The following is a 72089-nucleotide window of genomic DNA, read 5'->3' as shown; positions in this document are numbered from 1 at the left end:
GGGAGAGAGAGAGAGAAGGGAGAGGGATAGACAGAGAGAAGGAAGAGGGTGAGAGAGAAGGGAAAGGGAGAGAGAGGAGGGAGAGGGAGAGAGAGTAGAGGGAATGATGAGGGAGTTATAAGGGAGAGGGAGAGAGAAGGGAGGGGGAGAGAGAGAGAGAAGGGAGTAGAGAGAGAGAGAAGGGAGAGGGAGAGCGAAGGAAAGGGGAGGGGAAAGGAAAAGGGAGAGAATGGAGAGACAAGGAAAAGGGAGAGAGATTGGAAAGGGAGAGAGATTGGAAAGGGAGAGAGAAGGAAGAGGGAGAGAGAAGGGATAGGGAGAGAGAAGGGAGAGAGAAGACAGAGGGATAGAGAAGGGAGTGAGAAAAGGGAGAGAGAAGGGAGAGAGAAAGAAAAGGGAGAGAGAAGGGAAAGGGAGAGAGAAGGAAAAGGGAGAGAGAAGGAAAGGGAGAGAGAATGGAGAGACAAGGGAGAGGGAGAGACAAGGAAAGGGAGAGAGAAGGGATAGGGAGAGAGAAGGGAGAGGGAGAGAGAAGGGGGTGACAAGGGAGAGAGGAGGGAGAGAGAAGGGAGAGGGAGAGAGAAGGAAAAGGGAGGGGAAAGGAAAAGGGAGAGAGAAGGAAGAGGGAGAGAGAAGGAAGATGGAGAGAGAAGGAAGAGGGAGAGATAAGGTAGAGGGAGAGATAAGGAAGAGGGAGAGAGAAGGAAGAGGGAGAGAGAAGGAAGAGGGAGAGAGAAGGAAGAGGGAGAGAGAAGGAAGAGGGAGAGAGAAGGAAGAGGGAGAGAGAAGGAAGAGGGAGAGAGAAGGAAGAGGGAGAGAGAAGGAAGAGGGAGAGAGAAGGAAGAGGGAGAGAGAATGGAGAGACAAGGGAGAGGTAGAAACAAGGGAGAGGGAGCGACAAGGGATACGGAGAGAGAGAAGGTAGATGTAGAGAGAAGGGAGATGGATAAGAAGGAGGAGGAGAGAGAGAGAGAGAGAGAGAGAGAGAGAGAGAGAGAGGGAGAGAGGGAGAGAGGGGGAGAGGGGGAGAGGGGGAGAGGGGGAGAGGGGGAGAGGGGGAGAGGGGGAGAGGGGAGAGAGGGAGAGAGGGGAGAGAGGGAGAGAGGGGAGAGAGGGGAGAGAGGGGAGAGAGGGGAGAGAGGGGAGAGAGAAGGGCGAGAGAAGGGCGAGAGAGAGAGAAGGGCGAGAGAGAGAGAAGGGCGAGAGAGAGAGAAGGGCGAGAGAGAGAGAAGGGCGAGAGAGAGAGAAGGGCGAGAGAGAGAGAAGGGCGAGAGAGAGAGAAGGGCGAGAGAGAGAGAAGGGCGAGAGAGAGAGAAGGGCGAGAGAGAGAGAAGGGCGAGAGAGAGAGAAGGGCGAGAGAAGGGCGAGAGAGAGAGAAGGGCGAGAGAAGGGCGAGAGAGAGAGGGGAGAGAGAAGGGCGAGAGAGAGAGGAGAGAGAGAAGGGCGAGAGAGAGAGAGGAGAGAGAGAAGGGCGAGAGAGAGAGAGGAGAGAGAGAAGGGCGAGAGAGAGAGAGGAGAGAGAGAAGGGCGAGAGAGAGAGAGGAGAGAGAGAAGGGCGAGAGAGAGAGAGGAGAGAGAGAAGGGCGAGAGAGAGAGAGGAGAGAGAGAAGGGCGAGAGAGAGAGAGGAGAGAGAGAAGGGCAAGAAAGAGAGGAGAGAGAGAAGGGCGAGAGAGAGAGGGGAGAGAGAAGGGCGAGAGAGAGAGAGGAGAGAGAAGGGCGAGAGAGAGAGAGGAGAGAGAAGGGCGAGAGAGAGAGAGGAGAGAGAAGGGCGAGAGAGAGAGAGGAGAGAGAAGGGCGAGAGAGAGAGAGGAGAGAGAAGGGCGAGAGAGAGAGAGGAGAGAGAAGGGCGAGAGAGAGAGAGGAGAGAGAAGGGCGAGAGAGAGAGAGGAGAGAGAAGGGCGAGAGAGAGAGAGGAGAGAGAAGGGCGAGAGAGAGAGAGAGGAGAGAGAAGGGCGAGAGAGAGAGAGAGGAGAGAGAAGGGCGAGAGAGAGAGAGGAGAGAGAAGGGCGAGAGAGAGAGAGAGAGGAGAGAGAAGGGCGAGAGAGAGAGAGAGAGGAGAGAGAAGGGTGAGAGAGAGAGAGAGAGGAGAGAGAAGGGCGAGAGAGAGAGAGAAGGAAGATGGAGAGAGAAGGAAGATGGAGAGAGAAGGAAGATGGAGAGAGAAGGAAGATGGAGAGAGAAGGAAGAGGGAGAGAGAAGGAAGAGGGAGAGAGAAGGAAGAGGGAGAGAGAAGGAAGAGGGAGAGAGAATGGAGAGACAAGGGAGAGGTAGAAACAAGGGAGAGGGAGTGACAAGGGATAGGGAGAGAGAAGGAAGAGGGAGAGAGAGAAGGGAGAGAGATAGAGAAGTTAGAGAAAGAGAGTGATGAGGGAGTGACAAGGAAAAGGGAGAGAGGAGGGAGAGGGAGAGAGAAGGAAGAGGGAGAGAGGAGAGAGAGAAGGGAGAGAGAGAGAGAAGGGAGAGGGATAGACAGAGAGAAGGAAGAGGGTGAGAGAGAAGGGAAAGGGAGAGAGAGGAGGGAGAGGGAGAGAGAGTAGAGGGAATGATGAGGGAGTTATAAGGGAGAGGGAGAGAGAAGGGAGGGGGAGAGAGAGAGAGAGAAGGGAGTAGAGAGAGAGAGAAGGGAGAGGGAGAGCGAAGGAAAGGGGAGGGGAAAGGAAAAGGGAGAGAATGGAGAGACAAGGAAAAGGGAGAGAGATTGGAAAGGGAGAGAGATTGGAAAGGGAGAGAGAAGGAAGAGGGAGAGAGAAGGGATAGGGAGAGAGAAGGGAGAGAGAAGACAGAGGGATAGAGAAGGGAGTGAGAAAAGGGAGAGAGAAGGGAGAGAGAAAGAAAAGGGAGAGAGAAGGGAAAGGGAGAGAGAAGGAAAAGGGAGAGAGAAGGAAAGGGAGAGAGAATGGAGAGACAAGGGAGAGGGAGAGACAAGGAAAGGGAGAGAGAAGGGATAGGGAGAGAGAAGGGAGAGGGAGAGAGAAGGGGGTGACAAGGGAGAGAGGAGGGAGAGAGAAGGGAGAGGGAGAGAGAAGGAAAAGGGAGGGGAAAGGAAAAGGGAGAGAGAAGGAAGAGGGAGAGAGAAGGAAGATGGAGAGAGAAGGAAGAGGGAGAGATAAGGAAGAGGGAGAGAGAAGGAAGAGGGAGAGAGAAGGAAGAGGGAGAGAGAAGGAAGAGGGAGAGAGAAGGAAGAGGGAGAGAGAAGGAAGAGGGAGAGAGAAGGAAGAGGGAGAGAGGAGGAAGAGGGAGAGAGGAGGAAGAGGGAGAGAGAAGGAAGAGGGAGAGAGAAGGAAGAGGGAGAGAGAAGGAAGAGGGAGAGAGAATGGAGAGACAAGGGAGAGGTAGAAACAAGGGAGAGGGAGCGACAAGGGATACGGAGAGAGAGAAGGTAGATGTAGAGAGAAGGGAGATGGATAAGAAGGAGGAGGAGAGAGAGAGAGAGAGAGAGAGAGAGAGAGGGAGAGAGGGAGAGAGGGGGAGAGGGGGAGAGGGGGAGAGGGGAAGAGGGGGAGAGGGGGAGAGGGGGAGAGGGGGAGAGGGGGAGAGGGGGAGAGGGGAGAGAGGGAGAGAGGGGAGAGAGGGAGAGAGGGGAGAGAGGGGAGAGAGGGGAGAGAGGGGAGAGAGAAGGGAGAGAGAAGGGAGAGAGAAGGGAGAGAGAAGGGCGAGAGAAGGGCGAGAGAAGGGCGAGAGAAGGGCGAGAGAAGGGCGAGAGAGAGAGAAGGGCGAGAGAGAGAGAAGGGCGAGAGAGAGAGAAGGGCGAGAGAGAGAGAAGGGCGAGAGAGAGAGAAGGGCGAGAGAGAGAGAAGGGCGAGAGAAGGGCGAGAGAGAGAGAAGGGCGAGAGAAGGGCGAGAGAGAGAGGGGAGAGAGAAGGGCGAGAGAGAGAGAGGAGAGAGAGAAGGGCGAGAGAGAGAGAGGAGAGAGAGAAGGGCGAGAGAGAGAGAGGAGAGAGAGAAGGGCAAGAAAGAGAGGAGAGAGAGAAGGGCGAGAGAGAGAGAGGAGAGAGAAGGGCGAGAGAGAGAGAGGAGAGAGAAGGGCGAGAGAGAGAGAGGAGAGAGAAGGGCGAGAGAGAGAGAGGAGAGAGAAGGGCGAGAGAGAGAGAGGAGAGAGAAGGGCGAGAGAGAGAGAGGAGAGAGAAGGGCGAGAGAGAGAGAGGAGAGAGAAGGGCGAGAGAGAGAGAGGAGAGAGAAGGGCGAGAGAGAGAGAGGAGAGAGAAGGGCGAGAGAGAGAGAGGAGAGAGAAGGGCGAGAGAGAGAGAGGAGAGAGAAGGGCGAGAGAGAGAGAGGAGAGAGAAGGGCGAGAGAGAGAGAGGAGAGAGAGAAGGGCGAGAGAGAGAGAGGAGAGAGAAGGGCGAGAGAGAGAGAGGAGAGAGAAGGGCGAGAGAGAGAGAGGAGAGAGAGAAGGGCGAGAGAGAGAGAGGAGAGAGAAGGGCGAGAGAGAGAGAGGAGAGAGAAGGGCGAGAGAGAGAGAGGAGAGAGAAGGGCGAGAGAGAGAGAGGAGAGAGAAGGGCGAGAGAGAGAGAGGAGAGAGAAGGGCGAGAGAGAGAGGAGAGAGAAGGGCGAGAGAGAGAGAGGAGAGAGAAGGGCGAGAGAGAGAGGAGAGAGAAGGGCGAGAGAGAGAGAGGAGAGAGAAGGGCGAGAGAGAGAGAGGAGAGAGAAGGGCGAGAGAGAGAGGAGAGAGAGAAGGGCGAGAGAGAGAGGAGAGAGAGAAGGGCGAGAGAGAGAGAGGAGAGAGAAGGGCGAGAGAGAGAGAGGAGAGAGAAGGGCGAGAGAGAGAGAGGAGAGAGAAGGGCGAGAGAGAGAGAGGAGAGAGAAGGGCGAGAGAGAGAGAGGAGAGAGAAGGGCGAGAGAGAGAGAGGAGAGAGAAGGGCGAGAGAGAGAGAGGAGAGAGAAGGGCGAGAGAGAGAGAGAGGAGAGAGAAGGGCGAGAGAGAGAGAGGAGAGAGAAGGGCGAGAGAGAGAGAGAGAGGAGAGAGAAGGGCGAGAGAGAGAGAGAGAGGAGAGAGAAGGGCGAGAGAGAGAGAGAGGAGAGAGAAGGGCGAGAGAGAGAGAGAGGAGAGAGAAGGGCGAGAGAGAGAGAGAGAGGAGAGAGAAGGGCGAGAGAGAGAGAGAGAGGAGAGAGAAGGGCGAGAGAGAGACAGAGAGGAGAGAGAAGGGCGAGAGAGAGAGAGAGAGAGGAGAGAGAAGGGCGAGAGAGAGAGAGAGAGAGAGGAGAGAGAAGGGCGAGAGAGAGAGAGAGAGAGAGGAGAGAGAAGGGCGAGAGAGAGAGAGAGAGGAGAGAGAAGGGCGAGAGAGAGAGAGAGAGGAGAGAGAAGGGCGAGAGAGAGAGAGAGAGGAGAGAGAAGGGCGAGAGAGAGAGAGAGAGGAGAGAGAAGGGCGAGAGAGAGAGAGAGAGAGAGAGGAGAGAGAAGGGCGAGAGAGAGAGAGGAGAGAGAAGGGCGAGAGAGAGAGAGGAGAGAGAAGGGCGAGAGAGAGAGAGGAGAGAGAAGGGCGAGAGAGAGAGAGGAGAGAGAAGGGCGAGAGAGAGAGAGGAGAGAGAAGGGCGAGAGAGAGAGAGGAGAGAGAAGGGCGAGAGAGAGAGAGGAGAGAGAAGGGCGAGAGAGAGAGAGGAGAGAGAAGGGCGAGAGAGAGAGAGGAGAGAGAAGGGCGAGAGAGAGAGAGGAGAGAGAAGGGCGAGAGAGAGAGAGGAGAGAGAAGGGCGAGAGAGAGAGAGAGAGGAGAGAGAAGGGCGAGAGAGAGAGAGAGAGGAGAGAGAAGGGCGAGAGAGAGAGAGAGAGAGGAGAGAGAAGGGCGAGAGAGAGAGAGAGAGAGAGGAGAGAGAAGGGCGAGAGAGAGAGAGAGAGGAGAGAGAAGGGCGAGAGAGAGAGAGGAGAGAGAAGGGCGAGAGAGAGAGAGGAGAGAGAAGGGCGAGAGAGAGAGAGGAGAGAGAAGGGCGAGAGAGAGAGAGGAGAGAGAAGGGCGAGAGAGAGAGAGGAGAGAGAAGGGCGAGAGAGAGAGAGGAGAGAGAAGGGCGAGAGAGAGAGAGGAGAGAGAAGGGCGAGAGAGAGAGAGGAGAGAGAAGGGCGAGAGAGAGAGAGGAGAGAGAAGGGCGAGAGAGAGAGAGGAGAGAGAAGGGCGAGAGAGAGAGAGGAGAGAGAAGCGCGAGAGAGAGAGAGGAGAGAGAAGGGCGAGAGAGAGAGAGGAGAGAGAAGGGCGAGAGAGAGAGAGAGGAGAGAGAAGGGCGAGAGGAGAGAGAAGGGAGAGGGAGAGAGGAGAGAGAAGGGAGAGGGAGAGAGGAGAGAGAAGGGAGAGGTTGAGAAGGGAGAGAGAGAGAAGGGAAAGGGAGAGAGAGAAGGGAGGTCAGGTGTTCAGGATATCCAAGCTTCAACACAGATGCTTTAATCAGTCCCTGCTTCAGCACAGGTGGCTCAATCAGGGTCTCTGTCTTCAAACAAGCCTCTGTTTGAGCCACTTGTGCTGAAGCTGGAAAATCCTGAAATTCAGACATGTTTCGTGGCTTAAGGACTTGAGTTGAGCAGCCATGTGTTCAAATTCTATTATACTTTTTATTTACATTTGCATCTAGAGTACTCTTTAGAAGCGGTTTGTCTCACTTCAGAGTGGCTAGGATAGGCCGCAAAAGCCATTGAGGTTTACAGGGAAAAAAAGAGGCATAACAAACTAAGGCTGCCATCTCTTTATATCACAAGGTTACTCAGCAAACTTAACAGAAAAAACACAGAGAATACACAGAACTATGCAAAGAGCCACCCACAAACAGGGCTGGTTGATGATAAACCAATGAATACCATATTTCAAACCAAAGAAAAATTAACATGTACAGTATTTAAAGTACGTGAATGTGACCGCAATCACCGTTATGAATAGGTATATAGGATCAAACGACAGGTGCTCAAGGGGTATAGATATAATGTTTATCAGTGTTGATCAAAAAAGATTTGATCAGAAGAGTTCCCCTTATATACAGCACTCTATTGTCATTCGTATGGTAAAGGTAGACAACAATTGGTCTTGCAGTATATTACTGCAGATCTGTCAGGTTGGCCAGAATCACTGCGGATATCAGAAAATAATAAAATTTTATTAATTCTACATAGATAATTAAAAACACATATACATGATTAAAAATCCCTTTTTGTGGCTGATATGTAAATAGGATGAGGATTATTTGGATCTATTGCCATATATCATCATATCATGACTCTCAGAGTAATAACAGCAGGTCTGTAATTGATTTGTACAGCACCGACATTGTTTATTGCACTAAATCACGACGGCACGCCGAGATCTACCCCAGCTGCCGCCAGTAACAACCGCGCGCCGCCGCGTTTCCCCCACGCACCCCCCCCTCCACTTCGCGCGCAATTTACCTCCCTTCCCGACACCGTACCCGGCTCCTGCTCTGCCCCTCTGCTTCCCCGCACCCCCGCTTACCTTCATTTGATCTCCAGGGGTGTCGGGGAAGCCTGGGGAAGCCGGGGAAGACGGGGAAGCCGGGCGCGCATGTTACTGTGACGTCACAGTGCGCCGCCACGCGCCGCGGCTACCCGCTTCCCAGCCGCATGGAGCCGGCGGCTTTTGCTTCAATAAGCAATGTCGCTACTGTATGTGGCTAGCTAGCAAACAAATTGGTCTTGCAGTATATTACTGCAGATCTGGCAGGTTGGCCAGAATCACTGCGGATATCAGAAAATAATAAAATTTTATTAATTCTACATAGATAATTAAAAACACATATACATGATTAAAAATCCCTTTTTGTGGCTGATATGTAAATAGGATGAGGATTATTTGGATCTATTGCCATATATCATCATATCATGACTCTCAGAGTAATAACAGCAGGTCTGTAATTGATTTGTATGTGGCTAGCTAGCAAACAAATTGGTCTTGCAGTATATTACTGCAGATCTGTCAGGTTGGCCAGAATCACTGCGGATATCAGAAAATAATAAAATTTTATTAATTCTACATACTGCTGCGGCCGAGTTTATTCGAGCATTTGCCCGTTCTTCGCCGCAGCAGTAACCTGGCGCGCGCCGGAGGGTGCCGGGCGCACGCCGAAGCAGCGGAGGAGCGCCCTCCGATCGGGGCTTTCTCCCTTCCGCTGCCGGGTCCGTCGGGTCCCCCGGAACCCCCTGCCGCTGTCCCCCACATCGCGGGACACCAGTGCTCCCTCGGGGAGCCCTGGACGCGCGTGCAGGGGGCGCAGGCACCCGATGACGCGTGACCGTGCATCGGTGATGCGCGGCACGCTGAGGGAGTGCGGCTAGCACGCCGGGGCATCCCCCGGCTTGCGGTGCTAGCCGTGCTTCAATAAAACGTGTCGGTAGTGTAGATAATTAAAAACACATATACATGATTAAAAATCCCTTTTTGTGGTTGATATGTAAATAGGATGAGGATTATTTGGATCTATTGCCATATATCATCATATCATGACTCTCAGAGTAATAACAGCAGGTCTGTAATTGATTTGTATGTGGCTAGCTAGCAAACAAATTGGTCTTGCAGTATATTACTGCAGATCTGTCAGGTTGGCCAGAATCACTGCGGATATCAGAAAATAATAAAATGTTATTAATTCTACATAGATAATTAAAAACACATATACATGATTAAAAATCCCTTTTTGTGGCTGATATGTAAATAGGATGAGGATTATTTGGATCTATTGCCATATATCATCATATCATGACTCTCAGAGTAATAACAGCAGGTCTGTAATTGATTTGTATGTGGCTAGCTAGCAAACAAATTGGTCTTGCAGTATATTACTGCAGATCTGTCAGGTTGGCCAGAATCACTGCGGATATCAGAAAATAATAAAATTTTATTAATTCTACATAGATAATTAAAAACACATATACATTATTAAAAATCCCTTTTTGTGGCTGATATGTAAATAGGATGAGGATTATTTGAATCTATTGCCATATATCATCATATCATGACTCTCAGAGTAATAACAGCAGGTCTGTAATTGATTTGCATGTGGCTAGCTAGCAAACAAATTGGTCTTGCAGTATATTACTGCAGATCTGTCAGGTTGGCCAGAATCACTGCGGATATCAGAAAATAATAACATTTTATTAATTCTACATAGATAATTAAAAACACATATACATTATTAAAAATCCCTTTTTGTGGCTGATATGTAAATAGGATGAGGATTATTTGGATCTCTTGCCATATATCATCATATCATGACTCTCAGAGTAATAACAGCAGGTCTGTAATTGATTTGTATGTGGCTAGCTAGCAAACAAATGTTGGCAAAAATCACAGTTTGAGATCATATCATAACTCACAGAGTAATAACAGCAGGTCTGTAAATGTTTTGTATGTTATTAACTCGCAGATAGATACTTGCAAAATTCACCATTCAAACCACAATCACTGTCTAACATATATACTGGTATTGCTGCTCTGAATAGATAATTTACAGGGCAACTCTTCTGATCAAATCTTTTTTGATCAACTGATAAACATTTACAGTATTTACAATCTTTATCAGAACTCTTATAGAGACAATAAAAAGTGGATATATATACACACACACACACACACACACACACACACACACACACACACACACACACACACACACACACACACACACATTACAGTATGTGGGTGTGTATGTGTGTATATTATCTCTAGGGGTAGTTGCTCTGGGCTATTTCATACACAAGAGCCCCACAAACAGGGGTGGTTGAGCCTTTCAGGTACAGACACATCTCAAATAAACACTGATACCTTATGAATATTTCTCTATTAAACAGAAAGTAATCAGCAGCTTTGTGCTTTTTCAGTAACAGACCCTCTTTAATCACAGAAGATTCCCAGAGATAAAAAAATAAAGCAACTTACTGTATTTGAGACACACACCACTCGGTTAAACACTTTGAATTAAAGCCCAGGCCCATCTGACATCACATGATCAGTGACCAATTAGAGAATTTGTAGCAGACAAAAAAACTACAGTGCCCATGAAGCTTTGCTGCAAACTCATCCTGGAGTTCAAGAGTTTACAATGATTGATGTCTTACAACTGGGAGTGAGACAAATTGTAACAAAAACTAAATGTATCTATTCTGCTTATTGTAATGTCAGTGTGTGTGTCTGAGGTCCAGGGATATGTCATTTAATTGTGTGTGTGTGTGTGTGTGTGTGTGTGTGTGTATGTGTGTGTGTCATCTTAAATCAATCTATTCTTAACAAATAAAAATATTTTACATGTACTAATTCTCTAATTTCTTTTAATTCACTATGAATTGACTGAATTATTTTAGTATTTTTCTCTCCGCTCTTAATTATTGCTTAATTATATATTTTTTCATGTTTGTGGTTCTGAATCCACACATTAGGAAGTATAGACAGTTGCTTTCTTTCTTTCTTGCTTTCTTGCTCTCTTGCACTCTTGCACTCTTGCACTCTTGCACTCTTGTGGAGAGGGAGTGGCTCAGTGAGTAAAAGACACTGAGTGGCACTGAGAGTTTGAAGCCTGGGGCCTGGTTCAATTCCTGGTGTCAGATCCTTGTGACCTTGGGCAAGTCACTTTATCTCCCTGTGCCTCAGGCACCAAAAACATAGATTGTAAGCTCCATGGGGCAGGGACCTATATTATATTATTATAAATTATATTATTATATTATTGAGCATTTCCCATTTTAAATGCAAAATTACTAACTAATATGTTTTTCTCCTTGTGCTATGAAATGCCTTATTTGAATCCAAAACTCATTGTATGAGGATAGACGCCATTGATTTTTCTTTCATTATTGCACATATGAATGTACAGCTGCAGCAGCAGCGGCCTTTATTCGAACACTTCACGCTGTGTATACTTCAGAATACCCATGTAGTGGCACGTGATCTCTTCCAACCTTCCCGCCTTATCACCCACTATCACTGCTTACTGAATAGCAGTAGGCATTAAGTGCTTGATAAGTGGCTTATGAACGCTTACTGCATAGGCGTGTGTGTGTGTCTGTGTCTATCTGAGGTACTGAGATACAGTAGGTCATTTAATTGTGTGTGTGTGCATGTACAAACTAAAAAAAAGTAACAGTGTTATTATAGCAATTACCAGTGTTACAAATATAGAAGTGCAAATAGCTAAAATGTAAGGAATCTACCGTTTTTTTTTAAAAAGGGGGGGACTATTCCATTGTGCATTTCACTTAATGTGACTTATTACCTTGCAATTAGATTTCTAGATATCTCTTGTATTTTCTAGGGTTACTCTTTGGGAGTATGTGTGAGAGCAAGAGACGGGTTGAGTGAAAGAAATAGAGTGGGAGTCAGGGTGAAAAAATGGAGAGAAGGGAAAGTGAGAGAGAAGGGAATGTGAGATAGAAGGGAAAATGAGAGAGAAGGGAGAGGGAGAGAGAAGGGAGAGGGAGAGAGAGCAGAGGTAAAGAGTGGTGTTTAAAGCGGGGGCAGTTTTAGTCGGGGAAGTAAGGCAAGGGTCATATCGAGAGAGATAAAGGGGGAGTGAGTGATAAAGGGAGAGAGAAAGGGGGAGAGAATGAGCTCTTAAAACAGGACTGCTTTAATGTTTTTAAAGCCTAAGAAATCAGATCAACATACACTGAAAATGAAGGATTTTTTAAAACCGATCGAATTGGCAGAACCAGACTGAAACAGCTTCGTACAAAGCCTTTTTAGATACAGATTGGACATGCGAGAAGGGCTTGCAGCATAGCAAACCATGCCAATTCGCATCTACTGTAGAGTGCTCTTTCGAAGTGATTTGTCTCACTTCAGAGTTTCTAGACTAGGCCGCAAAATCCTTTACGGTGTACAGGAAAAAAGAGACATAAAATACCAAGTCTATTTCAAAACAATGAATGCAACTTAAAGACTCAACATATCTGGCTGATGAATGCAAGGGTTAAACCTGGGAATACTATATTTTCAGTGTGACATGACCCTATTAAGATGCATTTCTCAAGGTTTACAAGTTACTGTATGGTTATTTTGCTGTTTAAAGTTTTTCTACCTTTTTTTGTTTAATTTCTTGAAATTACCTATGTACTGGTAGGAAGATAAATGTTTGAACAGGGGTTCTCAACTCCAGTACTCAAGCCTGTCCAACAGGTCAGGTTTTCAGGATATCCCACCTTAAGCACATGTGGTTCCATCAGGGGCTCAGTTTTCAACCAAGCCTCTGATTGAGCCAAGATATATGACACATATTACTAATGCAGGAATAAGTCATCAGAAATAGGCCCCTTGTTCAAAACAATATAACCATTTTCTCCTGGGATGTTGGAAGCATTAATATGCCTGATGACGCCATATGCTGGGCACAATGACCGAGATAGCAGCTGAGAGAAAGAGCAGAGAATGTAATAGTGTTTAAAATTGTTTCCCAATAGCTCAGATATAGCGATCAGTGAAAGAACAGTGTCCCATCAGCCGTGGCTGGACTGGATGTCTTGCTCACAAGTGCTATGTAATGTGGAAAAATGTTGCACACCAAAAATCAAAATAAATCTGAGATACTAATACCAGTGGGAGTCCGAGTGAAAAAATGGAGAGAAGGGAGAGTGAGAGAGAAGGGAGCGAGAAGGGAGTGGGAGAGGGAGAAGAGGTAGAGAGAGGTGATTAAAGATTGATTAGTTTGAGTCAGGGGAAGTGAGGCAAGGGTCATATAGAAGGAGATAAAGGGGGAGTGAGTGATAAAGGGAGAGAGAAAAGTTGAGAGATAAAGGGGGAGAGAATGAGCACTAAAAACAGGACTGCTATAACGTCTTGAAAGCCTAAGAAATCAGATCAACATACATAGACCTGAAAATGGAGGATTTTTTAAACCGATCGAATTGGCAGAACCAGACTGAAACAGCTTCTTATCAGCCGTCTACCACTGAGATGTATATTCTTTCAGTGGTAGAGAATGTATCATACCCTCCATTAGCAGTGTCTGATTACAATGGCTGCAGTGAAAGAAGTTAGGGTTAGGGTATCCTGAAAACCTGGCCTGTTTGCGGCTCTCGAGGACTGGAACTGTGCAGGCCTGGCTTACAGCATAGCAAAGTAGGCCAATTCACATAAAGAGAGCTATTTAGAAGTGGTTTGCCTCACTTCAGAGTTACTAGAATAGGCCACAAAATCCTTTGCGGTGTACAGGAAAAAAGAGGCATAACATACCAAGGCTGCCATCTTTTAATATTACAAGGTTACTAGATGCTCTGCAGAATTTTATAAATGCAGTAATTAATTGAAGCCAACTAAAGTGTCACTAATTTTAAATATCTTGGCATTTGGTTTCACTCCCATTTAAAATTTGAGTTGCATATTGATAATCTGACATCCAAAATCATTGCCAAACTGGGTGTACTTTATAGGAACAAATCCTCCCTAGGCCAAGGTGCATGATGGGTTAACTTTTGTATCTTACAGACATGCTTAAATGTAGTTAGTACTGCATTGCTGTGAACAGGACACATAGTGGAAAGTTACCTTAATTAAGAGAAACTCTCCAGAGTTGTATGGGAGTCTCCTGGGCCCTCCCCTAGGTCATGCTTATAGTGCCAGCAACGCGACTGGCGAAGTGACGGGTGACGTCACCTGCGAAAGTTATAATTTAACTTTCGGGGATGTCGCTGGCGACATGGGCATTGATTGGTTCAGAGGCTGTCACATGTGGCGACAGCCTCTGAAAAATCTGATTTCCCCAGCTCCAAATTTTGAGTCGCCAGCGTTACTCCCGTCGCGTCGCACTTACTATAAGCGCTGCCTAACTGGGATGTATACTGAATGCCTGGATGTGTTCTCTGACACATTTGTACAGCAGAGAAATGTGCCAGACTCTCAACTGTGGCAAAGCTGATAGTATACTCAGGACTGCGTGCAGTAAAAATTGATCACATAATAGCAACTATTGGGAGTCCCCTGGTTGTTGATGACATCATGAGCGCTATCCTGAGTGTCATAGAATGCTGAAATATATCCAAAGCTATGTATCCAATAAATTGAGCAGAAAGAGATAGGGGAAACTGTCCAAGCATTGCTGGAGTCAGAGGTAATATGGACCGCAGCCAGTTTGTTCAACTATCTGGGCTGTGGAAATACCAGATGGGTAGTGTAGGGTGGCTGTGCACTGTAGAACCCTAAACACAGTAGTGCCACTGTTGGTCGCTGTCATCGCTGACGTAGTTACTTTGGTGGAACATATGCTGTGAAGTATGTATATACAATTATACCAAGGTACAAAAATAGGAGAATGAGAAAAGGAACATAGAGTAGTACGTCTTTGGCTAAGAGAAGAAGAAACCACTTGATTGTCTCTCTCTCTCTCTCTCTCTCTCTTTTTATATATATATAAAAATATAAAAAAGTGTAAAATGGGGGGGTTTGCGAGGTGTGAAATAGGCCTTGCAACACTACCATTTGAGTAAAAGTTGTGCCCTAAAAAAAATGTCATGGTAGGTGTGCTATGGGGTAGGGAGGGGGGCCTGATCCTTGCATTTGTCCTGGGCCCCAAGATTTCTGCTGGCGGCCCTACTGACAAGGGATTCCTCAAATTGGGCCCAGCAGAAGCTACTTCCCAAGCAAGCAATTGCCTTTTTATATTATTTGTTCTGCTTTTTACTATTATCAGTATATATATGTAACATCGCCAAAAGAAGGGTCGTGCGGTCACTGCTGTATTTCATCTCCTGTCTGCACCGCTGATAAGAGGCATAGAGGAATTTGTATGGGCGGACCCTCGCTCTCGCAGAGGGGAGGGGTTTGATGTCTGTCTGTCTGTGTGTGTGTGTGTGTGAGAGGGAGAGAGAGAGTGTGTGTGTAAGAGGGAGAGTGTGTGTGTGTGTGTGTGTGTGTGTGTGTGTGTGTGTGTGTGTGTGTGTGTGTGTGTGTGTGTGTGTGTGTGTGTGTGTGTGTGTGTGTGTGTGTGTGTGTGTCACCCACCCTGTTTCCCTCTGTCTCACTTTCTGTCGCCCTCTGTCTCACTTTCTGTCACCCTCTGTCTCACTTTCTGTCACCCTCTGTTTCCCCCTGTCACCCTCTGTCTCACCCTGTCACCCTCTGTCTCACCCTGTCACCCTGTGTCACACCATGTCACCCATTTTCTCCCTGTCAACCTCTGTATCTCTCGGTATCACCCTGTCATTCTCTGTCTCACCCTGTCACCCTCTGCCTCACCCTGTCACCCTCTGCCTCACCCTATCTCACACACTCTCTGTGTCTCACACACTCTCTGTGTCTCACACACTCTCTGTGTCTCACACACTCTCTGTGTCACACACACACGCACACTCTCTCTGTGTCACACACACACTCTTAACAAGGACTAATTGTAGTATAATGTAATACAATAAATAAACATGTCAAAAACGAATGTTGTTCTTACTAGGAATTTATTCAATTTTTTTTAAAGCGGGCCTGGGGCGGGGCTAGGTGATGAGTAGATTTTTTTGTTCAGCGAGTAGATTTTTGGGTGATTTGTCAACCACAATATATATATATATATATGTAAGGGGGCCACTCCCGGCTTCCCTGATGTTCCTTTGCCCCTTGCCTTACCCCTGTGGCAGTGGGGGAAGGGGATGGCGACTTTTCCCAGTTGGCGCTGCTATCTGTGCCGGCGCCGTCGGGGGCCCTGATGCTCGAGCATGCGCAGATAGCCACAGCGGCCATGTTGTGTTTGGTGCGAGGTTCGCGCAATACGCAGAGGTTGGCAAGGGTAGTGGTGGCCATTACAAGTGTACAGGAGATCTGGTAGGTTGCGCAGGTGCAGTTATGTGTAGCGGTGGCCACTACAGCTTTGCACAGGTGCAGTAGAGACCGCGCACACAGTCCCCATAGGAAAGAGGTTCTGAGTGGACTACATCCCCCAGCAGCCTCTGGTGAATGCCCTATGTTCCCTGTCACCTGCAACCAACCAGCCACTGAGACTTGCAGATTCTCTGCAGCAGGGAATTTGATACATTGTTTTGTGCAGTCAGGAAGCAGACTATGAAGCACGTGAGTGAGTGAGACTTAGGGGACAAAGGGGGAAAGAAGGTGGGCAGAGAGCTGCGAGATTCTGCCCTAGGCCAGAAATCCCCAGGCTAGAGTTGAGGCCCTGACTTCCCACTAGTGAGGGTGGGTGGTCACAGGGACAGGCCCTAGTACAGGAACCTGTCACTTTAGAGAGAGAGAGAAGTGAAGGAAGCAGAGACTGTCGCAGCACCATTACAGAGGTTTAGGATCAGACCTCTTCAAGCACAGCAGCAACCAACCGGGTGGGATCGCCCTGGAAGGTAACCCTGACGTATCTTCACCGTCGGATCCTTTGCGAAGTCTGTTTGCAGGTCCTAGCGCTGGAGCGCTCGGCAGGTAACATCCATAAGTGCACCAACTATAAATCAGTACATAGTGGCTGTGCAGTCACACACACACATACCTTATTTTGGGGGTGGGGTTGTGGTGTGGGGAGTTGGACATGGTGTGGGTACACGGTGAGGGGTTGCATCCTGCGAGACACGTGAGTTACTGTGTCTCCTAGAAGAGAGACACTTAATGTATGACATGCATAGTTATGTTACTGTTAGAAAAGTCACTGTTCTTTTATATGCTGTGTGCGTGATATTATATTATTGTCCTGTGAGGAACAACTCCCGCTCTGCTTGGAGCCATCACAGGTGGAGGCGCTGCACCATATAGTATTGTTCAGGAGGATACACCCCAGGCTCTCATTGGCGGAGGCTCAGGCCTCCTGTGAGCCTCACAGGTAAAGCACCACACTGGTAATACATATAGCTCCCCTCACATGCACCCTATCTGCGATTGGGTGGGGGAATATGGGTTACATATATATATTATATATATATAGTACCGACACACTTTATTCGAGTGTGGCCGGTACCGCAAGCCGGGAGATTTCCCGGCTTGCTAGTGGCCGCCCCTCGGCGTGCCGCGTGTCATAGACGCGCGGTCACGCGTCTTCGGGAGCGTGCGCCCCCTGCACGCGCGTCCAGGGGCTCCCCGAGGGAGCCCTGGTGTCCCGCGATCGCGGGACAGCGGCAGGGGGTTCCGGGGGACCCGGCGGACCCGGCAGCGGTAGGGAGAGCGCCCCGATCGGAGGGCGCTCTTCCGCTGCTTCGGCGCGCGCCCGTCACTCTCGGGCGCGCGCCAGGCTACTGCTGCGGCCAAGAACGGGCAAATGCTCGAATAAACTTGGCAGCAGCAGTATATATATATACTTATTATTAGGCTATAACTGCAGCACTGATTATTGTGCTACCTAGTTCTTGTTGGTTCTTAATAGATTGCTATGAGGGATATTGTTATATGCACTTATGATATAATACACCTCATTTAGCAATCAGGACGCCACACTCCATATATTTTAGCACCCTCCCCATCAGTTACATATGTTGCTGGTACCATGGTTTTTTACCTCACTACTTCTTATTGGGACTCACACTGGTACTGTCATTTAGCGCATGAATATTTATTTTGTTCTAACAAAATTAACACAGTATAGGAAAATATGCATTTGTCAGAGGGAAAGGCCAATAATCTGGAGTCAGGTCACCCTAATGTATATTAAAAATAAACACAGGCCTGTCTGATACTCCCTGATATTATAAAGTAAAGAGGCCACTCTATAATAAATATTTACACAGGCCTTTTTAAGTCTGTCCCTAATAATCTGTAATCAGGAGGTCATTATAAGTGTTAAAACAGTAGTGGTACTGTGATATTAAAGTGACAATCCCATACAAGTTTAATTCAGCCCAAATCCACACAATAATGTTAATAAATGCATTATAAATATCACATGACCATATGTATACTGACTTAGTTCATGGCTGTGTTATTACATCATTACATGTGTAATTAAATCCGTGACATTCTCAGGCTCCCCCCTTCTGTGACAATCATACAGCCGGGCCGTTACATTGCAACACACTAATCCCGCCCCTAGTGACATCACGTAATCAGTAACCAGTCAGAGAAGCTAGCAGGCAAAGAACTACATTTCCCACAATGCACCTCGTGGAGTGTGGCTAGCAGCTACACCTTCTCTCACTAGTTTGTCTCCTGCGAGCTTCCGTACACAGCGTCTTGTTAGAGTGGGGCGTGGACATGTGTAAACTTCAATGGTGGGAAAATGAGACAGTTTTAGCTGCTAGCTGAGCAGTGGTACAGCGCTCTGTAGAAGGCGCTCTCAGTCGGGTGAGTGATTTTTCAATGTGTGTGTTTATTTCATTTCTCATTTTACTTTCACTTTAAGTACTGCATGCTTATTTTTTTCTTTGGGCATTTAGAGATTTAAGTGCTCCGTGAGCCGATTCCTCCATTGAAGGAGGAGCTATGAGGCCAACCTATCACAGCTACTGTACCATCTTCAGTTGCTTTCAGTATACTGATTAATCCACGGCACAGAATATGCAACTTCAAATACATCTATCAACTGTCTATATGTTAAGCCCCCGGACAAGCAAGTGGTGAAACAAGCATGTCAGGACTTGTCTGTCTCATCTAGGATGTGGTGGTGATCTCAGCTGTTTCTCCTTCTCTCCGCTGAATATTGCAGTCTGTGCTCCAAGCAACCCTGGGAGCATGTGCTGAGACTCACTCTCCCTGAACCTACGAGCAGTTAAGCTGTGGATATATGCTATCACTCTGCTGGACACTTTGCTGTACACTCAGGACTGGTCTAAGTACTTTTGCTACCTATTTTGGCTTGTTAGTTATATCTGCCAATTTTTTGCTCATCTGTGTGTTTCATATCTATAGGCTTGGATCATATTACTAACTTATATAATTAACTTATTCATTTCCTTGCTTGTTAGTTATACACTAGTTTCATACAAGCACTTCACACAGGGGGCTTCAACTTAGGTAGTACTTGACCGGCCGGTCTGAGTGTTCTCATTTCCATATATTTCTTGCCTCTACACTTTATTTACATACTTTGTACTTATTACTGCAGTGTAGCATTTTTCCCCACACCTTAAGGTTCAGTTTATAACAGCTTTGTAGGTCACCACTGCTCCTCATTTTAACCATTTATGTGTATGTGATTAATAAACCTTTATTGATACAATTTGTGTATGTTAGAGTGCTATTCAGGGGATTCTTTTTTTCTGTGTTAGTTTTCATATATATGTGTGTGTGTGTGTGTGTGTGTGTGTGTGTGTGTGTGTGTGTGTGTGTATATATGTATATATTTATGTATATATATTTGTGTGTGTGTGACCTTGGGCAAGTCACTTCATATCCTCTGTGCCTCAGGCACCAATGTCATAGATTGTAAGCTCTATGGGGCAGGGACTTGTGTCTGCAAAATGTCTCTGTATAGCGCTACGTAAAACTAGCAGCGCTTTAAAAGAACATGCTGTTATTATTATTATATATAAATGTGTATGTATTTATTTATATAGCACTATTAATGTATATAGCGTTTCACAGTAGTAATACATGTGAAAATCCTATAAATAACAAATACAAATATCAGGTCATGGGAATAAGTGATTTGGACATAAAAGTAACATTTCGGAAGTGTGGACAACTAATACATCTTGTAGATTGCCTTTACAGTGTGATGTCATTGATTCAGTAGATTGTGTGCAGACCAGGACTGCAGTACAGTGTCACTCACATGGATGACTTGCGTGGTAGAAGCTCAAGAACAAGGATGTCAAACTCCAGTCCTCGAGGGCAGCAAACAGGCCAGGTTTTCAGGATATCCCTACTGAAAACCTGGCCTGTTTGGGACCCTCGAGGACTGGAGTTTGACATGCATGCTCTAGACGGAGCACAGCTGTGGGTGGGAGGTGGATTTGCTTTGCATCAAATGGTTTGGAGCAAGGTTTATTGTATGTATTATCATAATAACAATGCAATGCTTAACTTTTATTTCAGGAGGGATGACTGCAGAACAGAAGTGAATATTGAAGCCATGTGTTCCTTTTCTTGCAAAAGAGAAAATTTGAAGGACAGTTGAACAGAATCAAAATTACTACACAGAGACAGATAAGCAATGTGTATATTTCTCATTTACCATTTAGTATTTGTCGTTTTATTGACTCCACACAATCCAGCTGCTACGGGTTTCACATTGAACATTTTCATCTCTACTCTACCCCTTCCTGTGATCTGAACCATGCAAGTTTTCATTGATTCAATACATCATGAGTAGAGTGTGGCTACAGTATGAAGTAAAGACCCAAGGACCACATCTACTACCATTCATAACAAGAACATGTGCAGTAGCGCACAGCTGCAGTTCTATGTGATTGTTATGAAAGGTTGAGGTGGTTCAATTCTATGAATCTGGAGTGGGATGGATCCTGTTTGCATCACATGGTTTCATCTAGGCCAGTAGATTATATAACTCTCAGTACAGGTTACACATGGCATCAGTATTAGTGATGTAAAGAGGAGGAAAGCTTCAATGTGGAGTACAAAGCCAAGTAATGTTGAAGTTACTCCTTTTACCATTTACTTGGTCAGTCTGTACTGTCTACTCCCCACACAGCTGCTAAGGGTCTTCCATTTTAAATACTTTCACCTCCTATTCTGCACTGCTTTGCTGCCCATTATTTAGAAATGCGTTCCAGTCATGTTTACCACTCTGAATCTCTCTGCAGTCATTGATTCAGCACATCATGGGTAGAGCATGGCTACAGATACAGCAAGCTATTATTATTTTACCGGCTGATCACCCATAATATTGCATTAAAACATAGAATATCACTTAATTTCCAAAAGATTCAGTGATGCTGATAATGCAGAATCTCACAACATTTCCCATCATAATGCCATAATGCACCAGAGGAAGAAATAATCCTTGCTATATCTGTACATTGTGTGACGTATTACCTCCATGACCATTGATAGCAAGTACATCTTCTGTATAGAGCGGCTGTGTTATGATGCAGTTATTGATCATCATTGACATAATCACAAGAATCTTATGCAAAGGGAAATTGTCCGCAGCGAAGTGAGATGTGTGCCTGTTTTAAGTCCTCCAGCTTAACGCCCCTACACCTCCCACTACACAGACATACTTACTTATGCATACACTGACATCTGGCATACCTACACACACCCCAGGGCCACTTCCTTCCCCTGATGTCAGGGAGAGGATGGGCATGCAGAGTGCAGTAAGTCTCCACGTTACTCTGGCCAACAGTCTTGGCCTACCCCCAGCATCTGTCACCCACAACATCTGTTCCCTCCTTGTAAAGTGCTGAACTATCTCACCTGGGTCAGTGCTATAGCTGATCACAGTGCCCGATCATGATGTCACTGTGACAGGCAGCAGTGCAGATTGACCGGTCAATCAATGCAGTGCCGCACCATATGCACTAAATGAGATTTCCGTGCCCCCTGTCAGGTTACTCCCTGGGCAGTGACCCTGCTCACCCCCTCCCCTAGTTCCACCTCTGACCACAATTATCTCTCTTGGAGAGTGTAGCAAATTGGTGTTGGTGGAATCTCACCTCTGCCATGCATGGTCACAATCTGGGCACAGGACCCAAATAGTGGGCAATGTGGCACTTCTTACAGTAGAGAATAAGTAACTATATTCTTTACTTGTGTATTAAGGACCTTATTTGCATTAAAATTCAGTCCCCATGGGACCAAGACTTTCTGGCTTACTGAACAAAGTGGAATTATTTCGTAGAGGGTGGAGAATTGTATTTTATCTGAAATTACCCCCTCTGCACAAAATACAAACAATTATACACATACATGTACCTTGTGGAAGTTGTTGCCCTCTATCTTCCTGTGGTCTCTCCCTGTTTCTCACCGTGCCTCCTCCCATTTCCTTGCACCTCTGCGTCTCCGCATATATCCCTATACTCAGAGCCGGCTCCGGTCAGTGACATGGGATGCCCAAATATGAGCATATCCATACATGGGCATCCATGCCACTGACCGGAGCCCACTCTGTTGCGGATATGGAGAGAGACTGGGAGATTTACATCCCCTTATAATTCATATGGTGCATAGTACCGGCACGTATTGTTTTACCGTTACTGTGTACCTTCCTACTTTCACACTGGTACAGTATGTGCTGCAGTGGGACTGAGAGGGATATATTGGTAACACATAGTTATTGTTGGGGGAATTCAATCCATTTTGAAAATAGTAATGCAATGTTTTATACTTTTTTTTTTTGCAGTAATGAAGAATGAAAAAGTTCTGTTAAAATTGAATTGGAGGTGAACTGGAATCATCATCAACTCTGCACCAGTGTGAATTGATGTTCTTTAATGTTCTGATAAGGTACATGCAACATCTCTTCCTCAACCCCTACACCACTCTCTGCCTCTTGCCTCTCTCTCTCCACCTCCCTGCTAAGCGTATTAACCCATCTAATGTAATCCACATTCCATGTCTCACTTTACTCTTCACTTCTCACGTGCCCTCTGGAATGTCTGCTCTCTGACTAACAAGGTCTATTTGTACATGACCTCTTCTGCTCTCATCATCCACCACTTCTCATTCCCCTCACCCCTGTCCTACTAGATACCTCAGCTTAATTGAACTCTCTCCTCTGACATCTACCCTTATCTCTAACCTCTCCTCACTTTCTGCTTAAACTAACTATCTTGTTAACTTTTACAATGCTATCATCTCCTCCTCCTCCCTCCTCCTCCCTCCTCCCTCCTCCATTATATATTTATATGCCCCTTCTAGGCTCTGACACACTCATCCCTCTAAGGCCATGATTATCATGGGCACATGCTTGGTCATCCACAGTGCGTGCGAGCGATGCAGAGCCGCCTCGGACCTCAGTGCAGGGATTGCTGCATACCCCAGCATCTGTCACCCACAAACAATACACACACTAATACTCCCCACAATACACACTATAATACCTCCTCAATACTAATCTCTCCAATAATATTATAGCTCCAAACACAATATACACAACACCCTTACACAAGATACACAATCTAGTACTCTCCTCTGCACCTCTACACACAATATAATACTCCCACACACACAATATACACACTACCCTCCTACCCCCATAAAATACAACCAATAATACACACACACTTTGTGGATGTTGGGACCAGCTCCCGGCATGCACCAGTGAAAGAGAGAGGCCAGCAGAAGCTCGGAAGAACTCCCTCTCTCCATCCGTGCCTCCCTCCGTTTCCCATCTTCTCCCTGTCTCTCTCCCTCCCTTTCCTTGCATCTCCCTGCGTCTTTACGTATACCCAGTCAGTGACGGCTCTGGTCACGTGATGCCTTAATATGGGCTTATCCATATATGTTCATCCACGTCACTAATGTGATGCCCGCACTGTTGCGGAGCTGGTACTTACGACGCGCACTTATTGTTTTATCAGTACTGCGTACCTGACTCTACCGGCCTACTTTCAACACTAGTACAATAAGTGCTTCACTACGAGTGAGTGGGGAATATTGGCATCACACAGTCACTGTTGAATATGCCATTCAATCCATTTTGAAAATAGTAATGCAATGTGGTTTTGTTTTGTTTGCTTTTTGCAGTAATGAAGAATGGATAAGTTATATTAAAATTAAATTGGAGGGGAACTGGATTCAGCATTTCATCATGAACTCTGCACTTGTGAGAATTTACCTTCTTGAATGCCCTGACAGGTACACGCAACTTTAAGACTATAATCTGCTGTGCAAGCTTTCGTGCTATACCTCCCCCTCAGGTTTTGATTTATACATTTGCTCCCTCAAGTCATGTCCTCTAATATTTGAAAGCTCTCTCCTAGCATTTTCTCTCTACCACAGAACGTCATCCCAATGTAACCTCTCTCTTGTTCTCTCTGCTTGCTGTTTCCTCACTCCTCTGTTAAACTTTTCTAATTTCTCTAACTTCCACACTCCTGCTTTTATCCACATGTTCTCTTTCCTTCCCCTACCTTTGCATGTGTCTACACACTGCACCATTTGTACAGACCTCTATTGCAGCTATTTCTGCACTGCTCAATGAAAAGCACTCTTTAATATCCTATTCTCTGTGCCCCCTCTCTCTGCGCCCCCTCTTTTGGCGCCTCCTCTCTCTGCACCCCCTCTCTCTGCGCCTATCTGTCTCATTCTCTCTACGTCCCTCTCTCTCTACATAGAGCTATCTCTGTCTCTCTCTACACCTATCTCTGTGTCTCCTTCTATGTTTGCTGATGTGTGGGATATCTCTTATAATCTTGAACCTGCTCATATACACATCGGGCCTCCCTGCCTCTGCCTCCCTGCTAAGAGTGTTAACCTATCTAATGTAATCCACATTCCTTTCCTTACTTTTCTCTTCCCTTCTCCTATGCCATCTGGAATGTCCGTTCTCTGACTAACAAGGCTCTAGTTGTACATGACCTCTTCTGCTCTCATCATTCACAATCAGTCATTCCCCTCACCCCATCTTACCTGTCCCACTGATTTGCCTCTGCTTAATTAAACTCTCCTCTGACATCTACTCTAACCTCTCTGCTCTCTCTCTCTTTCCGCTTAAACTAACAATCTTATTAACTCTTACAATGCTATCCTCCTATCTATATGCCCCCTCTAGGCTCTGACACACTTGTCCCTCTAGCCCACACCCTTGGCTAAATTCCCAAACATGTTCATCACACTTCCACTCGCTGTTCTTAATGCCTATGAAGGAAATCACACAATTGATATTTGATTTTTCTACAGTAAAAATGTCTCCAGTCCTGTATAAAGCTGCTCTCTGGGGCCAAACCACACTACTTTTTTTTCACATTCATCAACACTCAAATTTAATTTACGCTGTCTTTTTTTCCCTGTATTTGACTCCCTCCACTAACCTTCTCCTCACACTTGCCATCCTTCCTTCACTTCTCCTCAAGCATTTGACTACTTCAGAGGCAAGGTGGATGCCACCCACAAGGAGATTCCTTCTGTCCCTTCCCCCTTCTCTCCTTCTACCTAATTCTCCTTCTGCATTTGACTCCTTTTCTTCTCTTACAGAGCTGGAAGCTAATCATCTTCTCTTCTCCCTCTACCACATGCCCTCTAGATCGTATCCCCTCACACCTTACTGCATCTCTTAGTCCCCACTCTCACCCACATCTTCAATTCCTCCCTATTCTCTGGCTCTTTACCCTCTTACTTTAAGCCTGTAGTGGTCACCCTTTTCTCAGAAACAACCTACACCCTATGTGCCTTACTAACTACCGCCCTGTATCCCTCCTGCTGTTTGTCTCCTAATTGCTAGAATGTCAACATTCTTAAATCACATTCCCTCCTGGATCCTTTACAACCTGCCTTTCGTACAGCTCGTTCTACAGACTGTGCTTAAAGCAAATTCCCAAGGTCACTTTTCCCTACTAATCCTACTTGATCTATCTGCTGCGTTTGATGCTCTCAATCACTCTCCTCCTTCATATTCTAAACTCTCTCTTGGTATCCGTAACACAGTTCTATCCTGGTTTTCATCATAACTTTCCTGTCACACATTCTCCATCTCTGTTGCTAACATGTCTTTGTCTTCTATTGATCTGTCTGTGGGTATACATCAGGGCTCTGTTCTGAGATCTCTCTTTCTCTCTACATACTATCATTTGGTGACCTCATCAACTCTTTGTGACAATCCTATAAATAACAAATACAAATATCAGGTCATGGGAATAAGTGATTTGGACATAAAAGTAACATTTCGGAAGTGTGGACAACTAATACATCTTGTAGATTGCCTTTACAGTGTGATGTCATTGATTCAGTAGATTGTGTGCAGACCAGGACTGCAGTACAGTGTCACTCACATGGATGACTTGCGTGGTAGAAGCTCAAGAACAAGGATGTCAAACTCCAGTCCTCGAGGGCAGCAAACAGGCCAGGTTTTCAGGATATCCCTACTGAAAACCTGGCCTGTTTGGGACCCTCGAGGACTGGAGTTTGACATGCATGCTCTAGAAGGAGCACAGCTGTGGGTGGGAGGTGGATTTGCTTTGCATCAAATGGTTTGGAGCAAGGTTTATTGTATGTATTATCATAATAACAATGCAATGCTTAACTTTTATTTCAGGAGGGATGACTGCAGAACAGAAGTGAATATTGAAGCCATGTGTTCCTTTTCTTGCAAAAGAGAAAATTTGAAGGACAGTTGAAGAGAAGGAAAATTACTACACAGAGACAGATAAGCAATGTGTATATTTCTCATTTACCATTTAGTATTTGTCGTTTTATTGACTCCACACAATCCGGCTGCTACGGGTTTCACATTGAATATTTTCATCTCTACTCTACCCCTTCCTGTGATCTGAACCATGCAAGTTTTCGTTGATTCAATACATCATGAGTAGAGGGTGGCTACAGTATGAAGTAAAGACCCAAGGACCACATCTACTACCATTCATAACAAGAACATGTGCAGTAGCGCACAGCTGCAGTTCTATGTGATTGTTATGAAAGGTTGAGGTGGTTCAATTCTATGAATCTGGAGTGGGATGGATCCTGTTTGCATCATATGGTTTCATCTAGGCCAGTAGATTATATAACTCTCAGTACAGGTTACACATGGCATCAGTATTAGTGATTTAAAGAGGAGGAAAGCTTCAATGTGGAGAACAAAGCCAAGTAATGTTGAAGTTACTCCTTTTACCATTTACTTGGTCAGTCTGTACTGTCTACTCCCCACACAGCTGCTAAGGATCTTCCATTTTAAATACTTTCACCTCCTATTCTGCACTGCTTTGCTGCCCATTATTCAGAGATGCGTTCCAGTCATGTTTACCACTCTGAATCTCTCTGCAGTCATTGGTTCAGCACATCATGGGTAGAGCATGGCTACAGATACAGCAAGCTATTATTATTTTACCGGCTGATCATCCATAATATTGCATTAAAACATAGAATATCACTTAATTTCCAAAAGATTCAGTGATGCTGATAATGCAGAATCTCACAACATTTCCCATCATAATGCCATAATGCACCAGTGGGAGAAATAATCCTTGCTATATCTGTACATTGTGTGACGTATTACCTCCATGACCATTGAGAGCAAGTACATCTTCTGTATAGAGCGGCTGTGTTATGATGCAGTTATTGATCATCATTGACATAATCACAAGAATCTTATGCAAAGGGAAATTGTCCGCAGCGAAGTGAGATTTCAGCCCCCAAACGTCTGTAATATTAATGCAATGTCTTACTTTTGTTGCAGTGAACACTGAAGAGACGGATCTACTACAACACTGTACAGGATGAGCATACGCTACAAGCAGCAAAATGATCTTGCAGTTGACAGTATGTTGTTCTGGTAATGTGCACAATTATTATTTATGGGCTACACACCACAGTGCTGGACATATTCTGTTAACTTCAACTCTACTCCTAACATGGAGATGTCTTCCTGGTGTTACTGATTCAGTACATCATATGCACAGTGTGGTTATGATATGATGGATTGATTTAATGAACCCACCAACCAATGATGACATCTGCATCATCTTCTGTAAAGTGCAGCTACAGCATGATATTATCAGCATTTGGTGCGGTATAATCAGAGGTATCTATGTGCTTTTGTGCCTGTTTTAAGTCCTCCAGCTTAACGCCCCTACACCTCCCACTACACAGGCATACTTACTTATGCATACACTGACATCTGGCATACCTACACACACCCCAGGGCCACTTCCTTCCCCTGATGTCAGGGAGAGGATGGGCATGCAGAGTGCAGTAAGTCTCCACGTTACTCTGGCCAACAGTCTTGGCCTACCTCCAGCATCTGTCACCCACAACATCTGTTCCCTCCTTGTAAAGTGCTGAACTATCTCACCTGGGTCAGTGCTATAGCTGATCACAGTGCCCGATCAGGATGTCACTGTGACAGGCAGCAGTGCAGATTGACCGGTCAATCAATGCAGTGCCGCAACATATGCACTAAATGAGATTTCCGTGCCCCCAGTCAGGTTACTCCCTGGGCAGTGACCCTGCTCACACCCTCCCCTAGTTCCACCTCTGATCACAATTATCTCTCTTGGAGAGTGTAGCAAATTGGAGTTGGGGGAATCTCACCTCTGCCATGCATGGTCACAATCTGGGCACAGGACCCAAATAGTGGGCAATGTGGCACTTCTTACAGTAGAGAATAAGTAACTTTATTCTTTACTTGTGTATTAAGGACCTTATTTGCATTAAATTCAGTCCACATGGGACCAAGACTTTCTGGCTTACTGAACAAAGTGGAATTGTTTCGTAGAGGGTGGAGAATTGTATTTTATCTGAAATTACCCCCTCTGCACAAAATACAAACAATTATACCCATACAAGTACCTTGTGGAAGTTGTTGCCCTCTATCTTCCTGTGGTCTCTCCCTGTTTCTCACCGTGCCTCCTCCCATTTCCTTGCACCTCTGCGTCTCCGCATATATCCCTATACTCAGAGCCGGCTCCGGTCAGTGACATGGGATGCCCAAATATGAGCATACCCATATATGGGCATCCATGCCACTGACCGGAGCCCGCTCTGTTGCGGATATGGAGAGAGACTGGGAGATTTACATCCCCTTATAATTCATATGGTGCATAGTACCGGCACGTATTGTTTTACCGGTACTGTGTACCTTCCTACTTTCACACTGGTACAGTATATGCTGCAGTGGGACTGAGAGGGATATATTGGTAACACATAGTCATTGTTGGGGGAATTCAATCCATTTTGAAAATAGTAATGAAATGTTTTTTACTTTTCTTTTTTTTCAGTAATGAAGAATGAAACATTTCTGTTAAAATTGAATTGGAGGTGAACTGGATTCATCATCAACTCTGCACCAGTGTGAATTGATGTTCTTTAATGTTCTGATAAGGTACATGCAACATCTCTTCCTCAACCCCTGCACCACTCTCTGCCTCTTGCCTCTCTCTCTCCACCTCCCTGCTAAGCGTATTAACCCATCTAATGTAATCCACATTCCATGTCTCACTTTACTCTTCACTTCTCACGTGCCCTCTGGAATGACTGCTCTCTGACTAACAAGGTCTATTTGTACATGACCTCTTCTGCTCTCATCCACCACCTCTCATTCCCCTCACCCCTGTCCTACTCGATACCTCAGCTTAATTGAACTCTCTCCTCTGACATCTACCCTTATCTCTAACCTCTCCTCACTTTCTGCTTAAACTAACTATCTTGTTAACTTTTACAATGCTATCATCTCCTCCTCCCTCCTCCTCCTTCCTCCTCCCTCCTCCATTATATATTTACCCCTTCTAGGCTCTGACACACTCATCCCTCTAAGGCCATGATTATCATGGGCACATGCTTGGTCGTCCACAGTGCGTGCGAGCGATGCAGAGCCGCCTCGGACCTCAGTGCAGGGATTGCTGCATACCCCCAGCATCTGTCACCCACAAACAATACACACACTAATACTCCCCACAATACACACTATAATACCTCCTCAATACTAATCTCCCCAATAATATTATAGCTCCAAACACAATATACACAACACCCTTACACAAGATACACAATCTAGTACTCTCCTCTGCACCTCTACACACAATATAATACTCCCACACACACAATATACACACTACCCTCCTACCCCCATAAAATACAACCAATAATACACACACACTTTGTGGATGTTGGGACCAGCTCCCGGCATGCACCAGTGAAAGAGAGAGGCCCGCAGAAGCTCGGAAGAACTCCCTCCATCCGTGCCTTCCTCCGTTTCACATCTTCTCCCTGTCTCTCTCCCTCCCTTTCCTTGCATCTCCCTGCGTCTTTACGTATACCCAGTCAGTGACGGCTCTGGTCACGTGATGCCTTAATATGGGCTTATCCATATATGTTCATCCACGTCACTAATGTGATGCCCGCACTGTTGCGGAGCTGGTACTTACGACGGGCACTTATTGTTTTATCAGTACTGCGTACCTGACTCTACCGGCCTACTTTCAACACTAGTACAATATGTGCTTCACTACGAGTGAGTGGGGAATATTGGCATCACACAGTCACTGTTGAATATGCCATTCAATCCATTTTGAAAATAGTAATGCAATGTGGTTTTGTTTTGTTTGCTTTTTGCAGTAATGAAGAATGGAAAAGTTATATTAAATTGGAGGGGGACTAGATTCAGCATTTCATCATGAACTCTGCACTTGTGAGAATTTAACTTCTTGAATACCCTGACAGGTACACGCAACATTAAGACTATAATCTGCTGTGCAAGCTTTCGTGCTATACCTCCCCCTCAGGTTTTGATTTATACATTTGCTCCCTCAATTCATGTCCTCTAATATTTGAAAGCTCTCTAGTAGCATTTTCTCTTTACCACAGAACGTCATCCCAATGTAACCTCTCTCTTGTTCTTTCTGCTTGCTGTTTCCTCACTCCTCTGTTAAACTTTTCTAATTTCTCTAACTTCCACACTCCTGCTTTTATCCACATGTTCTCCTCTTTCCTTCCCCTACCTTTGCATGTGTCTACACACTGCACCATTTGTACAGACCTCTATTGCAGCTATTTCTGCACTGCTCAATGAAAAGCACTCTTTAATATCCTATTCTCTGTGCCCCCTCTCTCTGCGCCCCCTCTTTTGGCGCCTCCTCTCTCTGCGCCCCCTCTCTCTGCGCCTATCTGTCTCATTCTCTCTACGTCCCTCTCTCTCTACATAGAGCTATCTCTGTCTCTCTCTACACCTATCTCTGTGTCTCCTTCTATGTTTGCTGATGTGTGGGATATCTCTTATAATCTTGAACCTGCTCATATACACATCGGGCCTCCCTGCCTCTGCCTCCCTGCTAAGAGTGTTAACCTATCTAATGTAATCCACATTCCTTTCCTTACTTTTCTCTTCCCTTCTCCTATGCCATCTGGAATGTCCGTTCTCTGACTAACAAGGCTCTAGTTGTACATGACCTCTTCTGCTCTCATCATTCACAATCAGTCATTCCCCTCACCCCATCTTACCTGTCCCACTGATTTGCCTCTGCTTAATTAAACTCTCCTCTGACATCTACTCTAACCTCTCTGCTCTCTCTCTCTTTCCGCTTAAACTAACAATCTTATTAACTCTTACAATGCTATCCTCCTATCTATATGCCCCCTCTAGGCTCTGACACACTTGTCCCTCTAGCCCACACCCTTGGCTAAATTCCCAAACATGTTCATCACACTTCCACTCGCTGTTCTTAATGCCTATGAAGGAAATCACACAATTGATATTTGATTTTTCTACAGTAAAAATGTCTCCAGTCCTGTATAAAGCTGCTCTCTGGGGCCAAACCACACTACTTTTTTTTCACATTCATCAACACTCAAATTTAATTTACGCTGTCTTTTTTTCCCTGTATTTGACTCCCTCCACTAACCTTCTCCTCACACTTGCCATCCTTCCTTCACTTCTCCTCAAGCATTTGACTACTTCAGAGGCAAGGTGGATGCCACCCACAAGGAGATTCCTTCTGTCCCTTCCCCCTTCTCTCCTTCTACCTAATTCTCCTTCTGCATTTGACTCCTTTTCTTCTCTTACAGAGCTGGAAGCTAATCATCTTCTCTTCTCCCTCTACCACATGCCCTCTAGATCGTATCCCCTCACACCTTACTGCATCTCTTAGTCCCCACTCTCACCCACATCTTCAATTCCTCCCTATTCTCTGGCTCTTTACCCTCTTACTTTAAGCCTGTAGTGGTCACCCTTTTCTCAGAAACAACCTACACCCTATGTGCCTTACTAACTACCGCCCTGTATCCCTCCTGCTGTTTGTCTCCTAATTGCTAGAATGTCAACATTCTTAAATCACATTCCCTCCTGGATCCTTTACAACCTGCCTTTCGTACAGCTCGTTCTACAGACTGTGCTTAAAGCAAATTCCCAAGGTCACTTTTCCCTACTAATCCTACTTGATCTATCTGCTGCGTTTGATGCTCTCAATCACTCTCCTCCTTCATATTCTAAACTCTCTCTTGGTATCCGTAACACAGTTCTATCCTGGTTTTCATCATAACTTTCCTGTCACACATTCTCCATCTCTGTTGCTAACATGTCTTCGTCTTCTATTGATCTGTCTGTGGGTATACATCAGGGCTCTGTTCTGAGATCTCTCTTTCTCTCTACATACTATCATTTGGTGACCTCATCAACTCTTTGTGACAATCCTATAAATAACAAATACAAATATCAGGTCATGGGAATAAGTGATTTGGACATAAAAGTAACATTTCGGAAGTGTGGACAACTAATACATCTTGTAGATTGCCTTTACAGTGTGATGTCATTGATTCAGTAGATTGTGTGCAGACCAGGACTGCAGTACAGTGTCACTCACATGGATGACTTGCGTGGTAGAAGCTCAAGAACAAGGATGTCAAACTCCAGTCCTCGAGGGCAGCAAACAGGCCAGGTTTTCAGGATATCCCTACTGAAAACCTGGCCTGTTTGGGACCCTCGAGGACTGGAGTTTGACATGCATGCTCTAGAAGGAGCACAGCTGTGGGTGGGAGGTGGATTTGCTTTGCATCAAATGGTTTGGAGCAAGGTTTATTGTATGTATTATCATAATAACAATGCAATGCTTAACTTTTATTTCAGGAGGGATGACTGCAGAACAGAAGTGAATATTGAAGCCATGTGTTCCTTTTCTTGCAAAAGAGAAAATTTGAAGGACAGTTGAAGAGAAGGAAAATTACTACACAGAGACAGATAAGCAATGTGTATATTTCTCATTTACCATTTAGTATTTGTCGTTTTATTGACTCCACACAATCCGGCTGCTACGGGTTTCACATTGAATATTTTCATCTCTACTCTACCCCTTCCTGTGATCTGAACCATGCAAGTTTTCGTTGATTCAATACATCATGAGTAGAGGGTGGCTACAGTATGAAGTAAAGACCCAAGGACCACATCTACTACCATTCATAACAAGAACATGTGCAGTAGCGCACAGCTGCAGTTCTATGTGATTGTTATGAAAGGTTGAGGTGGTTCAATTCTATGAATCTGGAGTGGGATGGATCCTGTTTGCATCATATGGTTTCATCTAGGCCAGTAGATTATATAACTCTCAGTACAGGTTACACATGGCATCAGTATTAGTGATTTAAAGAGGAGGAAAGCTTCAATGTGGAGAACAAAGCCAAGTAATGTTGAAGTTACTCCTTTTACCATTTACTTGGTCAGTCTGTACTGTCTACTCCCCACACAGCTGCTAAGGATCTTCCATTTTAAATACTTTCACCTCCTATTCTGCACTGCTTTGCTGCCCATTATTCAGAGATGCGTTCCAGTCATGTTTACCACTCTGAATCTCTCTGCAGTCATTGGTTCAGCACATCATGGGTAGAGCATGGCTACAGATACAGCAAGCTATTATTATTTTACCGGCTGATCATCCATAATATTGCATTAAAACATAGAATATCACTTAATTTCCAAAAGATTCAGTGATGCTGATAATGCAGAATCTCACAACATTTCCCATCATAATGCCATAATGCACCAGTGGGAGAAATAATCCTTGCTATATCTGTACATTGTGTGACGTATTACCTCCATGACCATTGAGAGCAAGTACATCTTCTGTATAGAGCGGCTGTGTTATGATGCAGTTATTGATCATCATTGACATAATCACAAGAATCTTATGCAAAGGGAAATTGTCCGCAGCGAAGTGAGATTTCAGCCCCCAAACGTCTGTAATATTAATGCAATGTCTTACTTTTGTTGCAGTGAACACTGAAGAGACGGATCTACTACAACACTGTACAGGATGAGCATACGCTACAAGCAGCAAAATGATCTTGCAGTTGACAGTATGTTGTTCTGGTAATGTGCACAATTATTATTTATGGGCTACACACCACAGTGCTGGACATATTCTGTTAACTTCAACTCTACTCCTAACATGGAGATGTCTTCCTGGTGTTACTGATTCAGTACATCATATGCACAGTGTGGTTATGATATGATGGATTGATTTAATGAACCCACCAACCAATGATGACATCTGCATCATCTTCTGTAAAGTGCAGCTACAGCATGATATTATCAGCATTTGGTGCGGTATAATCAGAGGTATCTATGTGCTTTTGTGCCTGTTTTAAGTCCTCCAGCTTAACGCCCCTACACCTCCCACTACACAGGCATACTTACTTATGCATACACTGACATCTGGCATACCTACACACACCCCAGGGCCACTTCCTTCCCCTGATGTCAGGGAGAGGATGGGCATGCAGAGTGCAGTAAGTCTCCACGTTACTCTGGCCAACAGTCTTGGCCTACCTCCAGCATCTGTCACCCACAACATCTGTTCCCTCCTTGTAAAGTGCTGAACTATCTCACCTGGGTCAGTGCTATAGCTGATCACAGTGCCCGATCAGGATGTCACTGTGACAGGCAGCAGTGCAGATTGACCGGTCAATCAATGCAGTGCCGCAACATATGCACTAAATGAGATTTCCGTGCCCCCAGTCAGGTTACTCCCTGGGCAGTGACCCTGCTCACACCCTCCCCTAGTTCCACCTCTGATCACAATTATCTCTCTTGGAGAGTGTAGCAAATTGGAGTTGGGGGAATCTCACCTCTGCCATGCATGGTCACAATCTGGGCACAGGACCCAAATAGTGGGCAATGTGGCACTTCTTACAGTAGAGAATAAGTAACTTTATTCTTTACTTGTGTATTAAGGACCTTATTTGCATTAAATTCAGTCCACATGGGACCAAGACTTTCTGGCTTACTGAACAAAGTGGAATTGTTTCGTAGAGGGTGGAGAATTGTATTTTATCTGAAATTACCCCCTCTGCACAAAATACAAACAATTATACCCATACAAGTACCTTGTGGAAGTTGTTGCCCTCTATCTTCCTGTGGTCTCTCCCTGTTTCTCACCGTGCCTCCTCCCATTTCCTTGCACCTCTGCGTCTCCGCATATATCCCTATACTCAGAGCCGGCTCCGGTCAGTGACATGGGATGCCCAAATATGAGCATACCCATATATGGGCATCCATGCCACTGACCGGAGCCCGCTCTGTTGCGGATATGGAGAGAGACTGGGAGATTTACATCCCCTTATAATTCATATGGTGCATGGTACCGGCACGTATTGTTTTACCGGTACTGTGTACCTTCCTACTTTCACACTGGTACAGTATATGCTGCAGTGGGACTGAGAGGGATATATTGGTAACACATAGTCATTGTTGGGGGAATTCAATCCATTTTGAAAATAGTAATGAAATGTTTTTTACTTTTCTTTTTTTTCAGTAATGAAGAATGAAACATTTCTGTTAAAATTGAATTGGAGGTGAACTGGATTCATCATCAACTCTGCACCAGTGTGAATTGATGTTCTTTAATGTTCTGATAAGGTACATGCAACATCTCTTCCTCAACCCCTGCACCACTCTCTGCCTCTTGCCTCTCTCTCTCCACCTCCCTGCTAAGCGTATTAACCCATCTAATGTAATCCACATTCCATGTCTCACTTTACTCTTCACTTCTCACGTGCCCTCTGGAATGACTGCTCTCTGACTAACAAGGTCTATTTGTACATGACCTCTTCTGCTCTCATCCACCACCTCTCATTCCCCTCACCCCTGTCCTACTCGATACCTCAGCTTAATTGAACTCTCTCCTCTGACATCTACCCTTATCTCTAACCTCTCCTCACTTTCTGCTTAAACTAACTATCTTGTTAACTTTTACAATGCTATCATCTCCTCCTCCCTCCTCCTCCTTCCTCCTCCCTCCTCCATTATATATATACCCCTTCTAGGCTCTGACACACTCATCCCTCTAAGGCCATGATTATCATGGGCACATGCTTGGTCGTCCACAGTGCGTGCGAGCGATGCAGAGCCGCCTCGGACCTCAGTGCAGGGATTGCTGCATACCCCCAGCATCTGTCACCCACAAACAATACACACACTAATACTCCCCACAATACACACTATAATACCTCCTCAATACTAATCTCCCCAATAATATTATAGCTCCAAACACAATATACACAACACCCTTACACAAGATACACAATCTAGTACTCTCCTCTGCACCTCTACACACAATATAATACTCCCACACACACACAATATACACACTACCCTCCTACCCCCATAAAATACAACCAATAATACACACACACTTTGTGGATGTTGGGACCAGCTCCCGGCATGCACCAGTGAAAGAGAGAGGCCCGCAGAAGCTCGGAAGAACTCCCTCCATCCGTGCCTTCCTCCGTTTCACATCTTCTCCCTGTCTCTCTCCCTCCCTTTCCTTGCATCTCCCTGCGTCTTTACGTATACCCAGTCAGTGACGGCTCTGGTCACGTGATGCCTTAATATGGGCTTATCCATATATGTTCATCCACGTCACTAATGTGATGCCCGCACTGTTGCGGAGCTGGTACTTACGACGGGCACTTATTGTTTTATCAGTACTGCGTACCTGACTCTACCGGCCTACTTTCAACACTAGTACAATATGTGCTTCACTACGAGTGAGTGGGGAATATTGGCATCACACAGTCACTGTTGAATATGCCATTCAATCCATTTTGAAAATAGTAATGCAATGTGGTTTTGTTTTGTTTGCTTTTTGCAGTAATGAAGAATGGAAAAGTTATATTAAAATTAAATTGGAGGGGGACTAGATTCAGCATTTCATCATGAACTCTGCACTTGTGAGAATTTAACTTCTTGAATACCCTGACAGGTACACGCAACATTAAGACTATAATCTGCTGTGCAAGCTTTCGTGCTATACCTCCCCCTCAGGTTTTGATTTATACATTTGCTGCCTCAATTCATGTCCTCTAATATTTGAAAGCTCTCTCCTAGCATTTTCTCTTTACCACAGAACGTCATCCCAATGTAACCTCTCTCTTGTTCTTTCTGCTTGCTGTTTCCTCACTCCTCTGTTAAACTTTTCTAATTTCTCTAACTTCCACACTCCTGCTTTTATCCACATGTTCTCCTCTTTCCTTCCCCTACCTTTGCATGTGTCTACACACTGCACCATTTGTACAGACCTCTATTGCAGCTATTTCTGCACTGCTCAATGAAAAGCACTCTTTAATATCCTATTCTCTGTGCCCCCTCTCTCTGCGCCCCCTCTTTTGGCGCCTCCTCTCTCTGCGCCCCCTCTCTCTGCGCCTATCTGTCTCATTCTCTCTACGTCCCTCTCTCTCTACATAGAGCTATCTCTGTCTCTCTCTACACCTATCTCTGTGTCTCCTTCTATGTTTGCTGATGTGTGGGATATCTCTTATAATCTTGAACCTGCTCATATACACATCGGGCCTCCCTGCCTCTGCCTCCCTGCTAAGAGTGTTAACCTATCTAATGTAATCCACATTCCTTTCCTTACTTTTCTCTTCCCTTCTCCTATGCCATCTGGAATGTCCGTTCTCTGACTAACAAGGCTCTAGTTGTACATGACCTCTTCTGCTCTCATCATTCACAATCAGTCATTCCCCTCACCCCATCTTACCTGTCCCACTGATTTGCCTCTGCTTAATTAAACTCTCCTCTGACATCTACTCTAACCTCTCTGCTCTCTCTCTCTTTCCGCTTAAACTAACAATCTTATTAACTCTTACAATGCTATCCTCCTATCTATATGCCCCCTCTAGGCTCTGACACACTTGTCCCTCTAGCCCACACCCTTGGCTAAATTCCCAAACATGTTCATCACACTTCCACTCGCTGTTCTTAATGCCTATGAAGGAAATCACACAATTGATACTTGATTTTTCTACAGTAAAAATGTCTCCAGTCCTGTATAAAGCTGCTCTCTGGGGCCAAACCACACTACTTTTTTTTCACATTCATCAACACTCAAATTTAATTTATGCTGTCTTTTTTTCCCTGTATTTGACTCCCTCCACTAACCTTCTCCTCACACTTGCCATCCTTCCTTCACTTCTCCTCAAGCATTTGACTACTTCAGAGGCAAGGTGGATGCCACCCACAAGGAGATTCCTTCTGTCCCTTCCCCCTTCTCTCCTTCTACCTAATTCTCCTTCTGCATTTGACTCCTTTTCTTCTCTTACAGAGCTGGAAGCTAATCATCTTCTCTTCTCCCTCTACCACATGCCCTCTAGATCGTATCCCCTCACACCTTACTGCATCTCTTAGTCCCCACTCTCACCCACATCTTCAATTCCTCCCTATTCTCTGGCTCTTTACCCTCTTACTTTAAGCCTGTAGTGGTCACCCTTTTCTCAGAAACAACCTACACCCTATGTGCCTTACTAACTACCGCCCTGTATCCCTCCTGCTGTTTGTCTCCTAATTGCTAGAATGTCAACATTCTTAAATCACATTCCCTCCTGGATCCTTTACAACCTGCCTTTCGTACAGCTCGTTCTACAGACTGTGCTTAAAGCAAATTCCCAAGGTCACTTTTCCCTACTAATCCTACTTGATCTATCTGCTGCGTTTGATGCTCTCAATCACTCTCCTCCTTCATATTCTAAACTCTCTCTTGGTATCCGTAACACAGTTCTATCCTGGTTTTCATCATAACTTTCCTGTCACACATTCTCCATCTCTGTTGCTAACATGTCTTCGTCTTCTATTGATCTGTCTGTGGGTATACATCAGGGCTCTGTTCTGAGATCTCTCTTTCTCTCTACATACTATCATTTGGTGACCTCATCAACTCTTTGTGACAATCCTATAAATAACAAATACAAATATCAGGTCATGGGAATAAGTGATTTGGACATAAAAGTAACATTTCGGAAGTGTGGACAACTAATACATCTTGTAGATTGCCTTTACAGTGTGATGTCATTGATTCAGTAGATTGTGTGCAGACCAGGACTGCAGTACAGTGTCACTCACATGGATGACTTGCGTGGTAGAAGCTCAAGAACAAGGATGTCAAACTCCAGTCCTCGAGGGCAGCAAACAGGCCAGGTTTTCAGGATATCCCTACTGAAAACCTGGCCTGTTTGGGACCCTCGAGGACTGGAGTTTGACATGCATGCTCTAGAAGGAGCACAGCTGTGGGTGGGAGGTGGATTTGCTTTGCATCAAATGGTTTGGAGCAAGGTTTATTGTATGTATTATCATAATAACAATGCAATGCTTAACTTTTATTTCAGGAGGGATGACTGCAGAACAGAAGTGAATATTGAAGCCATGTGTTCCTTTTCTTGCAAAAGAGAAAATTTGAAGGACAGTTGAAGAGAAGGAAAATTACTACACAGAGACAGATAAGCAATGTGTATATTTCTCATTTACCATTTAGTATTTGTCGTTTTATTGACTCCACACAATCCGGCTGCTACGGGTTTCACATTGAATATTTTCATCTCTACTCTACCCCTTCCTGTGATCTGAACCATGCAAGTTTTCGTTGATTCAATACATCATGAGTAGAGGGTGGCTACAGTATGAAGTAAAGACCCAAGGACCACATCTACTACCATTCATAACAAGAACATGTGCAGTAGCGCACAGCTGCAGTTCTATGTGATTGTTATGAAAGGTTAAGGTGGTTCAATTCTATGAATCTGGAGTGGGATGGATCCTGTTTGCATCATATTGTTTCATCTAGGCCAGTAGATTATATAACTCTCAGTACAGGTTACACATGGCATCAGTATTAGTGATTTAAAGAGGAGGAAAGCTTCAATGTGGAGAACAAAGCCAAGTAATGTTGAAGTTACTCCTTTTACCATTTACTTGGTCAGTCTGTACTGTCTACTCCCCACACAGCTGCTAAGGATCTTCCATTTTAAATACTTTCACCTCCTATTCTGCACTGCTTTGCTGCCCATTATTCAGAGATGCGTTCCAGTCATGTTTACCACTCTGAATCTCTCTGCAGTCATTGGTTCAGCACATCATGGGTAGAGCATGGCTACAGATACAGCAAGCTATTATTATTTTACCGGCTGATCATCCATAATATTGCATTAAAACATAGAATATCACTTAATTTCCAAAAGATTCAGTGATGCTGATAATGCACAATCTCACAACATTTCCCATCATAATGCCATAATGCACCAGTGGGAGAAATAATCCTTGCTATATCTGTACATTGTGTGACGTATTACCTCCATGACCATTGAGAGCAAGTACATCTTCTGTATAGAGCGGCTGTGTTATGATGCAGTTATTGATCATCATTGACATAATCACAAGAATCTTATGCAAAGGGAAATTGTCCGCAGCGAAGTGAGATTTCAGCCCCCAAACGTCTGTAATATTAATGCAATGTCTTACTTTTGTTGCAGTGAACACTGAAGAGACGGATCTACTACAACACTGTACAGGATGAGCATACGCTACAAGCAGCAAAATGATCTTGCAGTTGACAGTATGTTGTTCTGGTAATGTGCACAATTATTATTTATGGGCTACACACCACAGTGCTGGACATATTCTGTTAACTTCAACTCTACTCCTAACATGGAGATGTCTTCCTGGTGTTACTGATTCAGTACATCATATGCACAGTGTGGTTATGATATGATGGATTGATTTAATGAACCCACCAACCAATGATGACATCTGCATCATCTTCTGTAAAGTGCAGCTACAGCATGATATTATCAGCATTTGGTGCGGTATAATCAGAGGTATCTATGTGCTTTTGTGCCTGTTTTAAGTCCTCCAGCTTAACGCCCCTACACCTCCCACTACACAGGCATACTTACTTATGCATACACTGACATCTGGCATACCTACACACACCCCAGGGCCACTTCCTTCCCCTGATGTCAGGGAGAGGATGGGCATGCAGAGTGCAGTAAGTCTCCACGTTACTCTGGCCAACAGTCTTGGCCTACCTCCAGCATCTGTCACCCACAACATCTGTTCCCTCCTTGTAAAGTGCTGAACTATCTCACCTGGGTCAGTGCTATAGCTGATCACAGTGCCCGATCAGGATGTCACTGTGACAGGCAGCAGTGCAGATTGACCGGTCAATCAATGCAGTGCCGCAACATATGCACTAAATGAGATTTCCGTGCCCCCAGTCAGGTTACTCCCTGGGCAGTGACCCTGCTCACACCCTCCCCTAGTTCCACCTCTGATCACAATTATCTCTCTTGGAGAGTGTAGCAAATTGGAGTTGGGGGAATCTCACCTCTGCCATGCATGGTCACAATCTGGGCACAGGACCCAAATAGTGGGCAATGTGGCACTTCTTACAGTAGAGAATAAGTAACTTTATTCTTTACTTGTGTATTAAGGACCTTATTTGCATTAAATTCAGTCCACATGGGACCAAGACTTTCTGGCTTACTGAACAAAGTGGAATTGTTTCGTAGAGGGTGGAGAATTGTATTTTATCTGAAATTACCCCCTCTGCACAAAATACAAACAATTATACCCATACAAGTACCTTGTGGAAGTTGTTGCCCTCTATCTTCCTGTGGTCTCTCCCTGTTTCTCACCGTGCCTCCTCCCATTTCCTTGCACCTCTGCGTCTCCGCATATATCCCTATACTCAGAGCCGGCTCCGGTCAGTGACATGGGATGCCCAAATATGAGCATACCCATATATGGGCATCCATGCCACTGACCGGAGCCCGCTCTGTTGCGGATATGGAGAGAGACTGGGAGATTTACATCCCCTTATAATTCATATGGTGCATGGTACCGGCACGTATTGTTTTACCGGTACTGTGTACCTTCCTACTTTCACACTGGTACAGTATATGCTGCAGTGGGACTGAGAGGGATATATTGGTAACACATAGTCATTGTTGGGGGAATTCAATCCATTTTGAAAATAGTAATGAAATGTTTTTTACTTTTCTTTTTTTTCAGTAATGAAGAATGAAACATTTCTGTTAAAATTGAATTGGAGGTGAACTGGATTCATCATCAACTCTGCACCAGTGTGAATTGATGTTCTTTAATGTTCTGATAAGGTACATGCAACATCTTTTCCTCAACCCCTGCACCACTCTCTGCCTCTTGCCTCTCTCTCTCCACCTCCCTGCTAAGCGTATTAACCCATCTAATGTAATCCACATTCCATGTCTCACTTTACTCTTCACTTCTCACGTGCCCTCTGGAATGACTGCTCTCTGACTAACAAGGTCTATTTGTACATGACCTCTTCTGCTCTCATCCACCACCTCTCATTCCCCTCACCCCTGTCCTACTCGATACCTCAGCTTAATTGAACTCTCTCCTCTGACATCTACCCTTATCTCTAACCTCTCCTCACTTTCTGCTTAAACTAACTATCTTGTTAACTTTTACAATGCTATCATCTCCTCCTCCCTCCTCCTCCTTCCTCCTCCCTCCTCCATTATATATATATACCCCTTCTAGGCTCTGACACACTCATCCCTCTAAGGCCATGATTATCATGGGCACATGCTTGGTCGTCCACAGTGCGTGCGAGCGATGCAGAGCCGCCTCGGACCTCAGTGCAGGGATTGCTGCATACCCCCAGCATCTGTCACCCACAAACAATACACACACTAATACTCCCCACAATACACACTATAATACCTCCTCAATACTAATCTCCCCAATAATATTATAGCTCCAAACACAATATACACAACACCCTTACACAAGATACACAATCTAGTACTCTCCTCTGCACCTCTACACACAATATAATACTCCCACACACACAATATACACACTACCCTCCTACCCCCATAAAATACAACCAATAATACACACACACTTTGTGGATGTTGGGACCAGCTCCCGGCATGCACCAGTGAAAGAGAGAGGCCCGCAGAAGCTCGGAAGAACTCCCTCCATCCGTGCCTTCCTCCGTTTCACATCTTCTCCCTGTCTCTCTCCCTCCCTTTCCTTGCATCTCCCTGCGTCTTTACGTATACCCAGTCAGTGACGGCTCTGGTCACGTGATGCCTTAATATGGGCTTATCCATATATGTTCATCCACGTCACTAATGTGATGCCCGCACTGTTGCGGAGCTGGTACTTACGACGGGCACTTATTGTTTTATCAGTACTGCGTACCTGACTCTACCGGCCTACTTTCAACACTAGTACAATATGTGCTTCACTACGAGTGAGTGGGGAATATTGGCATCACACAGTCACTGTTGAATATGCCATTCAATCCATTTTGAAAATAGTAATGCAATGTGGTTTTGTTTTGTTTGCTTTTTGCAGTAATGAAGAATGGAAAAGTTATATTAAATTGGAGGGGGACTAGATTCAGCATTTCATCATGAACTCTGCACTTGTGAGAATTTAACTTCTTGAATACCCTGACAGGTACACGCAACATTAAGACTATAATCTGCTGTGCAAGCTTTCGTGCTATACCTCCCCCTCAGGTTTTGATTTATACATTTGCTGCCTCAATTCATGTCCTCTAATATTTGAAAGCTCTCTCCTAGCATTTTCTCTTTACCACAGAACGTCATCCCAATGTAACCTCTCTCTTGTTCTTTCTGCTTGCTGTTTCCTCACTCCTCTGTTAAACTTTTCTAATTTCTCTAACTTCCACACTCCTGCTTTTATCCACATGTTCTCCTCTTTCCTTCCCCTACCTTTGCATGTGTCTACACACTGCACCATTTGTACAGACCTCTATTGCAGCTATTTCTGCACTGCTCAATGAAAAGCACTCTTTAATATCCTATTCTCTGTGCCCCCTCTTTTGGCGCCTCCTCTCTCTGCGCCCCCTCTCTCTGCGCCTATCTGTCTCATTCTCTCTACGTCCCTCTCTCTCTACATAGAGCTATCTCTGTCTCTCTCTACACCTATCTCTGTGTCTCCTTCTATGTTTGCTGATGTGTGGGATATCTCTTATAATCTTGAACCTGCTCATATACACATCGGGCCTCCCTGCCTCTGCCTCCCTGCTAAGAGTGTTAACCTATCTAATGTAATCCACATTCCTTTCCTTACTTTTCTCTTCCCTTCTCCTATGCCATCTGGAATGTCCGTTCTCTGACTAACAAGGCTCTAGTTGTACATGACCTCTTCTGCTCTCATCATTCACAATCAGTCATTCCCCTCACCCCATCTTACCTGTCCCACTGATTTGCCTCTGCTTAATTAAACTCTCCTCTGACATCTACTCTAACCTCTCTGCTCTCTCTCTCTTTCCGCTTAAACTAACAATCTTATTAACTCTTACAATGCTATCCTCCTATCTATATGCCCCCTCTAGGCTCTGACACACTTGTCCCTCTAGCCCACACCCTTGGCTAAATTCCCAAACATGTTCATCACACTTCCACTCGCTGTTCTTAATGCCTATGAAGGAAATCACACAATTGATATTTGATTTTTCTACAGTAAAAATGTCTCCAGTCCTGTATAAAGCTGCTCTCTGTGGCCAAACCACACTACTTTTTTTTCACATTCATCAACACTCAAATTTAATTTACGCTGTCTTTTTTTCCCTGTATTTGACTCCCTCCACTAACCTTCTCCTCACACTTGCCATCCTTCCTTCACTTCTCCTCAAGCATTTGACTACTTCAGAGGCAAGGTGGATGCCACCCACAAGGAGATTCCTTCTGTCCCTTCCCCCTTCTCTCCTTCTACCTAATTCTCCTTCTGCATTTGACTCCTTTTCTTCTCTTGCAGAGCTGGAAGCTAATCATCTTCTCTTCTCCCTCTACCACATGCCCTCTAGATCGTATCCCCTCACACCTTACTGCATCTCTTAGTCCCCACTCTCACCCACATCTTCAATTCCTCCCTATTCTCTGGCTCTTTACCCTCTTACTTTAAGCCTGTAGTGGTCACCCTTTTCTCAGAAACAACCTACACCCTATGTGCCTTACTAACTACCGCCCTGTATCCCTCCTGCTGTTTGTCTCCTAATTGCTAGAATGTCAACATTCTTAAATCACATTCCCTCCTGGATCCTTTACAACCTGCCTTTCGTACAGCTCGTTCTACAGACTGTGCTTAAAGCAAATTCCCAAGGTCACTTTTCCCTACTAATCCTACTTGATCTATCTGCTGCGTTTTGATGCTCTCAATCACTCTCCTCCTTCATATTCTAAACTCTCTCTTGGTATCCGTAACACAGTTCTATCCTGGTTTTCATCATAACTTTCCTGTCACACATTCTCCATCTCTGTTGCTAACATGTCTTCGTCTTCTATTGATCTGTCTGTGGGTATACATCAGGGCTCTGTTCTGAGATCTCTCTTTCTCTCTACATACTATCATTTGGTGACCTCATCAACTCTTTGTGACAATCCTATAAATAACAAATACAAATATCAGGTCATGGGAATAAGTGATTTGGACATAAAAGTAACATTTCGGAAGTGTGGACAACTAATACATCTTGTAGATTGCCTTTACAGTGTGATGTCATTGATTCAGTAGATTGTGTGCAGACCAGGACTGCAGTACAGTGTCACTCACATGGATGACTTGCGTGGTAGAAGCTCAAGAACAAGGATGTCAAACTCCAGTCCTCGAGGGCAGCAAACAGGCCAGGTTTTCAGGATATCCCTACTGAAAACCTGGCCTGTTTGGGACCCTCGAGGACTGGAGTTTGACATGCATGCTCTAGAAGGAGCACAGCTGTGGGTGGGAGGTGGATTTGCTTTGCATCAAATGGTTTGGAGCAAGGTTTATTGTATGTATTATCATAATAACAATGCAATGCTTAACTTTTATTTCAGGAGGGATGACTGCAGAACAGAAGTGAATATTGAAGCCATGTGTTCCTTTTCTTGCAAAAGAGAAAATTTGAAGGACAGTTGAAGAGAAGGAAAATTACTACACAGAGACAGATAAGCAATGTGTATATTTCTCATTTACCATTTAGTATTTGTCGTTTTATTGACTCCACACAATCCGGCTGCTACGGGTTTCACATTGAATATTTTCATCTCTACTCTACCCCTTCCTGTGATCTGAACCATGCAAGTTTTCGTTGATTCAATACATCATGAGTAGAGGGTGGCTACAGTATGAAGTAAAGACCCAAGGACCACATCTACTACCATTCATAACAAGAACATGTGCAGTAGCGCACAGCTGCAGTTCTATGTGATTGTTATGAAAGGTTGAGGTGGTTCAATTCTATGAATCTGGAGTGGGATGGATCCTGTTTGCATCATATGGTTTCATCTAGGCCAGTAGATTATATAACTCTCAGTACAGGTTACACATGGCATCAGTATTAGTGATTTAAAGAGGAGGAAAGCTTCAATGTGGAGAACAAAGCCAAGTAATGTTGAAGTTACTCCTTTTACCATTTACTTGGTCAGTCTGTACTGTCTACTCTCCACACAGCTGCTAAGGATCTTCCATTTTAAATACTTTCACCTCCTATTCTGCACTGCTTTGCTGCCCATTATTCAGAGATGCGTTCCAGTCATGTTTAGCACTCTGAATCTCTCTGCAGTCATTGGTTCAGCACATCATGGGTAGAGCATGGCTACAGATACAGCAAGCTATTATTATTTTACCGGCTGATCACCCATAATATTGCATTAAAACATAGAATATCACTTAATTTCCAAAAGATTCAGTGATGCTGATAATGCAGAATCTCACAACATTTCCCATCATAATGCCATAATGCACAAGTGGGAGAAATAATCCTTGCTATATCTGTACATTGTGTGACGTATTACCTCAATGACCAATGAGAGCAAGTACATCTTCTGTATAGAGCGGCTGTGTTATGATGCAGTTATTGATCATCATTGACATAATCACAAGAATCTTATGCAAAGGGAAATTGTCCGCAGCGAAGTGAGATTTCAGCCCCCAAACGTCTGTAATATTAATGCAATGTCTTACTTTTGTTGCAGTGAACACTGAAGAGACGGATCTACTACAACACTGTACAGGATGAGCATACGCTACAAGCAGCAAAATGATCTTGCAGTTGACAGTATGTTGTTCTGGTAATGTGCACAATTATTATTTATGGGCTACACACCACAGTGCTGGACATATTCTGTTAACTTCAACTCTACTCCTAACATGGAGATGTCTTCCTGGTGTTACTGATTCAGTACATCATATGCACAGTGTGGTTATGATATGATGGATTGATTTAATGAACCCACCAACCAATGATGACATCTGCATCATCTTCTGTAAAGTGCAGCTACAGCATGATATTATCAGCATTTGGTGCGGTATAATCAGAGGTATCTATGTGCTTTTGTGCCTGTTTTAAGTCCTCCAGCTTAACGCCCCTACACCTCCCACTACACAGGCATACTTACTTATGCATACACTGACATCTGGCATACCTACACACACCCCAGGGCCACTTCCTTCCCCTGATGTCAGGGAGAGGATGGGCATGCAGAGTGCAGTAAGTCTCCACGTTACTCTGGCCAACAGTCTTGGCCTACCTCCAGCATCTGTCACCCACAACATCTGTTCCCTCCTTGTAAAGTGCTGAACTATCTCACCTGGGTCAGTGCTATAGCTGATCACAGTGCCCGATCAGGATGTCACTGTGACAGGCAGCAGTGCAGATTGACCGGTCAATCAATGCAGTGCCGCAACATATGCACTAAATGAGATTTCCGTGCCCCCAGTCAGGTTACTCCCTGGGCAGTGACCCTGCTCACACCCTCCCCTAGTTCCACCTCTGATCACAATTATCTCTTGGAGAGTGTAGCAAATTGGAGTTGGGGGAATCTCACCTCTGCCATGCATGGTCACAATCTGGGCACAGGACCCAAATAGTGGGCAATGTGGCACTTCTTACAGTAGAGAATAAGTAACTTTATTCTTTACTTGTGTATTAAGGACCTTATTTGCATTAAATTCAGTCCACATGGGACCAAGACTTTCTGGCTTACTGAACAAAGTGGAATTGTTTCGTAGAGGGTGGAGAATTGTATTTTATCTGAAATTACCCCCTCTGCACAAAATACAAACAATTATACCCATACAAGTACCTTGTGGAAGTTGTTGCCCTCTATCTTCCTGTGGTCTCTCCCTGTTTCTCACCGTGCCTCCTCCCATTTCCTTGCACCTCTGCGTCTCCGCATATATCCCTATACTCAGAGCCGGCTCCGGTCAGTGACATGGGATGCCCAAATATGAGCATACCCATATATGGGCATCCATGCCACTGACCGGAGCCCGCTCTGTTGCGGATATGGAGAGAGACTGGGAGATTTACATCCCCTTATAATTCATATGGTGCATAGTACCGGCACGTATTGTTTTACCGGTACTGTGTACCTTCCTACTTTCACACTGGTACAGTATATGCTGCAGTGGGACTGAGAGGGATATATTGGTAACACATAGTCATTGTTGGGGGAATTCAATCCATTTTGAAAATAGTAATGAAATGTTTTTTACTTTTCTTTTTTTTCAGTAATGAAGAATGAAACATTTCTGTTAAAATTGAATTGGAGGTGAACTGGATTCATCATCAACTCTGCACCAGTGTGAATTGATGTTCTTTAATGTTCTGATAAGGTACATGCAACATCTCTTCCTCAACCCCTGCACCACTCTCTGCCTCTTGCCTCTCTCTCTCCACCTCCCTGCTAAGCGTATTAACCCATCTAATGTAATCCACATTCCATGTCTCACTTTACTCTTCACTTCTCACGTGCCCTCTGGAATGACTGCTCTCTGACTAACAAGGTCTATTTGTACATGACCTCTTCTGCTCTCATCCACCACCTCTCATTCCCCTCACCCCTGTCCTACTCGATACCTCAGCTTAATTGAACTCTCTCCTCTGACATCTACCCTTATCTCTAACCTCTCCTCACTTTCTGCTTAAACTAACTATCTTGTTAACTTTTACAATGCTATCATCTCCTCCTCCCTCCTCCTCCTCCCTCCTCCATCATATATATGCCCCTTCTAGGCTCTGACACACTCATCCCTCTAAGGCCATGATTATCATGGGCACATGCTTGGTCATCCACAGTGTGTGCGAGCGATGCAGAGCCGCCTCGGACCTCAGTGCAGGGATTGCTGCATACCCCCAGCATCTGTCACCCACAAACAATACACACACTAATACTCCCCACAATACACACTATAATACCTCCTCAATACTAATCTCCCCAATAATATTATAGCTCCAAACACAATATACACAACACCCTTACACAAGATACACAATCTAGTACTCTCCTCTGCACCTCTACACACAATATAATACTCCCACACACACAATATACACACTACCCTCCTACCCCCATAAAATACAACCAATAATACACACACACTTTGTGGATGTTGGGACCAGCTCCCGGCATGCACCAGTGAAAGAGAGAGGCCCGCAGAAGCTCGGAAGAACTCCCTCCATCCGTGCCTTCCTCCGTTTCACATCTTCTCCCTGTCTCTCTCCCTCCCTTTCCTTGCATCTCCCTGCGTCTTTACGTATACCCAGTCAGTGACGGCTCTGGTCACGTGATGCCTTAATATGGGCTTATCCATATATGTTCATCCACGTCACTAATGTGATGCCCGCACTGTTGCGGAGCTGGTACTTACGACGGGCACTTATTGTTTTATCAGTACTGCGTACCTGACTCTACCGGCCTACTTTCAACACTAGTACAATATGTGCTTCACTACGAGTGAGTGGGGAATATTGGCATCACACAGTCACTGTTGAATATGCCATTCAATCCATTTTGAAAATAGTAATGCAATGTGGTTTTGTTTTGTTTGCTTTTTGCAGTAATGAAGAATGGAAAAGTTATATTAAAATTAAATTGGAGGGGGACTAGATTCAGCATTTCATCATGAACTCTGCACTTGTGAGAATTTAACTTCTTGAATACCCTGACAGGTACACGCAACATTAAGACTATAATCTGCTGTGCAAGCTTTCGTGCTATACCTCCCCCTCAGGTTTTGATTTATACATTTGCTCCCTCAATTCATGTCCTCTAATATTTGAAAGCTCTCTCCTAGCATTTTCTCTTTACCACAGAACGTCATCCCAATGTAACCTCTCTCTTGTTCTTTCTGCTTGCTGTTTCCTCACTCCTCTGTTAAACTTTTCTAATTTCTCTAACTTCCACACTCCTGCTTTTATCCACATGTTCTCCTCTTTCCTTCCCCTACCTTTGCATGTGTCTACACACTGCACCATTTGTACAGACCTCTATTGCAGCTATTTCTGCACTGCTCAATGAAAAGCACTCTTTAATATCCTATTCTCTGTGCCCCCTCTCTCTGCGCCCCCTCTCTCTCTGCGCCCCCTCTTTTGGCGCCTCCTCTCTCTGCGCCCCCTCTCTCTGCGCCTATCTGTCTCATTCTCTCTACGTCCCTCTCTCTCTACATAGAGCTATCTCTGTCTCTCTCTACACCTATCTCTGTGTCTCCTTCTATGTTTGCTGATGTGTGGGATATCTCTTATAATCTTGAACCTGCTCATATACACATCGGGCCTCCCTGCCTCTGCCTCCCTGCTAAGAGTGTTAACCTATCTAATGTAATCCACATTCCTTTCCTTACTTTTCTCTTCCCTTCTCCTATGCCATCTGGAATGTCCGTTCTCTGACTAACATGACCTCTTCTGCTCTCATCATTCACAATCAGTCATTCCCCTCACCCCATCTTACCTGTCCCACTGATTTTCCTCTGCTTAATTAAACTCTCCTCTGACATCTACTCTAACCTCTCTCTCTCTTTCCGCTTAAACTAACAATCTTATTAACTCTTACAATGCTATCCTCCTATCTATATGCCCCCTCTAGGCTCTGACACACTTGTCCCTCTAGCCCACACCCTTGGCTAAATTCCCAAACATGTTCATCACACTTCCACTCGCTGTTCTTAATGCCTATGAAGGAAATCACACAATTGATATTTGATTTTTCTACAGTAAAAATGTCTCCAGTCCTGTATAAAGCTGCTCTCTGGGGCCAAACCACACTACTTTTTTTTCACATTCATCAACACTCAAATTTAATTTACGCTGTCTTTTTTTCCCTGTATTTGACTCCCTCCACTAACCTTCTCCTCACACTTGCCATCCTTCCTTCACTTCTCCTCAAGCATTTGACTACTTCAGAGGCAAGGTGGATGCCACCCACAAGGAGATTCCTTCTGTCCCTTCCCCCTTCTCTCCTTCTACCTAATTCTCCTTCTGCATTTGACTCCTTTTCTTCTCTTACAGAGCTGGAAGCTAATCATCTTCTCTTCTCCCTCTACCACATGCCCTCTAGATCGTATCCCCTCACACCTTACTGCATCTCTTAGTCCCCACTCTCACCCACATCTTCAATTCCTCCCTATTCTCTGGCTCTTTACCCTCTTACTTTAAGCCTGTAGTGGTCACCCTTTTCTCAGAAACAACCTACACCCTATGTGCCTTACTAACTACCGCCCTGTATCCCTCCTGCTGTTTGTCTCCTAATTGCTAGAATGTCAACATTCTTAAATCACATTCCCTCCTGGATCCTTTACAACCTGCCTTTCGTACAGCTCGTTCTACAGACTGTGCTTAAAGCAAATTCCCAAGGTCACTTTTCCCTACTAATCCTACTTGATCTATCTGCTGCGTTTGATGCTCTCAATCACTCTCCTCCTTCATATTCTAAACTCTCTCTTGGTATCCGTAACACAGTTCTATCCTGGTTTTCATCATAACTTTCCTGTCACACATTCTCCATCTCTGTTGCTAACATGTCTTTGTCTTCTATTGATCTGTCTGTGGGTATACATCAGGGCTCTGTTCTGAGATCTCTCTTTCTCTCTACATACTATCATTTGGTGACCTCATCAACTCTTTGTGACAATCCTATAAATAACAAATACAAATATCAGGTCATGGGAATAAGTGATTTGGACATAAAAGTAACATTTCGGAAGTGTGGACAACTAATACATCTTGTAGATTGCCTTTACAGTGTGATGTCATTGATTCAGTAGATTGTGTGCAGACCAGGACTGCAGTACAGTGTCACTCACATGGATGACTTGCGTGGTAGAAGCTCAAGAACAAGGATGTCAAACTCCAGTCCTCGAGGGCAGCAAACAGGCCAGGTTTTCAGGATATCCCTACTGAAAACCTGGCCTGTTTGGGACCCTCGAGGACTGGAGTTTGACATGCATGCTCTAGAAGGAGCACAGCTGTGGGTGGGAGGTGGATTTGCTTTGCATCAAATGGTTTGGAGCAAGGTTTATTGTATGTATTATCATAATAACAATGCAATGCTTAACTTTTATTTCAGGAGGGATGACTGCAGAACAGAAGTGAATATTGAAGCCATGTGTTCCTTTTCTTGCAAAAGAGAAAATTTGAAGGACAGTTGAAGAGAAGGAAAATTACTACACAGAGACAGATAAGCAATGTGTATATTTCTCATTTACCATTTAGTATTTGTCGTTTTATTGACTCCACACAATCCGGCTGCTACGGGTTTCACATTGAATATTTTCATCTCTACTCTACCCCTTCCTGTGATCTGAACCATGCAAGTTTTCGTTGATTCAATACATCATGAGTAGAGGGTGGCTACAGTATGAAGTAAAGACCCAAGGACCACATCTACTACCATTCATAACAAGAACATGTGCAGTAGCGCACAGCTGCAGTTCTATGTGATTGTTATGAAAGGTTAAGGTGGTTCAATTCTATGAATCTGGAGTGGGATGGATCCTGTTTGCATCATATGGTTTCATCTAGGCCAGTAGATTATATAACTCTCAGTACAGGTTACACATGGCATCAGTATTAGTGATTTAAAGAGGAGGAAAGCTTCAATGTGGAGAACAAAGCCAAGTAATGTTGAAGTTACTCCTTTTACCATTTACTTGGTCAGTCTGTACTGTCTACTCTCCACACAGCTGCTAAGGATCTTCCATTTTAAATACTTTCACCTCCTATTCTGCACTGCTTTGCTGCCCATTATTCAGAGATGCGTTCCAGTCATGTTTAGCACTCTGAATCTCTCTGCAGTCATTGGTTCAGCACATCATGGGTAGAGCATGGCTACAGATACAGCAAGCTATTATTATTTTACCGGCTGATCACCCATAATATTGCATTAAAACATAGAATATCACTTAATTTCCAAAAGATTCAGTGATGCTGATAATGCAGAATATCACAACATTTCCCATCATAATGCCATAATGCACAAGTGGGAGAAATAATCCTTGCTATATCTGTACATTGTGTGACGTATTACCTCAATGACCAATGAGAGCAAGTACATCTTCTGTATAGAGCGGCTGTGTTATGATGCAGTTATTGATCATCATTGACATAATCACAAGAATCTTATGCAAAGGGAAATTGTCCGCAGCGAAGTGAGATTTCAGCCCCCAAACGTCTGTAATATTAATGCAATGTCTTACTTTTGTTGCAGTGAACACTGAAGAGACGGATCTACTACAACACTGTACAGGATGAGCATACGCTACAAGCAGCAAAATGATCTTGCAGTTGACAGTATGTTGTTCTGGTAATGTGCACAATTATTATTTATGGGCTACACACCACAGTGCTGGACATATTCTGTTAACTTCAACTCTACTCCTAACATGGAGATGTCTTCCTGGTGTTACTGATTCAGTACATCATATGCACAGTGTGGTTATGATATGATGGATTGATTTAATGAACCCACCAACCAATGATGACATCTGCATCATCTTCTGTAAAGTGCAGCTACAGCATGATATTATCAGCATTTGGTGCGGTATAATCAGAGGTATCTATGTGCTTTTGTGCCTGTTTTAAGTCCTCCAGCTTAACGCCCCTACACCTCCCACTACACAGGCATACTTACTTATGCATACACTGACATCTGGCATACCTACACACACCCCAGGGCCACTTCCTTCCCCTGATGTCAGGGAGAGGATGGGCATGCAGAGTGCAGTAAGTCTCCACGTTACTCTGGCCAACAGTCTTGGCCTACCTCCAGCATCTGTCACCCACAACATCTGTTCCCTCCTTGTAAAGTGCTGAACTATCTCACCTGGGTCAGTGCTATAGCTGATCACAGTGCCCGATCAGGATGTCACTGTGACAGGCAGCAGTGCAGATTGACCGGTCAATCAATGCAGTGCCGCAACATATGCACTAAATGAGATTTCCGTGCCCCCAGTCAGGTTACTCCCTGGGCAGTGACCCTGCTCACACCCTCCCCTAGTTCCACCTCTGATCACAATTATCTCTCTTGGAGAGTGTAGCAAATTGGAGTTGGGGGAATCTCACCTCTGCCATGCATGGTCACAATCTGGGCACAGGACCCAAATAGTGGGCAATGTGGCACTTCTTACAGTAGAGAATAAGTAACTTTATTCTTTACTTGTGTATTAAGGACCTTATTTGCATTAAATTCAGTCCACATGGGACCAAGACTTTCTGGCTTACTGAACAAAGTGGAATTGTTTCGTAGAGGGTGGAGAATTGTATTTTATCTGAAATTACCCCCTCTGCACAAAATACAAACAATTATACCCATACAAGTACCTTGTGGAAGTTGTTGCCCTCTATCTTCCTGTGGTCTCTCCCTGTTTCTCACCGTGCCTCCTCCCATTTCCTTGCACCTCTGCGTCTCCGCATATATCCCTATACTCAGAGCCGGCTCCGGTCAGTGACATGGGATGCCCAAATATGAGCATACCCATATATGGGCATCCATGCCACTGACCGGAGCCCGCTCTGTTGCGGATATGGAGAGAGACTGGGAGATTTACATCCCCTTATAATTCATATGGTGCATAGTACCGGCACGTATTGTTTTACCGGTACTGTGTACCTTCTTACTTTCACACTGGTACAGTATGTGCTGCAGTGGGACTGAGAGGGATATATTGGTAACACATAGTCATTGGTGGGGGAATTCAATCCATTTTGAAAATAGTAATGCATTGTTTTTTACTTTTTTTTTTGCAGTAATGAAGAATGAAAAAGTTCTGTTAAAATTGAATTGGACGTGAACTGGATTCAGCATTTCATCATCAACTCTGCACCAGTGTGAATTGACGTTCTTTAATGTTCTGACAAGGTACATGCAACATCTCTTCCTCTACCCCTACACCACCCTCTGCCTCTTGCCTCTCTCTCCACCTCCCTGCTAAGCGTATTAACCCATCTAATGTAATCCACATTCCTTGTCTCACTTTACTCTTCCCTTCTCACGTGCCCTCTGGAATGTCTGCTCTACGACTAACATCGTCTATTTGTACATGACCTCTTCTGCTCTCATCATCCACCACTTCTCATTCCCCTCACCCCTGTCCTACTCGATACCTCAGCTTAATTGAACTCTCTCCTCTGACATCTACCCTTATCTCTAACCTCTCCTCACTTTCTGCTTAAACTAACTATCTTGTTAACTCTTACAATGCTATCATCTCCTCCTCCCTCCTCCTCCATCATCTATATGCCCCTTCTAGGCTCTGACACACTCATCCCTCTAAGGCCGTGATTATCATGGGCACACGCTTGGTCGTCCACAGTGCGTGCGAGCGATGCAGGGCTTCCCCGTCGCCTCGGACCTCAGTGCGGGGATTGCTGGAGCGACAGGCATGCGCTAACTTTGCCTTCTGTTGCGTGCTTACTATAGACGCAGCCTAACCCATGCATTGGTTTAATTCACAAGCACGCTCTCATCACACTTCATCACATCACACTGCTGCTCTTAACACCTATGGAGGAAATCTCACAGTCTGATTTTCTACACTAAACCTTTGTCCTGTTCTGTAAAACTCTGCTCCTTTTTTTAAGGTCAAACACTACTTTTTCCTCACTCATCAACACTCCAATTTCATTCACACTGTCTTCTATGTATTTGAGTCCCACCACTGACTTTCTCCTCCCACTTAACATCCATCCTTTATTTCTCCTCAAGCCTTTGCTCACTTGAGGCAAGGTGGATGCCATCCACAAGTAGATTCGTTCTCTCCCTTCCCCCTCTCTCTTTTTCTATCTAGATCTCATTGCACTCTTGACTCCTTTTCTCCTGTCACAAAGCTGGAACCTGATCTTCTCTTCTCCCTCTACCACATGCCCTCTCAATCCTATATTCTCACTCTCACCCACATCTTCAATTCCTCCATATCCTTTGGCTCTTTCAACTCTTCCTTTTAAGCATGCAGTGGTCACCCCTATTCTCAAAAATAACCTTGACCTTGTGTGAATTTCTAACTATCGCCCTGTATCCGTCCTACCATTTGCCTCCTAATTGCTAGAACGTCTTGTGATCTCCCGTTTGATCAACATTCTTAAATCACATGCTCCTCTGGGCCCTTCACAATCTGCCTTTCCCAATGTAACCAATTATGTACATAAAGAAAATTCCCAAGGTCCATTTTACTTACTAATCCTGCTTGATCTCTCTTCTGCTTTTGATACTGTCAATCACTCTTCTCATTCATATTCTAAACTCTTTCTTCGTATCCGCAGCAAACTTATATCCTGGTTTTCATCATACTTCTCCATCACACATTCTCCATCTCTGTTGCTAACGTGTCTTTGTCTCCTGTTGTTTTGTCTGTTGGTATACCTCAGGACTCTGTTCTGGGACCTCTCTCACTACATACTATCACTAGTTGACCTTATCAACTATTTTGGCCCTTGATATCATCTCTATGCAGATGATACACACACCTATCCACCCTACCGTCACTCCTGCAATTTAGTTCCTAGTTTCGGGTGGCCTCCTGGCTATATCCTCCATGGATGACACTCTTCTGCCTTAAACCTAATGTCTAAAACTGAGCTCCTCATATTTCCCCCTAAATCTGGCCTAATATCACCTTTCTCCATCGCAGTAAACAGTACTACCATCATCCTGTCATGAAAGCACATTGCCTAGGAGTAACATTTGACTCTTCCCTTTCCATCTTCATTCACGACACTGGCTAAAGTTTGTCGATTCTTCTCTGTAATATTTCCAAGATTTGCCCTTTTCTCTGTCAATCTACTGCTAAAACGCCAATGCATGCCCTTATCGTATGGGTTAACATACTGCTAACAGGGCTCCCTGCTTCACAACTTTCTCATTTGCAATCTATCCAAAACTCTGCTGCTTGAATAATTTCCCTTTCTCCCACAACAGTATCTGCTCATCTCCTCCTCCTCCTTAAATCCCTCTCCTTGCTTCCCATCAAGTTTCAGATCACCTACAAAGTTCTCCTCCTTACCTTTTTGTTAAGGTTCTCTATTAGTGGTGTTCCGAGTACCCGGCGTTACCCGACACATTTCCAGCTACCCGGACATTACTCGAAACCGGCCACTGAGAAGCGGACTTGGCCGGGTAATACCCGGCGTCGGGTAATGTCAGGGCAGCTGGAAATAATCTTTTATACTTACCTTTCCTAAGACATCTAGGATCAGCAGCAGCAGTCCTCTGATGTTGGCAGCATCAGAGGTGTCTTCACCTGGCGGGGGGAGCTGCAGGAATCACTTCCACAGCACCGAAGCAGGTAAGCTGTGTCTGTGAGCCTGCAGCTCCCCCGCCGGCTGAAGACACCACAGATGCTGCCACCGTCACAGGACTGCTGCTGATCCTAGATGTCACCGCCACCCGGAAGGTAAGTGCCAAACCGTGTACCCGACCGGGTAGAACCTTTCATTTTGGCCGGGTACCCGTTCCCCATTTTTTTATAGTTGAGGACCCAGTCCAACACTATTCTCTATTCATCTGCTCCTTCCTACATATCATCTTTGGTCTCGTTATGCCCTTCCTCGTCTCCTAAGCTCTACTAATAACTGTCTCCATTATACTTCTTACACCTCTACTGCGCACTCGCTCTCTTGCCTGAAACCCTTTCCCATCAATTTACCTGTGAAACTCACACACACTCAGTATATGCCAACATACCCTCTTCCACCCACATTTAAGATCAACCTTAAAATTCACAACTTAAATGAAGCATTTCAATAGCTTTTACTCGTTGCTACTGTCACTCATTCAGTCACTAACTATTGTTCCCAAGAAGTGCTTTATACTACAAGTACCCACCATTAAGGACAAGCATTGTCATCTACTGCACTTGTTCCCCCACCTGTTGTCTCTCTGTAAGTCTCCTTACATTTCTCTTAGATTGTAAACTACCCAGGACAGGGATTTACTTTCCTATTGTCTGTTTTTGTTTGTTGAACTTATTGTATAATAATTTCCTGTACTTTTTGGTCTCTCTTGTAAAGCGCTGAGTACACAATGGGTGGTATATAAATAGAGATATATGCAGAGTCTAGAGACAAGGCACACGTGTATAGGTAGCTACAGTTTATCCGGGACCGTATGCATCCTTGAAGTGCCTGTCCCAGTTATTTTCTATTGATTGCAATGTAGGAGTGTCTGTCCTGTCTTATTTTTTTTATTATTATTATTATTATTATTATATATACAAAGATATATACAAAGATTGTTTCCTGTCGTTAGCATGACATAGTGTGACACAGTGTGATGTCATTGATTCAGTAGATTGTGTGCAGACCGGGACTGCAGTACAGTTTCACTGACATGAATAACTTGTGTGGTAGAAGCTCTAGAAGGAGCACAGCTGTGGGAGGGAGGTGGATTTGCTTTGTATCACATGGTTTGGAGCAAGGTTCATTGTATGTATCGTCAATAATAATTATAATAATAATAATGCAATGCTTAACTTTTTTATTTCAAGAGGAAAGACTGCAGAACAGAAGTGAATATTGAAGCCATGTGTTCATTTTCTTGCAAAATAGAAAATTGAAGGACAGTTGAAGAGGAGGAAAATGACTACACAGAGACAGATAAGCAATGTGTATATTTCTCATTTAGTATTTGTCGTTTTATTGACTCCAAAAAATCCGGCTGCTAAGGGTTTCGCATTGGACATATTCACCTCTACTCCACCCCTTCCTGTGATCTGTACCATGCAGATTTTTGTTGATTCAATACATCATGAATAGAGTGTGGCTACAGTATGAAGTACTGACCCAAGGACCACATCTACTACCATTCATAACAAGAACATGTGCAGTAGCGCACTGCTGCAGTTCTATGTTATTGCTATGAAAGGTTGAGGTGGTGCAATCATATGAATCTTGAGTGGGAGGGATCCTGTTTGCATCATTTAATTTGATCTAGGCCAGTAGAGTATATAACTCTCAGTACAGGTTACATATGGCATCAGTATTAGTGATTTAAAGAACAGAAAAACAGGAGTGGAGAACAAAACCAAGTAATGTTGAAGTTACTACTTTTTACTATTTACTTGGTCAGTCTGTACTGTCTACTCCCCACACAGCTGCTAAGGGTTTCCATTTGAGATACATTCACCTTCTACTCTGCACTACTGTGCTACCCTCTATTCAGAGATGAGTTCAAGTCATGTTTACCACTCTAAATCGCTCTGCAGTCATTGATTCAGCACATCATGGGTAGAGCATGGCTATAGATACAGCAAGCTTTATTTTACCCTAATATTGCATCAAAAAATAGAATATCACTCAGTTTCCTACAGATTTACTGATGCTGATAATGCAGAATCTCACCCTCCCATCATAATACACCAGAGGAAGAAATAATCCTTGCTATATATGTACATTGTGTGACATATTGCCTCCATGACCATTGATGGCAAATACATATTCTGTATAGAGCAGCTGTGTTATGATGTAGTTGTTATTGATCATCATTGAGATATAATCACAAGAATCTTATGCAAAGGGAAACTGTCATTAGCATAGTGGGATTTCAGCCCCCAAACTTCTGTAATATTAATGCAATGTCTTACTTTTATTGCAGTGAACACCGAAGAGACGGATCTACTACAACACTGCACAGGACAAGAGTATACACTACAAGCAGCAAAATGATCATGCAGTTGACAATATGTTGTTCTGGTAATGTGCACAATTATTATGTATGGGCTCCACACCACAGTGCTGGACATATTTTGTTAACTTCAACACTACCCCTACCATGGAGATGTCTTCCTGTGATTGGTGTTACTGATTCAGTACATCATATGCACAGTGTGGCTATTATATGATGGATTGATTTAATGAACCCACCAAACACTGATGACATCTGTATCATCTTCTGTAAAGTGCATCTACAGCAGGATATTATCAGCATTTGGGGTGATATAATCAGAGGCATCTATGTGCTTTTGTGCTGGGTAAAGTCCTCCAGCTGAACCGCCCCCCGCCCCCCACCCCCCTACACCTCCTGCCACACAGGCAAACTTACTTACACACACAGCACACTTACTTATGCACACTGACACTTGGCATACCTACACACACACACCCCACAGCCACTGGCATGCATGCAGAGTCCTGGGCATGCAGGATGGGCATGCAGAGTACAGAATATCTCCACCTTGCTCTGGCCCGTACTCTTGGCCTACCCCCAGCATCTGTCACCCACAACCTCTGTTCCCTCCCTGTAAATTGCTGCACTAACACACCTTGGTCAGCGCTGCAACCGATCACAGCACCGGATCATGTCACTGTGATAGGAAGCAGTGCTAATTGACCGGTCAATCAATGCCACGTGGCAACATACGCACCAAAAGAGATTTCCATGCCCCCTGACAGGCTACTCCCTGGGCAGTGACCCTGCTCATCTTCCACCTCTGATCACAATATTCTCTCTTGGAGAGTGTAGCAAATTGGAGTTGGGGGAATTTCACCTCTGCAGTGCATGTAGAGTCCTGTATGCAGAGTACAGAAAGTCTCCACCTTAGTCTGGCCCGTACTCTTGGCCTACCCACAGCATCTGTCACCCACAAATAATACATACACTAATACTCCCCACAATACACACTTTAATACCTCCTCAATAATAATCTCCCCAATAATATTATAGTCTTAAACACAATATACACAATACCCCCTAACACAAGATACCCAATCTAACACTCTCCTCTGCACCTCAACATAATATACACACTATAATACCCTACACACAATATAATACTCCCACACACACACACAATATACACACTATCCTCCTACCGCCATAAAACACAACCAATAATACACACACACTTTGTGGATGTTGGGACCAGCTCCTTGCATGCACCAGTGAAAGAGAGAGGCCTGCCATCAGTGCCTCCCTCCGTTTCCCATCTTCTCCCTGTCTCCCTCCCTTTCTTTGCATCTCCCTGCATCTTTGCGTATACCCAGTCAGTGACGGCTCCGGTCACGTGATGCCTTAATATGGGCTTATCCATATATCTGTTGCAGAGATGGAGAGAGACCTGGAGATTTTACATTTCCTTATAATTCATATTGGTACTTAGTACGGGCACTTATTGTTTTATCAGTACTGGGTACCTGACCGTACTGGCCTACGAGTGAGAAGGCAATATTGGCATCACACAGTTACTGTTGAATATGTCATTCAATCCATTTTGAAAATAGTAATGCAATGTGGTTTTGTTTTGTTTGCTTTTTGCAGTAATGAAGAATGAAAAAGTTATATTAAAATTAAATTGGAGGGGAACTGGATTCAGCATTTCTTCATGAACTCTGCACTTGTGAGCATTGACCTTCTTGAGTGCCCTGACAGGTACACGCAACTTTAAGACTATAATCTTCATCAACTGCTGTGCAAGCTTTCGTGCTATACCTCCCCCTCCGGTTTTGATTTATACATTTGCTCTCTCAATTCATGTCCTCTAATATCTGGAGGCTCTCTCCTAGCATTTCTCTCTACCACAGCACGTCATCCCAATGTAACCTCTCTCTTGTTCTTTCTGTTTACTGTTTCCTCACTCCTCTGTAAAACTTTTCTAATTTCTCTAACTTCCACACTCCTGCTTTTATCCACATGTTCTATACACTTTCCTTCCCCTACCTTTGCATGTGTCTACACAAAGCACCATTTGTACAGACCTCTATTGCAGCTATTTCTGCACTGCTCAATGAAATGCACTCCTGCACATCCTATTCTCTTCCACCTTCCCTCATTCTCTACGCCCCCCTCTCAAAGCCCCCTCTCTCTATGTCTCCTCTCTCTACGCCTATCTGTCTCATTCTCTTGACGCCCTTCTCTCTCTACATATCCCTATCTCTGTCTCTCTCTACACCTATCTCTGTGTCTCCTTCTATGCTCGCTGATGTTGGGGGATATCTCTTATAATCTTGGACCGGCTCATATACACATCAGGCCTCCCTACTAAGAGTGTTAACCTATCTAATGTAATCCACATTCCTTTCCTTACTTTTCTCTTCCCTTCTCCTGTGCCCTCTGGAATGTCCACTCTTACTAACAAGGCTCTAGTTGTACATAACCTCTTCTGCTCTCATCAGTCACAATCAGTCATTCCCCTCACCGCATCTTACCTGTCCCACTGATTTGCCTCTGCTTAATTAAACTCTCCTCTGACATCTACTCTAACCTCTCTTCTCTCTTCTCTCTCTTTCTTTCTGCTTAAACTAACAATCTTATTAACTCTTACAATGCTATCCTCCTATCTATATGCCCCCTATAGGCTCTGACACACTCATCCCTCTAACCCACACCTTTGGCTAAATTCCCAAACACACTCATCACACTTCCACTCGCTGTTCTTAATACCTACGGAGGAAATCTCACACTTTGTTTGATTTTTCTACAGTAAAAATGTCTCCTGTCCTGTATAAAGCTGCTCTCTAGGGCTAAATACACTACTTTTTTCCACACTCATCAACACTCAAATTTAATTTACGCTGTTTTTTTTCTCTGTATTTGACTCCCTCCACTGACCTTCTCCTCCCACTTGCCATCCTTCCTTCACTTCTCCTCAAGCATTTGACTACTTCAGAGGCAAGGTGGATGCCACCCAAAAGGAGATTCCTTCTGTCCCTTCCCCCTTCTCTCCTTCTACCCAAATCTCCTTCTGCACTTGACTCCTTTTCTTCTCTTACAGAGCTGGAAGCTAATCATCTTCTATTCTCCCTCTACCACATGCCCTCTAGATCGTATCCCCTCACACCTTACTGCATCTCTTAGTCCCCACTCTCACCCACATCTTCAATTTCTCCCTATTCTCTGGATTTTTGCCCTCTTACTTTAAGCCTGTAGCGGTCACCCTTTTGTCAGAAACAAACTACACCCTATGTGCCTTACTAACTACCGCTCTGTATCCCTCATGCTGTTTGCCTTCTAATTGCTAGTGTCAACATTCTTAAATCACATGCCCTCCTGGATCCTTTACAACCTGCCTTTCGTACAGCACGTTCTACAGACTGTGCTTAAAGCTAATTCCCAAGGTTTTTCCCTACTAATCCTACTTGATCTATCGGCTGCGTTTGATGCTCTCAATCACTCTCCTCCTTCATATTCTAAACTCTCTCTTGGTATCAGTAACAAAGTTCTATCCTGGTTTTCATCATAACTTTCCTGTCACACATTCTCCATCTCTGTTGCTAACATGTCTTCGTCTTCTATTGATCTGTCTGTGGGTATACATCAGGGCTCTGTTCTGAGATCTCTCTTTCTCTCTACATACTATCATTTGGTGACTTCATCAATGCTTTTGGCCTTAGATATAATCTCTATGCGGATGATACACACACAAATCTATCCACCCCTGTTCTCACTCCTGCAATCCAGTCCCTACTCTTGGGTTGTCTCCTGGCTATATGCTCATGGATGGCACTCCACTGCCTTAAACTTAATGTCTAACACTGGGCTCATATTATCCCCTTTCTCCATCACAGTAAACAGTACTACCATCTATCTTGTCATCAAACATGTTGCATAGGAGTAACATTTGGCTCTTCAATTCCATCTCCATTCACATGCACGGCTATGGGTAAAATGTGTTGCCTCTTTCTCTGTAATATTGCCAAGATCTTCCCTTTCCCCTCTCAACCTACTGCTAAAACTCCAATGTATACTGTTATCCTATAGGTTATTTTAACATACTACTAACAGGCCTCCATGCTTCACAACTTTCTCCTATGCAAAACTCTGCTGCTTGAATTATCTCACTTTCTCCCACAACAGTCTCTGCTCATCTCCTTAAATCCCTGTCCTGGCATCCCATCAAGTTTTTGTATCACCTACAAAGTTCTCCTCCTTACCTTTTTGTTAAGGCTCTCCATTAATCTGCTCCTTCTTGCATATCATCTTTGATCTCTCGTTATGCCCTTGCTTGTCTCTTGCACTATAACCATAACTGTCTCCTGTAAACTTCTTTCACCTCTACTGTTCTCTCACTTGCCTGAAACCATTTTCCATCACTGCACCGTACATGTGAAACTTCCTCACACTCAGTATATGCCAACATAACCTCTTCCACCCACATGTAAGACCAATCTTAAAATTCACGACTTAAATCAAGCATTTAAAAAACTTTGACTCGTGGCTACTGTCCCACACCCACACCCACAGTCACTGCTAACAACTATTGTTCCCAAGATGTGCTTTCTACTAATTGTACCCACCATTAAGGACAAGCATTGTCATCTACTGCACTTCTTCCCCCAACTGCTGCCTCTCTTTAAGTCTTCTAACATTTCTATTAGATTGTAAAGTTCCCAGGGCAAGGATTTACTTTCCTATAATCTGTTTTTATTTGTCGCACTTATTTTTTAATTATTTTTCCCCTCTCCCCTAATGATATACATATAGGTTTTCCTGTCATTTGCATGACAGAGTTATTATGGTTAACTATTGCATCATGTAGACTGCCTTTTCAGTGTGATGTAATTGATTCAGTACTTTGTGTGCAGACTGTGACTGCAGTACAGTGTCACGAACATTAATGACTTGTGTGGTAGAAGCTCTAGAAGGAACACAGCTATGGGAGGGAGGTGGATTTACTTTGGATCACATGGTTTGGCGCAAGGTTCATTGTATGTATGATCATAACCATGCAATGCTTAACTTTTATTTCAGGAGGGAAGAACAGTGAATATTGAAGCCATGTGTTTCTTTTCTGTCAGAAGAGAAATTTTGAAAGACAGTTGAAGAGGAGGAAAATGACTACACAGAGACAGATAAGCAATGTGTATATTTCTCATTTAGTATTTGTCGTTTTGTTGACTCCACACAATCCAGCTGCTAAGGGTTTCGCATTGGACATATTCCCCTCTACTCTACCCTTCCTGTGATCTGTACCATGCAGGTTTTTGTTGATTCAATACATCATGAGTAGAGTGTGGCTGCTGTATGAAGTATTGACCCAAGGACCACATCTACTACCATTCATAACAAGAACATGTGCAGTAGCGCACTGCTGTAGTTCTATGTGTTTTATTAAAGGTTGAAGTGGTGCAATCATATGAATCTGGAGTGGGATGAATCCTGTTTGCATCATATGGTTTCATCTAGGCCAGTAGAGTATATCTCTCAGTACAGGTTACACATGGCATCAGTAGTAGTGATTTAAAGAACAGAAAAAACAAGAGAAACTTCAATGTTGATAACAAAGCCAAGTAATGTTGAAGATACTCCTTTAACTATTTATTTGATCAGTCTGTACTGTCTACTCCCCACACAGCTACTAAGTCTTCCATTTGAGATACATTCACCTCCTACTCTGCACTGCTGTTCTGTCCTCTATTCAGAGATGAGTTCCAGTCATGTTTACCACTCTGAATCACTCTGCAGTCATTGATTCAGCACATCATGGGTAGAGCATGGCTACAGATACAGTAAGCTTTATTTTACCGGCTGATCATCCATAATATTGCATTAAAACATAGAATATTACTCAGTTTCCAAAAGATTCAGTGATGCTAATAATGCAGAATCTTACAACACATCCCATCATAATGCACCAGAGGAAGAAATAATCCTTGCTACACTACCGACACGTTTTATTGAAGCACGGCTAGCACCGCAAGCCGGGGGGTGCCCCGGCGTGCTAGCCGCACTCCCTCAGCGTGCCGCGCATCACCGATGCACGGTCACGCGTCATCGGGTGCCTGCGCCCCCTGCACGCGCGTCCAGGGCTCCCCGAGGGAGCACTGGTGTCCCGCGATGTGGGGGACAGCGGCAGGGGGTTCCGGGGGACCCGACGGACCCGGCAGCGGAAGGGAGAAAGCCCCGATCGGAGGGCGCTCCTCCGCTGCTTCGGCGTGCGCCCGGCACCCTCCGGCGCGCGCCAGGTTACTGCTGCGGCCAAGAACGGGCAAATGCTCGAATAAACTCGGCCGCAGCAGTATATCTGTACATTGTGTGACGTTTGGCCTCCATGACCATTGATAGCAAATACATATTTTGTATTGAGCGGCTGTGTTATGATGTAGTTGTTATTGATCATCATTGAGATATAATCACAAGAATCTTATGCAAAGGGAAAATGTCTGCAGCATAGTGGGATTTCAGCTCCCAAACTTCTGTAATATTAATGCAATGTCTTACTTTTATTGCAGTGAACACTGAAGAGACGGATCTACGACAACACTGCACAGGACAAGAGCAAACACTACAAGCAGCAAAATGATCTTGCAGTTGCAAGTATGTTCTGTAATGTGCACAATTATTATTTATGGGCTACACACCACAGTGCTGGACATATTCTGTTAACTTCTACCCCTACCATGGAGATGTCTTCCTGTGATTGATTCAGTACATCATATGCACAGTGTGGCTATGATATGATGGATGGATTTAATGAACCCACCACCCACTGACATCTGCATCATCTTCTGTAAAGTGCAGCAGGATATTATCAGCATTTGGGGTGGTATAATCTGGGGCATCTATGTGCTTTTGTGCCTGGATAAGTTCCTCCAGCTGAACCACCCCCCTATACCTGCCACACAGGCATACTTACAGAGCACACTTACTTATGCACACTGACACTTGGAATACACACACACACACACACACACAGACACTGTCATGCATGCAGTGTCCTGTATGCAGAGTACAGAAAGTCTCCACCTTACTCTGGCCCGTACTCATGGCCTATCCCCAGCATCTGTCATCCACAACCTCTGTTCCCTCCCTGTAAAGTGCTGCACTAACACACCTGGGTCAGCGCTGCAGCTGATCACAGTGCCGGATCATGATGTCAATGGGATAGGCAGCAGAGCTGATTGACAAGTCAATCAATGCAGCTCCGCAATATATGCACCAAAAGAGATTTCTGTACCCCCTGTCAGGCTACTCCCTGGGCAGCGACCCTTCTCACCCCTCTCATTCCACCTCTGATCACAATAATCTCTCTTGGAGTGTGTAGCAAATTGGAGTTGGGGGAATCTCACCTCTGTAGTGCATGGTCACAATCTGGGCACTGTACCCAAATATTGGGCAATGTGGCACGTCTTACAGTAGAGAATAGAATAAGTAACTATATTCTTTACTTGTGTATTAAGGAACTTATTTGCAATAAAAATTCAGTCCACCTGGGACCAAGACTTTCTGGTTTTCTGAACAAAGTGGAATTGTTTTCCTATAATTTTATATTCTCTGAAATGTAACATCACAATAAAGTACTCCTATTTTTTTCCTTTGTGCTTTTTTATGGACTATTCCTTTATGTATTTCACTTAATGGGACTAATTACCTTACGATTAGATTTCACTTGTATTTTCTTGGGTTACTCTTTGGAATTTCTCTCTGTGTTCATTTATACTATCTTATTTAGAGCAGTCTTTGCCATTGGACCCCATTTCTTGCCAGAGAGATCTGTAACACAGAGTATTGAAGAGAGTACAGAACAGTGGTGAAGTAGATTTTTATGCTTCTAGGCAGCCTCCCTTCTCACCATGTATTCTGCCCCCGACGGTCTCTTGCACTGCTCCCTCCTACACCCACTCTCCTCACTCTTCCCTCCCCTCCCCGCTATCACTCAATGACCCCCTCTCATTCAATCCTGCTCCCTTACTCCCCCCTCACTCATTCTTCCTTCTGCACACACAATCCTCCCGAATATCACTCCCAAACAACACACACACACTAATTCTCCCCACAATACACACTATAATACCTCCTTGTGACGATAGCTTCCACAGGCTTATTAATATTACACAAAAATAATTGGGTTTGAACTGAACGAGGCTTAAGATATAATAAATTGTATTTATTCCTTAGAATATAGGTGAACACAACAGATAATACAGTAACGAACAAGAAGTACACTTACTTAAGGGTTGGGGAATGAGAAGTATGATGTAGCATTTCTTTCAGCAGTGAGGAAATCATTCAGGTGATATCAGGTAACCATATCAGCAAACGAAGACAAAGGATATATGGGTGGACAGCAGTTTATAAACCATTCTCCTATTCTTAACCTTAAGCACAGGGGATTGGTTTACAATTACCTCCAGCCACTCACTAACGTGGGAAAGCATTATGACCCATGCCCCCCTGCTAGTTGGCACATGCGCAGTAGAACTCTGGGGGTCTCATTTCTGAAGCCCCACATTTACGTCAGGAATGCCAGACAGTCTACCATTTGGAGTTCTGGCAGGAAAACCTTGGTTGAAAGGTGTTAACTGGAACACTTAAGACCTGCCCTGGTTTGGGCTTCGGATAAACAGTGAGGGTGATAAAACTCTTTGAACAGCACTTAAATCCTAGACATAGCGGCGTCCCCAAGGCCATCTGCTACCTTATGGCCCAAAAGAATCTCTTCTGGGTCTTTGTCCATACCTTAAGATACACTATTAAGCATAAAACATAAACGTAAAACATAAACGTATTAAAATATCCGGTTCCGTTAGGTTTAGCAGGTCCAAACTTCCCAGTTCGCATTGCCAGAACTGGGACACCATATGGTCCAAAAAGCGACTTGCTACGACCTAAGAAACCGAAGTTACACCAATGCACATTAAATCATTTTAATACAAAAATCTCCATTGAAAAAGAAATCTCAGCTTTTCACTAAATCCCCATTGAAAACAACGGGCAGCTCCGCCATAGACTTTCAATGGTAAATCGCCGCCATTGAAGTCAATGGGGGTTTTCTGCCATTGAAGTTTATGGGAAAAGTCCCGAACTTCAAGGGGGTCCATACTCCGTCGGGTTGGTCCAAGCGGGTCAAGGATGGTTCTGCAGCGATGCCGGAGCAGTGGCTACAGATACCCCAAACCCTGATCCGCTGAACCCTCCGGAACCGGAGATATGGATTCCTAAAATTCAGCATTTCTCACTTAGTCATTTTTCTGAGCCGTTTCTGCCGCCGCCGGCAAAGCCTATGGCGCGACCCGCTCTATCTGGTTCGACCCTTATCGGGGGTCCAGGATTCGGGGACCCGGTGGTGGTCGAGTGGGGGGACGCTTAGGAACTAGGGGCAAAAAGAATTTTATCCCTAGGTGCCCTAAAACAGTTTATTTCCCCGCTAATTGACGTTGAACTTGACCCAGTGATTTTAGCTCTTTTGAAGGACATTGTATCCGCTTTGCGGTTTGCGGTCTGGACGGCAGCCAACTAGGTTACCTCGAGGCATCTCCATTGAAGTCAATGAGCCCATTGACTTTCAATGGGAAACCGCCGCTCTCCCTCTCGGACGCCACCTGCTGGTCACTACAGGAAACAGGACGAAAACAGCACAAATTCCTATTGAAATGCATTGAGCCCTAATGGCGGCCAATGGGGACCTGCAAAATGGTGCCCGAAAAGGCGGGAAACTTACACAAAGAGCTATAATCATTAAAGAATTATTAACCCTTGTGCTCCCGGATGGATTCTAGTGTGTGTGTGATGCAAACACTGAGTAACCAGACATTACAATGGAACAGGGGAAAATACATTTACATGTCATAACAAGGGTTACATCACATTTCTGGACCTCAGCCCAGTTAACCCCTTGTCTCCCTGGTGCGGTCAGGGGTGGCCAAATGGGGTGCAACCCCTTTAATACCGGGCCACCCCCTCTCTCCCTCTACACCTCCCCTTCTTAATGCGTGTCCTGTGGCCCACTGGCCCTGACGGGGAGTGGGGCACTGCTGGCACCATTAATGAATTCAGTCTCAGAGGGATAGTCCTGGCGTGAAAGTCCATCAGCATTGCTGTTTTCACTACCCTTTTTGTGCTGAATGGTGAATTCAAATTCTTGCAAAGCCAAGCTCCATCTCAGCAGTTTGGCATTTTCCCCTGATACCCTCTGTAGCCAGCTCAGGGGATTGTGGTCGGTAATGACCGTGAAAGCCCTCCCATAGACATAGGGCTGGAGCTTTTTGAGTGCCCACACAATGGCCAAGCACTCCTTTTCAATGGTGGCATATGCCACCTCCCTGGGGAGCAGTTTGCGACTGAGATACACCACAGGGTGCTCTTTGCCGTCGTCCCCCACCTGGCTCAACACAGCCCCCACACCAAAGTCTGAGGCATCAGTCTGAATAAGAAAATGCTTGGTATAATCTGGGGCAGCCAGGATGGGGGCCTCAGCAAGCGCAGCTTTCAGTGCCTGGAAAGCAGTTTCACAGCAGGAGACCAGGTAATAAGCACAGGCAGTTGCTTCTTAGTCAGATCAGTCAGGGGTTTGGCCACGGCGCTGTACTGTGGGACAAATTTCCTGTAGTACCCTGCGGTGCCCAAAAAGGCCATGACCTGTTTCTTGGTTTTTGGAACAGGCCACTGAACTATGGCTTCTACCTTGGCTGGCTCTGGCTTGAAATGCCCTCCACCCACCCTGTGCCCTAAGTACAGGACTTCTGCCATACCTACCATACACTTAGTGGGTTTTAAGGTAAGCCCAGCCTCCCTGATTCTATCCAGCACCGCAGCTACATGTCCTATGTGGGATTCCCAGGAATTACTAAAGACAGCAATGTCATCTAAGTAAGCCCTGGCATAGCTCTGCATCCCTTCCAGTAACCTATTGACCAGGCGTTGGAAGGTAGCCGGGGCATTCTTCATCCCAAATGGCATCACCAAAAACTCATAGAGGCCACTTGGAGTGAAGAATGCTGACTTCTCCCTAGCCTCCAGGGTCAGGGGAATCTGCCAGTAGCCTTTGCTCAGATCCATGGTGGTCAGATACTTTGCCCCCGCGAGTTCATCTAGTAACTCATCCATGCGGGGCATGGGGTAAGCATCTGACACCGTCCCAGCGTTGAGCAACCGGTAGTCCACACAAAACCGGGTGGTTTTGTCCTTCTTTGGCACTAGGACTACTGGACTTGCCCAAGGGCTCTGGGACGGAGTAATTACCCCTAGGGTCAGCATCTCCTCAATCTCTCTCTCCATACTTGTCTTGACCTCTGCTGACACTCTATAAGCGTGCTTATGCAGAGGCTGCAGGTCCCCTGTGTGTACTGGGTGTTTGGTGAGATGTGTGGTCCCTGGCATGTCAGTGAAGAGGGCGCTATACTGAGCTAGCATGTCCCTGGCTTCTCCCTTCTGCCTAGCACTCAACTGTGCCCCGATCTCTACCTGCTCAACAGTGTTTCCTTGCTTTGCCTCCCCTAGGAGATCAGGCAGAGCATTGCTCGCCGGATCCTCCAGCAGTGGGCTACAAATGGCCATTACTGCTCCCATACTCGGTGCTCTGTATTCCTTTAACATATTAATGTGATATGTCTTGTGCCTCTCAGGCGCTACCTGTACAACATAGTTGCACTCATTCACCTTTCGGATAACCGGGTACGGTCCCGACCAGGCAGCCATCAGCTTGTTCTCCCGAGTGGGTTTGAGAACAAGCACCTGCTGTCCTGGGATGAATTCTCTGCTACGGCCTGCTGGTCATACCATTGCTTCTGCTTGGTCTGAGCAGCCCTGAGGTGGTCCTGGGCCACCCCCATAAGCATCTCTAACCGGTCTCTGAGATCTACTACATACTGGATCACTGAAGCATCAGTAGCAGTAGTCTCCCCCTCCCATCCCTCACGGAAGAGGTCCAGAGGTCCACGTACCCTGCGGCCATATAGTAGCTCGAAGGGGGAGAAGCCTGTAGATTCTTGCGGTACCTCTCGGTATGCAAACAGCAAGTGCTGCAGGTGAATCTCCCAGTCTTTCCCCTCCGCCTCTATAAAGGTCCGAAGCATCTGCTTCAGGGTACCATTAAACCTCTCACATAATCCGTTTGTTTGGGGATGGTAAGGGGTAGTGCGCTGGTGCTGTACACCGCAGGCATCCCAGAGACAATGTAACAGTTCACTCATGAACTGCGACCCCTGATCAGTTAGGATCTCACTAGGGAAACCTACCCTAGCAAAAATGTTCAGCAAAGATGCTGCCACTGTCTTGGCACTTATGGTGCCCAGCGCTACCGCCTCAGGGTACCGGGTGGCAAAATCCACCACCGTGAGGATGTAGCACTTCCCTGACCTGCTAGGAATCATGAGGGGTCCTATCAGGTCCATCGCTACCTTCTGGAAGGGTTCCCCTATTATCGGTAGGGGTCTCAGGGGTGCCTTCACACGGTCGCCCGCCTTACCTAC

The 72089-nt window shown here is 44.8% G+C and overlaps 1 long non-coding RNA gene across 9 annotated transcripts; it reads left to right on the top strand.

Moving 5' to 3' along the window:
• The first annotated feature begins 18032 nt into the window (after positions 1 to 18032).
• LOC142467960 (uncharacterized) lies at positions 18033 to 67194 on the top strand. Of its 9 annotated transcripts, none has more exons than XR_012788548.1 (28): positions 18033 to 18165; positions 18476 to 18653; positions 19858 to 19977; positions 22127 to 22230; positions 23473 to 23583; positions 25979 to 26098; positions 27119 to 27214; positions 28659 to 28762; positions 29995 to 30099; positions 32498 to 32617; positions 33638 to 33733; positions 35178 to 35281; positions 36516 to 36626; positions 39025 to 39144; positions 40165 to 40260; positions 41705 to 41808; positions 45532 to 45651; positions 46672 to 46767; positions 48210 to 48313; positions 49539 to 49649; positions 52042 to 52161; positions 53182 to 53277; positions 54720 to 54831; positions 58454 to 58571; positions 59560 to 59657; positions 61222 to 61332; positions 64651 to 64760; positions 66132 to 67194. It is a non-coding gene; the product is annotated as an uncharacterized LOC142467960 (long non-coding RNA). The 9 variants fall into 9 exon arrangements; XR_012788540.1 differs by having other exon boundaries at positions 18258 to 18588; XR_012788532.1 differs by having other exon boundaries at positions 18258 to 18653.
• Positions 67195 to 72089: the final 4895 nt, after the last annotated feature.

This window comes from Ascaphus truei, chromosome 1 (genome assembly GCF_040206685.1).
Source record: "Ascaphus truei isolate aAscTru1 chromosome 1, aAscTru1.hap1, whole genome shotgun sequence".
Taxonomy (NCBI): domain Eukaryota; kingdom Metazoa; phylum Chordata; class Amphibia; order Anura; family Ascaphidae; genus Ascaphus; species Ascaphus truei.
This window is presented reverse-complemented; position numbering and strand designations above follow the sequence as displayed.